Source organism: Castanea sativa, chromosome 5 (assembly GCF_040712315.1).
Source record: "Castanea sativa cultivar Marrone di Chiusa Pesio chromosome 5, ASM4071231v1".
In the NCBI taxonomy this organism is placed as follows: Eukaryota; Viridiplantae; Streptophyta; class Magnoliopsida; order Fagales; family Fagaceae; genus Castanea; species Castanea sativa.
The window spans coordinates 78731324-78800856 of NC_134017.1; the positions used below are offsets into that span (position 1 = coordinate 78731324).

Below are 69533 nucleotides of genomic sequence, written 5' to 3' on the forward strand. Positions count from 1 at the left end.
TGAGGATGTCTTAATGTAAAAATTATTAGGTATTTTGAGAGTATGGTAATATGGTGCTCCCTCCTCTTATATACATGGTTGACCTTATAATGAATTTAATTAGTAAGACTCGCAATGCATGCGAGATGAGGGAACACCACATTACCGTATTTCAAGAATATCTAAGAATTACTCGTCTTAATGAACTTCGAAGAGAGAATGATTCATGAAGAAGAGAATTTATTATGCCTATTTTCTGGGAATCTTTTTCTAAATGATGTTTCTCATCTCCCTTAAAAAAAAATGATGGTTCTCCTCTGCTGGGTTATAGATTGACCTTGCTTAATTGATTCAATTACTCAAGTTGATTAATTAGGTCAAATTACATGCAATATCATGGAAGCACAATCAAATCACTAAATAATTTAGAGTGCAACGGAAAGTAAATTGACACAGTGATTTGTTGACTAATAGAGAAAACCTCTCACAAGGCAAAATTCTCACAGGGTGATTTTCAAGTTACCACTTACAAGAATCACTAATCAAAATCAAGAGATTACACGTACGAGGAATCTTACCCAAAACTTACAGTAGAATCCTTACACCAATCCTCAATCGATCTTGATTTTGTAGAGTCTTCTTCCCTTTGCATGGATCCTAGTACATGACTAACTATTTTTTACAAATCTCCAAAACATAACTAACTCCCAATAACTTGAAGCTTGTTATTGGATTGAAAGTTCTTCAATATACTTGAAGAGAAGGAAGCACTTAGTCATAAAATCCTAAGGTGCATAAAAATGCAGTAGCTTCACAACAAGTGTATAGATAATACTCAGGTCACCCTTAAGAATCACAAAAGCCACCCCAATCTCAAGAGAAAATTCCAAAGCCCTATATATAGTTAACTTAACTAAAAGTCATCAAAATGAAAATTAGTATGACAAAATAAAATAACTTGATAAAGTTGTGAAAATGAACAACCAAGACTATTAGGATCTAAAAGTTTAGAACAATTGATAAATCGTGAACACAAACTTGTTTAGTTATAGATCTTAGAGTCTATAGGTATTATTAGACAACGCTCAAGGTGATTCAAGTCAAGATTCAAGAACAAGTAAGCTGCAAAAAGAAGATCTTAGAATTTGCTTGGTTCGACTGATCGAGAGATAGGCTCAACCGATCGAGAGTTGTATTTGCAAAATTTTAATTAAGCCCAAACAACAGTTCAAGCCCATTAAGGATTAGAGCTTCAAATCTACTTCTTCTAGTATATAAAGGAAACCCTAGGCACGTTTTATTATGACTTTGGAGGTGCTCTTGTGAGATCTAAAAGGTTCTATGCCTTCCTCTATCAAAGTCACTACCGGATATCACTCTTGTATCTTTAGAATCGGTAGATCTGAAGTTGTTGCATCAAGATCAACAATAGTTGAAGATTTAAACCTTCAAGGGTGGTCTTGGAGTCACAATCAGGAGATTTTGTGTTTTTTTATCACAAGTGTGGGTGCTTGTGTTGCAAAGGCCTAATATAGAAGGAGTTTGTGGATTTAGAGCTTGCACGTGGTCGTATTAGTAAGTTCTACATGTGATAGTAATAGGATGTTAGTGGTCTAAGTTCTATTGTAAAAACTTCAATTTTCTATAGTGGATTTGCTTTTACCTTGAGGATAGCTAGGTTAAATCCTCCCTGGGTTTTTTACCGGCTTGGTTTTCCTAGATCATCATACCATTTTGTTATTTATTTTTCCGCTGCTTTGCATGATATGATTGTTTTGTTTAACATAGATTTGAAAAATAAACCTAAGTATTCACTTGGCTAATTAATTAGGTTAAACAATCTAGTTTTTACAGCAATCTAAAACTAACAAAGGCGTTAGGAAAAAAAAGATTATTCTTTTTTCCCTAATTTATTGTTTCTTTCTTATGGCACAACACACATCAAATACAAATCCAGACTAATTCCATGTTTTACCCTCGTTGTTGACATATTGAGATAATATATAATTGCTGATGTTGGATAAATACATATTTGTATCGCATACAAAACATACACAGTAGAAAATTAACAAATCTACTTCATTCGCAATTGATAACATGCACTATGTAAATTTGAGAATTCATGAACAAGAGAGTGTACCTTGGTGCAATGAATTTCAAAATAAAGATCAGAAGCACTCGGGAACACTTTTAATCTAAACTCCAATTCCACTAACGCCCAAGAAGTGTGGTCTCTCAATCAGATTCCAAAAGAAAAATAAGAGAGTGGCTCACACTCACATACACATCATTTCACAATAGTGTTGTTACTTACAAAATTCTGTATGTTTCTCTCTTAATATCTACTTGATTATCTAATTGGGCTAGCATTTTGGGCTATTCCAATTGGGCTTAAGTGTGTGGCTTGGAGTGGAACCAAAAGGGACCAATAAGACACTAGCTCCAATGGGTCTTGGGCTTTTCAGTCAACTCTTAACAAGTCTAAAGTTACCATTAATCATATTTAATACCACTATATAATTATAGTTGCACTCTAGGCCTTATTTATAAATTATATCTCAAGACTTTATTGTACATGCAATTCCTCCATAAAATATTCGTAGTAATAAAAAGTCATAAAAATAGACTGCCACTTTGAAGATTACTACATCTTTAATCCTTGAGTACCTGGTTTAATCCTTTGTGTTATTCATCATATATTGATGAAATCCAATTCCATAAATATATACTTCAGTAACTCCTTACTGAAGTGGTTGGGCCTAACATTCTGAATAACCAAACCAATTAAATTTATCTCAAAGGAATATTTTGTATCTCCGTTAAAAGATTATGAATTCTATCTTGAGAATATATGTTCCATCAACACTTAATGTGGTTGCCCAACATACTGAGGTTTTGATCATGACTTTAGATCTCACTCCTGATATATCAAAGCAACCTACACTTCATAATCAGATCCATTATCCTCTCAGGATTAAGAGTTCATGTAAATAGAAGTCGTGAGATTTATTATTCATTTAACAGTCGTTCGAAGAATAATAAATCTCATAATGGTCCAGTTCAATATGTCTCTGATACCAATTGAAAGTTCAAATAACATATAAAACACCAATGAACGTTTAAACCCCCAATTACAAAATTACAAACACAAGCTTATACACAAACAATATATGCGCGAAATGATGAATATAAGCTAAACCCAAATTGGTAAAACACTCTAGATCAAAATTAATCACAAACACAGTAGTAATTAAAAGCTAAAGAGTAAGGGAAGAGAGATGCAAACACAAAGATAACACAGCGATGTGTTATCAAAGAGAAAACTGAAGTACTCAGCAAAAAACTTCTCTGCCGCCTTCCAATCGATCAAATAATCCACTAGAGAATAAAGTTGGGATACATGAATAGCAATAAACCCTCAAAGCCTAATCTACCTGATGCACCTAAGCCCTCCAAGCTTCTTACTCTGACAGGGTTACGTCGAACCTTATCTTCTCTAGCTTACTGGATCCCGCCCATTGCATCAACCAAACAAATTGATCTTTCTGAACTGCTTCCCAAGTACCAAAATACCTCCTCACTAATATGGGTATGGTGAGATAAGGATTTGACTAATGAACCTCTCAAGGATGTGTTAATGGAGAGGGTGAGAGTAGAGAAATTTGGAGAATCAAAAGATTAAGATTGTGGATGAGTCAATCTTTTTTTTTCTCTAGGGTTTCTCTCTCAAAATTCTATCTAGAAACTCTATACATTTCATGGGTATAAGGGTATTTATAGTAGGGTACATGAGAATTGTGAAAAGACATTTTTCATCCAAACAGGGCATTCTAGCGACTTAGCCTCGCAACTGGAACTAGTCGCGAGTTAACTGTCAGGCCAGATTGTACTTTTTGTCTTATAGTGCTCCAGCTGTCGTGACCTTTCAACTCCCTGCATGCTTCACACGTGTGCCACTTTGGCGACTTGTCAATTGCAAGCCAATCGTGAGATCCAGTCGCGAGACTCCTTTAAGTTCACACATCTTGAGCTTTCTTCACACTCTCTCACACATAGTCCTTACATAATTCCCACATAAATACAGGGTATCTAATTGCTAAATTACAAGAAAATTTGGCATAGAATAAAGTCAACACATGATTGAATAAATTCAACCTTATATAATTGTACATTTAGGAATGCAATGGGCCTCAATATTAGATAAAATACTTTCTTTAACGTGTGTAATTTACTTACAAAGTATTAATAATGTTTGTTAGATGTTTAATCCAACGGGGTTCATGGAGGATGCTTTCATTGCGCGCGAGTATGATTTCTAAACCATTTTAGAATTTTCCCAATTCATTATATAATAAATGGTCATTTGTTTATGAGGTTTTTGGCTTTCAATTTTCATTTGCTCATAAAGAAGTGTCTTGGTGGCTATGCCGTTATAGTCTGATTTTTTATCGTTTGATCTTTTGTTAGGTATGTTGAATGCACGTCATCAGCAATCCAAGCTTTGACACTATTTAAGGAATTGTACCCTGAATACCGGCCGAAGGATATAGAAACTTGCAGTGGAAAAGCATTGGATTACATTCAAACTGCTCATAATCCAGTTGAGTATGGTAAAGATATAGCTATCAAAGGTGTTTGTGTATGTTTAGACCCCTTAAAACCAAATAAGTTTAACCTAATGAATTAGCCAAGTAGTTACTTACGTTAATTATGAGATCTAGGTTAAACACATGCAAACATATTACTTAGTGTGGAAAATTAAAGAAGACAGTAATATGATGACCTAAAAAATCCAATGAAACCAACCGTTTCAAGGTAAAAATCTAGGGAGGATTTAACATAGTTATCCTCAAGGTAAACAAATCTACTATGATAAAATGGAAGATTACAATAAATTTAAATACTAAATCTAAAACTACCTCTTGTAGAACTTATAAACACGATCACATGCAGCTCCAACTCCACGGACTCTTCTATCATAGATTTGCTGAACACAAACTCCTGCGCTTGTGACTTTGAAATCTCACTCAAACGTTTTAGATCACCATTAGTAGTAGATCTTTATGCAACGACTTGTTTCCACCAATTCTTGATTGTAGATCTCTTGTTCTGGCAAATATTTGTTGAGTTAGAAGGTACATAAACCTCACAAATCCTACAAGATTAACTCACAAGATTTCCAAGAACTTGTAAAACATAGTTAGAGTTTTCCTTTTATATCTAGTAGTGTTGAACTGAAACTCTAAACATTTTTGCGGGCTTAGGCTTGACTTAAATTTTGTAGAACATGATTTTCAATAGGTCGAGCTTCACAGTATCTTGCTTCATAGTAGCTTGCTTCTATTTTCTGCAACTTGAAAGTTCTTAAAACTTAACTTGAACAAACTTGAGCAATGTCTAACACCTAATCTAGACATGTTTTTGTTCTCGGTATTCCAACATACAAATATTTGGAAACTAAACCTTTAATCCTAAATATTTAGAACCTCACAAAAGGCTTTCTTTTAGCGAACGTAGACCAAAATTGAACCACATAATCCTTTTGTCCACTTTCTCTCTATACTCTCTTTCTTTGCTTTATATTCTAACATAAGGAAATGAACTTGTATTATTCACGATCTTTGAAGTTTTATTTCTTATTAAAGATGGAAATTTTAACTAGGATTATAATGGTTTTTAACTTAACCTTGTTAATATTGTTCAACATCATGCAAGCATCACAAAAATGCACTCTAAAATTTTTATCTTAAATATCCTTAATAAGCATAAAAATGTGTTGGAAAATTAGCATTAAACTCCATTTAGCTTTGCTAATATTCTCTTTCATTTCAAGCACACCATTAATTTTTCCATTGTTAATGTATCATTTTTTTTTTTTGTGATTGTGTTTTGGAAGCTAAGGGAGTACGTACATAACACAGAGGACTTCATCAACATAATGTTGGATGACAAACAGAATAAACTACTGCAAATGGGGGTCATGTTAACAACAGCTACCTTTTCTACTATCTGTCTTTAGTATTGCAGTTGCGTATTTAAGCATAAATGTTGGAATTGCTCTATTCAATGATACTTTAAATGGAGAGAAAAATTGGTTATGGACTGCTGGGGGTGGCAGTATTGGGTGCATAGTCCTATATCTCTTTGCCTATAGCTGGTATAAATATAAGAGATTGATATAAAAATGTAGGTAAAGAGACTATTGATTGTAAAACATTTATTATATATTGTGTTGAAAAGACTTTGTATAGACACAATTTTGTTTTTGTTTTTTTTTTTTTTTGAGGAAACACAATTTTGTTTGTTTGCTATTATTCTATACCTTTTAATGCATTTTAATTATTATCATGGACATGATTTGTTTACTACTTTGTTACAATTTGAGAGACTTTCAATTGCTAATTGATATACTAGCCATGCGATGTTCGTAATTTTTTTATTTTAGGCTGGGTTTGGATAGCAACTTGTTTGCATCTTTTGTGTGGGTCCCGTGCACTATTCACGGGGTGTGCAAGTACAAAATTCAGCAAATTTTTCTTTAAAATTGGGTCCTACAATACTATTTACACATTTAAAAATTATTTTACTACTGTGTTTTCAGTAATAAACGGTATCCAAACAGACCCTTCCTTTCTTTTAAGTATCTAAATTTTTGGATAGCGGTCACCGTATTTTTATCTCTTTTCAGCAATCTTGTTTAATGTTTACCAAGTATTTTCTTATGTTATGGTGAATCTCAATCAAGTAATCACCTAAAAAATGGTAAATTACATTGACACTGTCAAGGTATAGCAAAATTAGAGTTGTTATACCTAATTTTAAAAAATGACATTATGGCCCCAAATTAACAAATTGTTATAACACTCTGTGCCCCTCCCCACCCCCCCCCCCCCCCTTTTGAATTATTTAGGAAACGAAGCATTAAATATATTATTTATTTTTGAACTGGAGCGTCATTTCTTGAAAATCAAGTATAGTGAGTTTGATTTCGCTATACCTTAGGGGTTTCAATGATGTTTACCCTTAAAAATTGGGGTTTTAACTTTTAAAATCGGTCTTTTTGGTAGCAGCTACAAAAGCCCTTGTGGTTTCTTGTAATACATAAAATCACATTGAGGTTTTAAGTGTAACGCTTATCCTATGTGATATTTTCCTATGTGTAATCTGCTAATTATGTAACACTTAAACCCCTTGTGAATTTTTAAATTGTAACACAAAACCCCCCATGTGGCATTGTTTGTGTGAAAAATGCAACTCTAAATATACATGTTATTGCTTGAGTTACTCATATTTTTTTAATTTCAAAGATGATTAATAGTTTACACATAAACAATAAGTATTACACTCAAATCTTCAAGAGGGATACAATGTTTTCAAAGAAACCTCAAAGATGTTGTGTACTTTTTCCTTTCTTATGAGAAGAAAAACAGCGAAACAATAGTTAAAACTTTAAGTATTAGTGATAATACAATAAAATATATGCTATAAATTACAATAAATTTAAAATTAGAATTGAATCACTAGATTAGATTATAGGCACAAAAGTAAAAATTAGAATGAAACCAATGAGACTATTAGATATAAATCTCACTCTAATTAAAAAGATTCAAGTCCTTTACCATTGGCAAAAGCCACAAAACCCATAAAAATGTGTAGCATATTTTCTATTTGCCTAGCTCCTTGCATCATACATTGCCTATCTGTGTCATTGATTTTCTTAAGGTTATTATGCACTAATAACCTAAAGTTTTACCAAATAGAACAATTTTCTTTACCTGAAAATTGTCAAATATAGTGGGTTTTAGTTAGCTTAACTAGTATATTTTTTTATAGTTGAATAAAAAAATTTGGGGTTCAATCCTTACCTATGCCAAAAACAGATTGGTGTTTTGGTATGATGATAATGAGTATAATCATCAAAAGTAGACGTTATAAGTTGAAACTCTATAAATAAATAAAAATATGTCAAATATAAATTATTGTATTATAGGTAAATCATATGATGTATCTATATAATTTTATTGTTGTGTTGAGTAATGGTATAGTTGGATGTTGATAAATCAATAGTTATAATGAGGAGAGAAAATTTGAACCCTGGAAGTTTCTGTTAGAAATGCCAAGAGGTTGTAGTTGAGGGATCAAGATCCTCTAAAGTTTTTAGGGTACTTAATCATATAGAGTTCTTTTAATTTTAAGGGGAAATTATAACTTACCCATTTATGGTTTGTTTGAAATTCAACTCACCTACTTGGGGTTTCATTTTTGACACTTTACGCACCTATGATTCATTCCGTCAATGCTTTGTAATCCACCTCCCCACATGTTGTTAGTCTAACACGTTTTATCCCAAATCATAAAACAAAATAGATAAAACACTCCTCTCCCCAAAACACACTCTCACGCTTGCTCACCCACTCAAAACCGAGGATGCTACCCACTACCCACCTGAGATCTTAGATGGAGGATCATCTGGGTAATTTCATGCAAGGAAACTAAGGAAGAAGGAGATGTGTGGATTCATTCTTGATTCTAGGTTTTGATCGTTACCCACTTTTGATTTTTTGTTAACATTTTTGGTCTTGATCCGTTTGGGTTTCTTTCTTAGGGGTGAGTTCCTTACTTTCTTAGATTTAAGTTTTAGGCATTTGAATTTCTGGATATTCTTTTCTTCAATTCTTGGAATTTCTGGGTGATAGAGGAATGGGTTCAATCAGCCCATATAATATATGATGTTGATATAGTATATACAGTGGCGGAGCTAGAAATTTAGGTCAGAGGGGGCAAGATTAGAAGACAAGATTAAAAATAAAAAAATGAATCTAAAAAAAAATTATCAATATTAATAACAAAAGAAATAAACAACTATATGCTAATGTAATTATCATATAAAATCTAACATAAAATCATGGTTTTAAAAACCAGTACGGTAAAAGAATCGAAAAAGAGATTGGTTACCGGTTTTTTGGTTAGACCGGTGGTCAAACCGATAACATCATAAATAATATAATTAATTTTTTAAAATAGTAAAAATATATATTTTAAGTTTTTTTAACTAAGAATATTCAAATTAAACATATATATATATATATATATATATATAATTTTTAAAAATAACGTGAGTTTAGTTTTCATGTATTAAATTTAGGAATAAAAATAACAAAACCTAACAGTAATAGTTTTAATTTTCCAATGATATTTTTTTAACAAATCTAGTGGAGCACTTGTGGCAATAATATAATGACTTGTAATATCATCTAATATTAATATGAAGTGTCTTGTTCCCAACATTTGTACAATACTTTCACAACAAATCATGTGTGGTAAGTTGTTATTGATTTTAATTTGAACACACCACTTCAATTATTTTTATTCACTAGTATTAGCTAGTAACTACCCTGCACTTAAGATTTATTGTAAAATTTTTTTGAAAATATTGTGGTAGCATTTTTTAATTTTAATTTCTTATTTTTTATTTTATTTTTCCTTTATCTCTTTTTTCTTCATCCACACATTTTTTTATTCTTTTTTTCTCTTTTTTTCTCCTTCACACATATTATTTCCCTTCTCTTTGATCTCTATCTTCACTTTTGATCACTTTTCTTTTTACTTTTCTTTTCTACCAGACTACCACTTCATCCACTCCATATTCCATAACATATCAATGTACTATATTATAATTATATGTAAAAAATTTTGCAAGTTCAAGAGGGGCAGGATAATTATATATAAAAAAAATTTGCAAGTTCAGGGGGCACCTGCCCCCCCTCACCCCCCCCTCCCTCCGCCCCTGAGTATATACCATAGAAATAAGAAGACTAGGAGTGAGATGTATGATTGCAATGTATTAGATTTGTAATTTATCAATTTCTAAATTAACTTGAAGATCTTGGTATTAAGATAATTTTTTTTTCTTTCCTCATTTAATACTACATCTTCAAACGTTTAATAAAGTGAAAGGCATTTAAGATTGTAAGAATTTATAGGCCTCTAGCCATACTATTGTCATACGATGAGGGTAAACATTAGGATGAATTTGAATTACAAACAAATTCTAATTGGATCAAATTTGGATAGTTTCTATCTTATCGTAATCTATACAATCTGATAAAATTTGGTTTACTCCATTTTTCTCTATTGATCTTTTTTATTTCTCCTTATTTCTACACTTTCTGGCATAATTGAATGTAATTATTTTTTTTTTTTTTTGAAAATTTGTTAGGAATTTAGATATAATAGTACTTACTCTTTGAAAATTTTATTTCGCTTTTTTATATGCCACTGCCACCATCACAATACTTACAATCACAATAAATACGGATATCTTAGGGCACGTACACATTAGCATGTTTGATTTTATATACAAATAGTACTTACTCCTTGATTTTATTTGTTAGGATTTTTTATGCCACTGCCACCATCTCTTCTATGCTTGAAATTTTGTAAAACAGGTACAAGGAAAATGATATTCAGGGAGAAAAAAAAACAAAAGTAGAAACGTAGGAGAAATTGCAAAGAAAATGGAAAGAAATACTTAATATAATAACCACCATTAACTCAGCACTCAATTCCTTCTTTACCATCTCCTGCATCACCGCCATTAACTCAGCACTCAATTATATAGGAAAGAATGGATATAATATAATAAATAAATGAACGAAGCAATCAAACACTCTGTCACTGGTGGTGCAACACGAAAAGCCTGGCCCCATGAAAGAACAGCTTCATAGGTGGTAGCAAATGAACGAAGCAATCAAACACTCCCAGACATAAAATAATAATAAAAATTTCACTTGTTTCCTGAACACAAGACCATGTGAGAGAACGAGAGAAGATATAGATGACGATGGAGAGAAAGTTAATGCTGTTTTTTATTTTATTTTTAGAAAGCTGTTTTTTATTTTTCTATTTTTAATAAAAAGAATTAATGACTTACTTACTCATTTCTAGGGAACAATAAATACATAACTATGAGTGTTTTTTTCACCTTTAGATCTAAAACAAATCAATAGTCTAAAAAAGGTGTAACTCTTGTGAAGTTACACTAGGTGTTACTTGAACCTATCTCATATATATATATATATATATATTTAATTGGATACGAATATTAACAAATCCACCGTTAGATTACATTATCTTCGTATATTCTTTATACTTGCAAAATTTTAAGGTAATAAAAAAATAATAACCATGTCATCAATCAATTGTTAAAATTCAATTTTTTGTAGTTTAAATAGTGCATAAAAGATGAGCTTATGGATCAAATGGTAAATAGTATCTAATTGATATGAAAATTGGCATGCAGGTTAAGAACATATAAAACATGTAATTCAATGGTTGGATTTTCAAAATATTAATTCAATAACAAGTTATTAAGTGTAACTTGAACCCAGGTGTAACTTGAACCCAACTCATATATATGGGCTGGGTTAAAGTTACACCTGGTGTAACTTTAAGTAATGTTAGACCACTTAATATTTTTTAATTGGATGCGAATATTAACAAATCCACTTTTAGATTATATTATCTTCGTATATTATTCATGCTTGCAAAATTTCAAGGTAATAAAAAATTAATAACCATGTCATCAATCAATTGTTAAAATTCAAATTTTTGTAGTTTAAAATAATGCATAAAAGATAAGCTTATAGATCAAATGATAAATAATATCTAATTGATATGAAAATTGGCATGCATGTTAAGAACATATAGAACATGTAATTCAATGGTTGCATTTTCAAAATATTAATTCAATAAAAAGTTATTAAGTGATGTAACATTACTTACAGTTACCCCAAATATAACTTGAACCCAACTATATATTTATATATATATATATAGGGATGAAAGGTGGTGTAGGAAATATTGGTGGGGTCTGGAGGAATCACCAATAATTAGATCTGGTGGTTGGTATAAGGGTTCTTTGTCTTTTTTGATGGAAAACAACCTCCACCTCCACCACCAATATTTCCTACACTATCTTTCATCCCTGAAGTTGGTATGACATGTAGACTTGCATTGGAAGAGCTTCAATCAACTTTTATTGATTGTCAAGGATGTATATATACCCCTCTTTTACTTCTCAAGCTTTTTGTTTCCTCTCCAGCACGTAGCACACACATCTTCATAAATGTAGCCGAATTTGTATTATTATTATGCCCAAAAGTCGGCTGGACAAGAAAAAAATGTTTCGAATTAAGGAAATGTTACTATTTAAGGAGTCGGCCAACTACCTCATTTAATGAGGTCTTTTACTAAAAGTGGGGGGAACTCAAATGACCTCATTAAATAGTAACATTTCCTTAATTGGAAACATTTTTTTCTTCTCCAGCCGACTTTTGGGCATAATAATAATAATACAAATTCGGCTACATTTATGAAGATGTGTGTGCTACGTGCTGGAGAGGAAACAAAAAGCTTGAGAAGTAAAAGAGGGGCAAGGGTTAGGTCTACTGCACAAAAAATCTGTTAAGATGTGGGTAGATCACAATAGTATATCATACTATATAAAGTCTTAGGGAGTGGAAAAGAAGATAGTGCAGTTTTTTTTTTTTTTTTGAAATACTATAAAGAGAGCCATATTCGACCATAGAGAGAAAAAGTGAGTTTTTGTTTACTCAACTTGTATCTCTAATTTATTGTAAACTCAGATTTGACTTAAACTTGAGTACTGTAATTCTATTTTATATAGTACGGATTTTTTGATGTTGTCCTGTAGTGTTTCTCTCTAAGCCAAAGAGTTTTCACGGTAAGATTTGGTGTTCTTATGTTATTAAGGCTGTAAATGAGTCAAGTTTTGTCGAGTAGTGTGTGTTTGAGCTTGGCTCGTCAATAAAAATCAATGGCTTAAGCTTAGCTTGAGTTTGAGACAAGCCTAAAAACAATGTTTGAACCCGAGCTTTTGAGAATGCCAAAAAGCTTGTGTTTGGCTTGGCTTGATTAATTAATCAAGCCAAGCTTGAGCTTAAAATTAAGCTCAAACTCGAGCTCAAGTCAAGCTTTTTAGCTTGAGATCTAGAAAAATTACATCATCAAGTGCTTATATCACCAAAAATCAAATAAACAATATATATATATATATATATATATATATACTCATTTTATCATGCTTCTAACACTCGTGATTAGAAATTGTTTAAATTACAACTTTATGTAATCAAATCCATCTATCATCATTCATTGTCTATAGCTTGAGTAATTGTTCAAAATACAATTTTTACATCCACATTTGTCATTCGTGCAACTATAATTTTCACAAATCTAAATAAATTGACATTCCAAAACATATATGAATAAACAAGTTATAAATTAATATTCCAAAACATAGATGTAATGTCATAATAATGAGTTTATTTAGTAAACATATATCAAGCTATAAACAAGCCTAAGTTCGGCATATTTTGTATCGAGCCTTATTGTTCACGAGCTTGTTCATGAACAATCTGTTTTGCTTGAGCTCGGCTTGTTTATCAAACAAGCCTAAAATTTAGGTTCAAGCTTGGCTTATTTGTAAACAAACGAACATAAACAAGTTTTTTATCAAGCCGAACTCAAGTTGTTCATGAATAAATTGGTTTGTTTACATCCTTATATGTTGTTGTGTTTCTGTTGTGCTTGCTAAAATTTATTCCATTTATATTGATTTTTCAAAAACAATCACAACAACCCATATCAATAGATGAAAAAAATAATGTGTCTACTTGTTGATTGTTGCAAATAAAAACACACTTGAAAACCATAAATTTTGTTTTGTTTTGTGCGTGTGTGTGTTTTTTTTTTTCTTTCTTTTTTCCTTATTTTTACGGATAAAGGCTATGACAACATTATGTTAATAAGTAATTCTAATGATTGATTATCAATCAATTTAACTACATAATTTAATCTCTTGAATAATTGTTGGATCATGTTAACAGGTACTCTTAGGACAATTGTTAATAAATCATATTAAGAAAGTTTTGACATCAATTTTATAAAAAATATAAAAAGTTGTTAACCAAATTAATTACTTTACCATTTTTTCATAAAATATTTCTATAAATGGTTCATAAATCAATGCCCTTAGGGCATTTTTTTACACTTTCCATTGTTGTTACAGGTGCTAGCTAGCTATCTTTCTCTTCTAAAAGAAAATGTGGAAATTAAGGATTTGTGAAGGTGGAGGGCTAAGTTTAATGAGCGTGAACAATTATGTGGGAAGAGAGTATTGGGAGTTTGATCCGAACGCTGGAACATTTGAGGATAAAGCTGAAGTTGAAAGATATCGTGAAGAGTTTCGAAGAAGCCGGTTTAAAACCAAACAAAGTGCCGATCTTCTCATGCAAATGGAGGTGCGATTTAGCCACTGTATCTCACATTTTTCTTCTCATTTGTCTTCAACTCTCTTTCTTAAACTCTAGTAGCAATAAGGTATATTCCACAAAAATATAAAAATAAAAAAATAAAAAAAAGAAGAAGAAGAAAGAAAGAAAGAAAAAGAAAAAGTAACAAACCATATCTTTATGAAGACCTTTGAAATGGATTTTTACCCTCTTGTTTCACTGTAAAATGTTTTACGGAAAGCATTTCTAGCATTTTATCGTGCTTATTTTATTATAAAATTTGGTTAAACTTGAAAATTTTTTCCGTTAATTATAAAATTTTTTCGTAAAATGTTTTATCTTTCAAGAACTTGGTGTAATATTTTAAAAAGACAAATAGTCTCTTCTCTTGCTATTTGGTGGCTGGGAAGCTAGTAGAGGCGATCTGATTGTTGGATTCGCCTGTCTTGCAGTTGAGAGATGTTATAAATGTTGAGAAATGTTAATATTTATAGGACGTTTTTTCAGTTGTCACTGTCCCTAACAATGGTGCATCCCTACACACTGTATCTCCACCTTTTTATTCCTAAAGGAATGTGTGATGACTTCCTAGAGGAGTTTTGCTTGGAGAAGCAATGCAATTCTTCAAGAAGATGTATGATGCATCCTATTACAATATAAAGAGTGCAAGACCCTCATTTGCACCTCACTCAAATTCTCTTCTGCATAACTAGATTTTCTGCATGTGATTATCACTCTCATGGGATTCCAATGCTTTGTGACCAACAATTTGATTCAATATTTCAACTCTATAATTATGAATTTATTGGTTTCAGTTAAGAAAGGAGAATCCCAGGATTCAAATTCCACCACCTGTGAAGGTGAAAGACATGATAGATGTGACAGAAGAGACAGTGGCTATCACATTGAGGAGAGGTCTTGGCTTCTTGTCCTCCATTCAGACCCATGATGGCCACTGGGCCGGTGATCTCGGTGGCATGATGTTTACAATGCCCCACTTTGTTAGTTTTGCACTCCGCCCTTATTTATTTAGTTATCTCTATTCTCTTTTTTCTAGTTGAATTTGAAAACTTGTTGGAAGCATAAAAGAATGCTTAAATATTTGAAGAAGGAATAAATTTGTAAAATATTTCGACATGCAGGTTATAGTTCTTTACATCACTGGATCTCTTCATTCTGTTTTATCTTCAGAACACCAAAAGGAAATCAGGCGCCACACATACAATCACCAGGTAATGTAGAGATGATGTGAAAAATTAGGTCATTGGCATTGTAAAGGTTGTTTACTTTAATTGTTAGGCCAACTCATAAATTGTTGAACGAATTCAACCATGGGTAACAGTGTTGGTTTTGCTGTTGGTCGAATAAATCATTCTCATGGAAATACTTATTGCAGAATACAGATGGAGGATGGGGTTTACACATAGAGGGACAAAGCTCCATGTTTGGTTCGGTTCTTAACTATGTTACCTTAAGGTTGCTTGGGGAAGAACTTGAGGAAATGGCTGTGGCCAGAGGTCAGAAATGGATTCTTGACCATGGTGGTGCAACTCTTATACCATCTTGGGGAAAGTTTATTCTTTCGGTATGAATGCTTCAACCAATTTTTTTTTTTTTTTTAAATATAGCTTTTGATTATAATGTTATAAAATGAGATGTTTTAATACAAAAATTATTAAGTACTCTAGAAGTATGATGACTTGGTGCTCTCACCTCGCATATACATGGTGGACCTAATATTAAATTTAAATAGTGGAACCTGCAATGAATGTAAAATAGAGGAGTGTTGTGTCACCATATTCTAAAAGTACTTAAGAACCACTCATTTTAATGAACTATAATTTGGGACGAAGAAAGTATATAATAGATCATCAATAATATCAAAACTTTCAAAAATCCATACAATATTGTAGAATTGACAAGCATTGCATGTATCTCATCCAAGGGGTGGATAAATTAATGATGACTTAATAAGGTCGGTTCAAATTAACTAAATAGGTGAACTTTCTAATGGTTGAAAATTCAAATTAATTCCATGTTTTACCCCCATTGTTGACATATATATATTGAGAAAATATATGATTGTTGATATTGTAGGTACTTGGAGCATATGAATGGTCAGGCTGCAATCCAATGCCTCCAGAATTTTGGCTTGTACCTTCGTTTTCTCCCTTCCATTCAGGTGTCAAGATGGCACATTGAATAATTTTTGCTGCTTTTACCGTTAATAAAAGAAAGGATCTCCGCTAGATAAAGAAGACTTTCTCCCATAAGCAACAAAAAAAAAAAAAGACTTCGTCCCCAGCTTTTTTTGCTTAGGATTACTTATCAATCTTTTTTGCTGTTTGTAGTTATTTTGGTATAGTGCTTTTAGTAATCTTCATTTCCATATCTAAAAGCTCTATTACTAATTAAGATGGCGCTTTGTTCAAAAGATTAATTGAGTACTCTTCCAAAGATTAGCTTGCCTTTTTGTCATCTCAGAAACAATATCAATCTAAGTTGTTTCTATTTAGGTTAGTATATTCCATCTAATTATAATTCTAATCTTTTGCATTGTAGGGAAAATGAGTTCGCTTTCTCGTTTGATTTATATGCCAATGTCATATCTATATGGAAGGAGGTTTGTTGGTGAAATTTCAAGCTTGATTCAGTCCCTGAGACAAGAAATTTATATTGAACCTTACCACCAAATTAATTGGCAAAAAACTCGAAATATGTGTGCCAAGGTAGGTTTAACGATGGAATTCCAAACTCTAAAAAACTGATTCTCATGAAATGTATCCAAGTATTTATTTGGTAATGTTAAGTTTATTATGTTAGGAGGATCTCTACTACCCACACCCTTTAGTGCAAGACATGCTATGGGAATTTCTTTATAAGGTTGGGGAACCTCTTTTTTCAAGTTGGCCCTTCTCTATACTTAGAGAGAAGGCTTTAAAAGTGGCAATGGAGCATATTCATTATGAAGACGAGAACAGTAGGTACCTTTGCATTGCAGCAGGACAGAAGGTAATTTTAACTAAACTTGTGGTGAGAATATCTATAACATTGGGTAATTTAAAATGAGAACAATGATAACTTGTGCATATTACAGCTATTATAAATTGAATTTGGAATATAAATATTGTACATTGATTACTTAAACTACAGGTGTTGTGCTTGCTATCATGTTGGGTTGAGGATCCAAATTCAGAGGCTTATAGGTTTCATCTTGCCCGAGTGAAAGATTACTTATGGATTGCTGAAGATGGCCTTAAAATTCAGGTGATTATCACGAAATTTAATGCCTTATACTTTGAGGTTTTCCATGTTAAATTGTACTGCTAAGAGGTATTATTATGGCCTAAAATTCCGAAGCTTATTTTATATATATATATATATATATATATATACATACTTCAAGAGCAAGAAAAACAATCCTAACCCTACTTGTTGTGCATGAATGAAAAATCTGGTTTTGTATCTCATACAAAACACATAACGGAAGCAACAAACAAAGATCTATTCCTTCATGATTGATAACGTGCACTATGTAAATTTTAGAATTTAAGAACAAGATAGCGTACCTTGGTATGGAGAAATTCAAAACAAAGATTAGAAGCACTTGGGAACACTTTTAATCTTCACTCAAATTCCACTTTACGCCCAAGATGTGTGGTCTCTCAATCAGTTTTCAAAGGGAGAATGAAAGTGTACCTCACACTCTCTCTTTTTCTTTTTCTTTTTCTCAACACTTATAAAAAATTCTGTATGTTTCTCTCTTTATAACTAACTGATTATCTAATTGGGCTGGCCTATTGGGCCTTTCCAAATGGGTTTTAGTGTGACTTGGAGTAGGACCAAAAGGGACCAATAAGACACTAGCTCCAATGGGCCTTGGGCTTTTTCATCAACTCTTGACAAATCCAAAGTTACCATTAATTATATTTAATACCGCTATATAAATATAATTGCACTCTAGGTCTTATTAATAAATTATATCCCAAGACTTTATTATACATGTAACCCCTTCATATAAAATATTCGTAGTAATACAAAGTCATGAATGAAGACTGCCACTTTGTAAATTACTACATCTTATCCTTAAGTACCCAGTTTAATCCTTTAAAGTTATTCATTATATATTTATGAAATCCAATTTCATATATATATATATATATACTTTAGTAATTTCTTACCAAAGTGGTTAGGCCTAACTCTCTAAATAACTGAACCCATTAAACTTATCTCAAGGGAATATTTTATATCTTCGTTAAAAGATTATGAATTCCATCTTGAGAATATATGTTCCATCAACACTAAATGTGGTTGCCCAACATAGTGAGGTTTTAACCGTCACTTTAGATCTCACTCTTGATATCAAAGCAACCTACATCTCATGATTAGGTCCATTATTCTCTCAGGATTAAGAGTTCATGCAAATAGAAGTCGTGAAATTTATTATTCATTTGACAATCGTTAGGAGAATAATAAATCTCACAGCGGTTCAATTCAATATGTCTTAACTCTTAAAACATATCAACATATCAACTAGAAGTCTCCACTTCCATGATCAAGACAAATCATCTTAGTTGATACGTTATAGTTTTCGCAGATGAAATGCCCAATTTCATCACCGACTACGAACTATAAATTCTAAGTTTACAAAGAACTTGTGACTTATATCTTCTGTGACTAAATCACATAAATCAAATACTATGCATCTCATGGACTATATGATAATGTCCTATATTCATGTTACCATTATTTTAGATAATAATAAAACAACTTTATTAAACACAACATTAAATCATACATAATGTTATACATAGCATCATACAATAGGATTTAAGGGCACACATCCTAACAATCTCCCACTTGCCCTAAAGACTATTGTGCACTAATCTAACTCTCATTCTCTCTAAATGTGACTCGAAAGTAGGTTTTGGTAAAAGGATCTGCTAAATTATTTGCACTTTTAATCTTTGCTATCACAACATCTCCACGAATAACAATGTCTCGAATGATGTGATACTTCCTCTCAATGTGCTTTCTTTTCTTGTGATTCCTTGGATCTTTGGATTGTGCAACCGCTCCACTATTGTTGCAAAACAATGTGATGGGAACTTGTTCCATTCTCATAACACCAAGATCAGAAAGGAATTTCTTGAGTCAAACAGCTTCCTTTGCTGCTTCACAAGTAGCAACGTACTCAGCTTCCATGGTGGAGTCCGCAATACAAGATTGCTTAACACTCCTCCAACTTATGACTCCACCTCCCAAGGTGAAAACACATCCTGAAGTGGATTTTTTGAAATTTAGATCTGACTGAAAGTCTGAATCTGTATAGCCAATGGAAATCAAATCCTCACTATAGTAAACAAGCATATAATCTCTCGTTCTCCGTAGATACTTGAGAATATGCTTTACAGCTTGCCAATGTTTTGGTCCTGGAATTGATTGATATCAGCTGACCATGCCAACTGAATAACAAATATCTGATCTAGTACAAAGCATGGTATACATGAGACGTCCCACTGCAGAAGCATAAGGAACTTGTCTCATAATATTTTCTTCCTCTTGAGTCTTAGGCCTTTGGTCATCAGATAGAGGAACTCTATGTCTAAAAGGAAGCAATCTTTTCTTGGAGTTTTGCATGCTAAACCGTTCTAGGACATTATCTATATACCTAGCTTGTGATAAGCCTAACATCTTATTCTTGCGATCTCGCCAAAGCTTGATCCTTAAAATAAAGTTAGCCTCACCCAAGTCCTTCATATCAAATTGGCTTGACAACCAAACTTTAACCGATGACATCACCCCTACATCATTCCCAACGAGTAGAATATCATCAACATAAAGCACTAGGAACATTACTACTTTGTCTCGATGTCTTTTGTACACACATGGTTCATCAAGATTTTGTTCAAAACCAAATGACTTGATTGCTTGATCAAATTTGATGTTCCATGACCTAGATGCTTGCTTAAGTCCATAAATAGACCTATTCAACTTGCATACCATATGCTCTTGGTTCTTTGCTATGAAACCTTCTGGTTGCATCATGTATATTTCTTCTTTAAGATTGCCATTAAGAAATGCAGTCTTGACATTCATTTGCCAAATCTCATAATCATAATGAATAGCAATGGATAAGAGAATTCTAATAGATTTAAGCACGGCTACTAGCGAAAAACTTTCATCATAATCAATACCTTCTATTTGTGTATACCCTTTCGCCGCTAGTCTTGCTTTAAAGGTTTCAATATTTCTATTTATCCCTCTCTTCCTCTTGTAAATCCATTTGTAACCAACAGGTTTAATGCCGTTAGGCACCTTTACAAGATCCCATACATGATTGGAATACATAGAATCCAATTCAGATTTCATAGCTAGGACCCAATGATATGCATCTATATCATTTATTGCCTCTTCATAAGTGTAGAGATCCGATTCAGCCTCTTCTGAAATAGGTACATAAGTTTCTCCCAAACCTCTAAATTTTATAGAAGGTCGAACAATTCTCTCACTACGACGAGCCACTTGTGTACTAGACATCTCATGAGTAATATCTTATGTTGTATTCAATACAGCCACATCATCCCTAGTTTCATCCATTGGTTGTTCAACTATAGGTTCATCTATTTCAGCCAATACAACTTTACTTCTAGGATTAAAATTATTCACATAATCATCTTCCAAAAATTTGGAATGGGTGCTAACAAACACTTTGTTATCCTTATAATTATAGAATAAATAACCCTTGGTTTCCTTTGAATACCCTAAAAACATGCATACTTCCGTTTTAGCTTCCAACTTATCAGACTTCCCTTTCAACACATGTGCTGGACATCCCCAAATGTGGAAATATTTCATACTAGGCTTGCGCCCACTCTATAATTCCTTAGGTGTGTTGGGAACAGATTTTGATGGAACCAAATTCAAAACATGCATAGCAGTTTTTAGTGCATATCCCCAAAAAGAAACCGGTAAAGTTGAGTAACTCATCATGGACCTAACCATTTCCAAAAGAGTCTTATTCCTTCTTTCCGCTACACCATTTTGTTGGGGAGCTCCAGGTGCAGTCAATTGGGATATAATCCATTAAACTTATCTCAAGGGAATATTTTATATATTCGTTAAAAGATTATGAATTCCGTCTTGAGAATATATGTTCCATCAACACTAAATGTGGTTGCTCAACATACTGAGGTTTTGACCGTCACTTTAGATCTCACTCCTGATATATCAAAGCAACCTACATCTCATGATTAGGTTCATTATTCTCTCAGGATTAAGAGTTCATGCAAATATAAGTCATGAGATTTATTATTTATTTGACAGTCGTTAGGAGAATAATAAATCTCATAGCGGTCCAATTCAGTATGTCTTAACTCTTAAAACATATCAATATATCAACTAGAAGTCTCCACTTCCATGATCAAGACAAATCATCTTAGTTGATACGTTATAGTCTTCGCAGATGAAATGTCCAATTTCATCACCGACTACGAACTATAAATTCTAAGTTTACAAAGAACTTGTGACTTATATCTTCTGTGACTAAATCACATAAATCAAATATTATGCATCTCATGGACTATATGATAATGTCCCATATTTATGTTACCATTATTTTAGATAATAATAAAACAACTTTATTAAACACAACATTAAATCATACATAATGTCATACATAGCATCATACAATAGGATTTAATGGCACACATCCTAACAGTGCAAACGCTAGAATCCTACTGTCGGGTTAATCTAGCTTCACTGTTTGCTATTTATTATATAAAAAAGAAGATTAAAAAAATCACATGCATGATTCATGGCAATAACTGAATATGGATAACAAAATTAATTTTTACTAAAAAAATTTCAATGATCAATATTTCAATATGTTAAATTTGTGAGCTTAAATAATTATGACTATAATGTATAATATGACTTAATTATAGGGTACACCTTCCCAAACATGGATCACTAGCTTTGCTATTCAAGCAATTATCTCCTGTGGTTTTAACGAAGAATATCGACACTCTCTTTTGAAAGCACATGATTTTATCAAAAATTCACAGGTATGTGCATTCTTGTCGGATTAAATGTTTTACTAATTAACATCGTTTAAAACTTAGATTCCTTTAAGTGATTTTTTAGTAGGACTTAACTTGTGATTTTTTATGACTTACTATTCTTCATTCTACGTACCTCTAAAGTCTTCAATTCATAAATTTATTTTGGTCGCTCTCAAGGTCCAAAGAAACCCTTCAGGTGATTTCACCAAAATGTATCGTCATATCTCTAAAGGTGCATGGGTATTCTCAACTCCAGATAATGGGTGGCAAGTTTCAGATTGTACAGCGGAAGCACTAAAAGTAATTTTTTTTTTTAATATAAGTATTAATGAAAAACATATATACAGTTCTTTAAATGTTGTACATAAGGTTTGTTCATTTAGATTTAACTACAATGCAGCAATATTATCTTTTCTGAAAGATAATTAAATTGAACCATGTGATTTATTGATCCATGCAATCAAATGATTAGATTTAATTGTGAAATTCAGTACAACACATAAGAAATTGCACCTTTGATTTTGCCCTCAGCATTATTAGCTAGTTAGGAAATTTGGAGGTTCTACTCACAATATCAATCAGCTTTGACTGTTCTTTTAATTAATTTCCTTCCAATTTCATAGGCTGCTCTAATGCTTTCAAAAATTCCATCGGAGATTGTTGGAAGAAAATTAGATACAACATGCTTGTACAATGCTGTTGATGTCATTCTCTCTTTCCAAGTAAGCAGAGTCTTTACTATAGATATATGCTAACATCCTTTTGTTAACTCCAATAAATCACTGTGATTAATAATTTTTCATTTATAAATATTCTCAGAGTAATAACGGGGGGTTTTCAGCATGGGAGCCAGTCAGATCATCTCGTTGGTTTGAGGTACTCCTGATTTATTGCATTAATTTTATTTTAAGGAGTATTGATAAGAGTACTACAATTTTTTTTTACAATGAGCTTATAAACTGATGTGTCACGAATCACACAGAGAAAATTCAAATATACATTCAGTGTCATATCAATCTGTAAGTTTTATGTAATAAAACTTGTAGTCTCTTTCACATTATTTCCTATTTGATATAAGTATGGCTTTTAGTTATAACTTGCAATATTGTTTTTTCTTGATTTCATTCATTACTCATTTTTCAATTTTGATAAATTGCTCTACATTCTTAATGATATTTATTCTTAATATTTTGTCCAACAATCTTCATTAGAGGGATACTATAGTTGGTGTAGGAAACAATTTATTTGTAAGAAAACTTCCATTAGGGAAAAGTATGTGGATCCATTAGGAAGCAAATAAAGTCTGTAAGAAAGTTTCCAGGTCTAGCAAGATTTAAGATTTTTTTTTTCTCTGTATATGTATCTTAAATACATAATTTTGTTTATGCAATTGTACATTTAGGAAGGCAATGGGCTTCAATATTAAACAAAATACTTGCTTTAACGTGTGTAATTTACTTACAAAGTATTAATAATGTTTATCAGATGTTTAATCCAGCAGAGTTCATTGAGGATGCTTTGATTGAACGCGAGTATGCTTTCTAAACTATTTTAGATTTTTCCCAATTCATTCTATTATAAATTGTCATTTGTTTATGAAGTTTTTCTTTGGCTTTCAATTTTCATTTGCTCAAAGAAGTGTCTTGGTGGCTATCACTTCATGCAGTCTGATTTTTTTTTTTTTTTTTTTGGTTCTATCTTTTGTTAGGTATGTTGAATGCACATCATCAGCAATCCAAGCTTTGACACAATTTAAGGAATTGTACCCTGAATACCGCCCGAAGGATGTAGAAACTTGCATTGGAAAAGCATTGGATTACATTCAAATAACCCAAAATCCAGATGGATCGTGGTATATATTGTGCATCCTATCACTAAGAGTCGTGTTTTTTAGGCTTGAAAAGTTATTACTGTTTTTATATTTTATAAATGAGGTAAAACACTCGTTTTAGTATAACAAAATCCAATACCATCAATGGAAGTAAAAGAACCAGAAAACTGTGTACAGGTATGGATGTTGGGGAATTTGCTTTACTTATGGGACATGGTTTGGTGTAGAAGGATTGGTAACATGTGGGAAGAATTATAATAATTGCCCTTCAATTCGCAAGGCTTGTGATTTTCTACTCTCAAAGCAATTGCCTGATGGAGGTTGGGGAGAAAGCTATTTATCAAGCCAAAACAAGGTAACTCAAAAAATTCATTCCCTCATTCTTAACTACGTACGAAAATAACATATAAGCATAATACATTTAGGTGAGATTTGTAATCAATCACTATTTTTGCTTCAACCTTTATTATTGGAAACAGGTCTATACAAATTCTTACAAAAATTAAATTATTTAATGAGAGTATTGCAGGTGTATACAAATATAGAAAACAATCGTTCAAACTTGGTACAAACGGCGTGGGCATTGTTGGCTCTTATGAAAGCTGGGCAGGTGAGTCAAAACTTATTTATTTGATAAAAGAGAGTCAAACATATTGGTTATTGCTTCGCTAAGAGTCACTATCACATTTTATTTATTTATTTATTTATGTATACAGATATATGTTTCATTCTTTGATTTTGCGTTGCTTGTGTATGTGCATGTAAGTTTGAGAATTAAATCTTTAGTAAAGCAGTCAAAGAAAACCGAATCTCTATAAAGCATCAAGATATATAGGTTGAGTTAGTTCCTAAGGTACACCATTCAACAGCTTAATTTCTATTGTGTGTGTTTTTTCTTTTTAATAAATTCATTGCTAGATTAAATTGTCACCTTATATGTTACATATGTGCAAAATATAAAAACAACCAAAGATTAATAACCCTATCGTCTCAAAAAAATTAAAAAATAACCATGCCATGTACAAAATATTTAATTTTAAAATTTTTGGAACTTTAAAATTATGTACAAAAAATTAGTTTATAGACCAAAAATTATATAAGTTTTGATTGATACAAAATCTGAAATAAATGTTAAAAACATAGAAAAAATACATTATTTGATAATGGCGCTTTAAAAATTTTAAAAATTTAATATAAATTTATTAGGCGCTATACATTATAGAAGAGCTACGTTCGTTGTTACTTGTTTTTCTTTTTCTTTTCTTTTTTTTTTTAAAAAAAAAAACCTTTTTTGTTCGTCCTATTTTTCTTAATAACTAGATAATGTGTCTATTTTTTTTCTTCTTGTTTTTACTTATGCAGGCTGAGAGGGATGCAACACCTTTGCTTCGTGGCATAATGTTATTAATAAATGCACAAAATGAGATTGGTGGCTTTCCCCAACAGGTAAAACTTAGTGTCAATGTTTTATGGGAATTTAAAATTTAAAAAAAAAAAACACCAATTTCTCTTAGAGAAATGGTTAATAAATCATATTAGAAAAGTTTTTAACACCGTTTTCATGAGAAATATAAAAAACTATTAGAAAATTGATTGCTTTATCATTTTTTCATAAATTTTTTTAAAAATAATCCATAAATCTTAGAGCATTCATTAACATTTCTCATCTTTAAAATGTAACAATGTTCCCTCATCTCTTTTTATAATGACCAAGTTATCCCTTTTTGTTAAAATAATTGAAACTTTAAAAACTCTTTTTTTAATTGAATTTTCAAATAATTACGAAAAGATAAGGGAATACATTGTTACATTTTTTAACTAAAGGAAAACATTGCAATTGACATATACTTGATGGGAGAACACTGCCATTTACCCTTTATTTTATTGAACTACATGATTTCTTATATTTATTTTATGTGGGTGTTAATATGTATTTATCACAGGAAATTACAGGAGTTTTCATGAGGAATTGTGTGTTAAATTATTCATTGTTCAAAGATATCTTTCCAATATGGGCACTTGGAGAGTATCACAAGCATATTAGATTTGCTTAATATCTATGACAGTCATGGCAATGTATCGTGTTTTGAGCTCAAAGGCCTATAACCTTTTCTTTCTCATTGTTTCCTTTTGATTATGGAAAAGTTCATTTATCGAAAAATAAAGATCAGAACAAATTCAACCTTAAGAATTTGTGAATGTCATTGTGGTAAGAATAATTGAGTGGTTTATTCTGAATGTGATATAAATTTTAGTTTGTGTTTGTGGGAATTCACATCTAACTTGACAACTTTTTTTTTTTTTTTTTTCTATCCAATATTCTTCTTAAGACAATTTTTTTTTCTAACCTAAAACATTCATGTCCATCCCACCAAGGAAATATTTAGCATGCACAATTCATTTTTATGTGATTAATCACCTATTTCCAATTGATCTAGTATTCAAACCTACTTCAAATGGAAGTTAGAATCGCCAAGCCTATGTTAGAGTAAATTTGGTTTCAAACAAGAAAAATAAAATTAGTCATGAATTGGGATGGTGTTTGACACCTCACGTCAAGTGATCGATGATCACCTCATTTGGACTATTTCTCCTAAATTTTATTCCACAACAAATAAATAATATTATTGGTTTAGATTATGGGGTATATGTACCGTGCATATATCAATAAAAATTATATATATAGATGGGTTCAAGTTACACTTAGTGTAACTCTTTAGAGTTATACTTTTTCTTCGCCATTAAATTTAAGTAAATCTAACGGTCAAAAATATGAACTCATTAATGTTGATTATCATATCATCTATTATTTCTTATTTTTTGAATTTCCACATTTGTTTTTACTCCTAAAACTTTTCACATTATCTCTCTTCTCTCATCCTCTACTCAATTAGATTTAAGTAAATCTAACGGTCAAAAATATGAACTCATTAATGTTGATTATCATATCATCTATTATTTCTTATTTTTTGAATTTCCATATTTGTTTTTACTCCTAAAACTTTTCACATTATCTCTCTTCTCTCATCCTCTACTCAATATAGTCATCATGAAAAGACGTGATTGAGTTTATAGTTTGATCTATAAAGATTTGTGTTGGAGCATTATAGTTTGTTTCAACAATTGCACAAATGATACCATTATAAAGATATGTAGTTTGCATGCATGATACCATTATACAAAAAATCATTATGTTGGAGCATTATAAAAATTTGTTTCAACAATTGCACCAACAATTTGTTTTGTTTGTATAAGTTGCAAAATAAATATTTAAAGTCCAGGACTTTGAGATCGCAAAAGAAGCCTTTGAATTGGTTTTAAAGTCTTTGTATAACTTGGAGTAGAGGTGGTGTTTTCCTCACTGAGGATGCTGTGACGCTGAATTTTTTGATGTAGATTTGTAGTGAACTGGTACTAAAGTCTTTATATAAGATTCTAAATCCCTTTTTAAACTATTCCTAAGGGTCACGATATGGAAATTCAAAAAAAATATGGAAATAGAGATAGATATATGAAAATAAAATGTTCCAGGTATTTTGGTTGAGATTAATGTAAGCACATTTTGGGAATAGAGACAGGTATGGAAATTCAAAAAAATAAGGGACAATAAATGATATGGTAATCAGCATTAATGGGTTCATATTTTTTACCTTTAGATTTTCTTAAATCTAACGGTATAGAAAGAGTGTAACTCTAAAGAGTTACACTAGGTATAACTTAAACCCATCTTATATATATATATATATATATATATATATATATATATATATATATATATATATATATATATATTGTAAGCCCACTTAGTGTGCAAAACACTAGTGAATGTTTAGACCCTCAATTTCAAATAAACCAATACAAACTTATACTTAAACAAAAGATGTGCGGAATGATGAGTACAAGCAATACCCAGATAAATAAACAACTCTAAAACATAATTAATCACAACACAACAGTAATTAAAAGGCAAGAGTAAGGGTTAGAGAGATGTAAACAAAAAGACTACTCTCAACCCAAAACTACTTCCTCTTTTTGTCACGAATGACAAATGGTAAGTCGCTGAGAGGTCGTCATCTCATCACCACTGGAAGAGCTAGCATCGCCCTCATCCTCATCATCAGCATCACCCTCATCAGCGGAGGCCTCTGGAGAAGGAACAACTCCAGCCATGCAAGCCTGTCTACGGGCAATGCGATCGACTCGGGTGTTCACCTAACACATCTCATTAGTGAGATAGTCAAGGTGAGCATCCATCCACTGTAGCTGCTCCATGATAGCCTCCAGGGTCACGCCACTGGCAGTAGATGTAGAAGGAGCCGTGGAAGAAGATGGAACAGCAGAAGCTGTAGGATGGCTCTCCACATGTGGCCGCTTCAGTCGAAGCTGGGCCTCGCTCCGCTGAATAGAACCGGCGTCAATGGCACTTATAGTAGAGTATTAGGGAGAATCAGGAATGGCGACGGAGAAGTGCCGAAGGATCCATGTGATAGCTGAAGGAAAGATGAGCTTATCATGGGTGGAAGTATCTTGATAAACATCAAGGATAAGAGTGACAAAGTGAGAGGGAAATTCTATAGAGAGGCCCTCCATCAAGGATAAAAGAAAACAAGCACAAGGCTCAGTGATGGAGTTATAGTGAGACAGTGGAGTAAGGGTAAATGTTATCACCATGTTCAGGAAGCGTGGGCCTTTTGCAAAGCCTGTGCATAGGGTGTTTAACTTACCACCCCATATGGAATGTGTCTTACAAAAGTGAGACAGAAGCTCGTCTTTGGACACGGTCCAAAGACGCTCACAGCCAGGTTAGTCAAGATTCGCTACCTTGGGAACAAGTAGTACCTCGGATATAAGATCCGGGGTAACTACGATACGTGTACCTTTGAATGTAGTAACAAATTGAGGTATAGCAGTATCGATGCCATGTATATTGGAGTAAACTCCTAAATATACAAGATTGGACACCTCATAGGACTCTCAAGTAGAGATTCCCAGCCCCGAGTTCGAATGACAGCGAGGAGAGGAGTGTTGGCAAAGTCTGGTGGTCCGGATGAATGCCATGTCTCTGAAAGTTCTCCGAGAAGTCCTTCCGGGCTCTCTCATCAAGGAACTGAACATGAAGAGGGGGAAGATGATCAAAAGAAGATGATGACCCAGAAACTTGTAGAGGGTTCTGAGCCGGAGTAGATTTATGCCCTTTAGGATACGTATGCATGAAATATGCATGCATATGTGATGTGCAAAAATAAATGCATCATGGGAAAAACCCAATCCAAATCTACCAGCACACAATCCACATTTAATCAAACACGCATCTAAAAAGCATGAAACATGGTTATAATGCAATGAGAATGCAATGCATGATCATATAACATCAACTTCACAAAACCCAACCCAAAAATTTCATGAAAAACTCAACAAAAAAAAAAACCCCCCAAATTGATTGAAAACCCCCAAAACCTAGGTTTAAATGCATGAAATGCATGAGAAAGAGAGGATTTAGAACACTTACCAAAGGATTAAGGCTTGATCTAGGCCGAAAATACACAGGTAGAGAGATTTGAGTGAGGGAAAGAGTGTTTGGGAGATAGAGAGGCATTTTCTATTAAGGAGAAGAGAGAGAAATGAAACTGAAATCGCTCCTCAGCTATATATAGAAAACGTAGCTCAATGGATCGAAGTATCTATCGAGATCTATCGAGCACTAAATCTCGACAAAAATGAATCTGACGAGATGTTGTCGAGGATCTGTCGACGGCAAAAACATCTCGATGGATCGAAGAATCTGTTGAGAATTTGTCGAGCAGACAAAATGCAAAGAAATTTGGCTTGATGGATCGAGAAGTTGTAGAGAATGTGTCAAGCAAAAACCCATAAATCGATGGATCCAGTATCTATCGAGATGCTATCGAGAAAAGAGAAAAAAGGGCTTGATGGATATGAATCTGTCGAGGAGCTGTTGAGCTTGAAGAAAGGAGCTTTTTCAAGGAGGGGAAAAACACATAAAAATGAATGCATCAAACAAACTACTCAACCAAAGATCCAAACAACATATTGAGCTCTCAAAACATCTCTCAACATATATGCAAAACATTCATAGATCTAAACACACACACACACACACACACACTAAACAATTCTAACCAATTTTATATTTAAAAAACAAGTTAAGACAGTTTAGTGAGTATATATTAACACATGTATCTCTTGTGATGGCCAAATCGCATTGTACCTACACATGTATCAAAAGTAGCAAAGAATTTGCCTGTTGTGTGTGAAAACATAGCAAGAGTGCATAAGTGCTTCATATTATGAAAAAATTGAGATATGAGAAGACCAAATACACTCACACACAACCATAACTGTTTGATGGGGACTATTACCTTCGAGGTACATCTTATAACTCTCACATCTCTTAGAAACACGCTTGCAACCATTTTTTTTAAAAGCATTTTGATTCTTATTGCTTTTACTTTCTTTGCATATTTTGTTTCTTTTAAGCACAACATGCATGGGCATATAAGAGAGAGAAAAGAAATACCCAATTATGTAAGCTTTAACATCCCAATTTTGCTATGTTGAAGCATACATATGTTATATATGATTGACTAGCTTTAGTGGTGAGATGGTTATTTATGCATTTCTTTTAGGATTTTCTAGTCCTTCCTGTCAAAAAAAGTGATAAGAGTATGAGATATAAGAGATAGTCTTAATCTTACTCATCACAAACACGAGTCATAAAGCTCACTTGCTTAGTTATGCATTGAGATGCTCATCTAAGCTACAAGAGATACAAAGTTTAGAAAACTTTATTACAATGGCTATTCAAGGTACACAAGTACTAACAGGGTATGCTCCCAGCACTTCCAACAGTGCGGGTCCTTCTACCAGTCCTTTTGCCGGCAGCGATGATAGTGATGGTGGTGATACGGACCAATATCTTAGGAGTGATGATTCTCCATAGGGTTAGCCATTTGTTGTAGCATGATGTAGCCCATGTGTGGGCATGTATTTTTCCATGTATTTTGTAGACACTGCCCCATGATGGGCCAATTATGTATGTATATTATGTATCGCCTCTTGATAGGCCTGGACATGTATGTATTGTATTTCCCCACAGTGGGCTTTGTTGTATGATATTATCTCTTTGTAGCATGATGTATGTATGGAACAATGCCTCTTGCTAGGATTTATATGTATAATTCCAGGGATGCACCTTTAAGAGAGCGACTGATGTATGTGTAAAACAATGCCTCTGATTAGGACTTACATGTATAAATCTGTAAATTGCCTTTAAAAGGGCTTCAAATGTATGCGTAAGAAACAATGCCTCTAGGTAGGACTTACATGTATGATTCTGGATATCACCTTTAAAAGGGCTTCTGATGTATGTGTAAGGAGCAATGCCTCTAGGTAGGACTTACATGTATAATTCCATGGAAGCGCCATTAAGAGGGCGGCTGATGTATGCGAAAGACAATGCCTCTGATTAAGGCTTTCATGTATAAATCTAGATAAATCACCTTTGAGAGGGCTGTTGATGTGTATGAAAGACAATGCCTCTGATTAGGACTTACATGCAAGATTCTATAAAATTACCTTTAAGAGGGATGCTGACATGTGTGGAAAACAATGCCTCTGAGTAGGACTTACATGTATACTTCCAGGGAAGCGCCTTTAAGAGTGCGGCTGATGTATGCATGCACTATCGCATTCTCATTGTGGTCTCTTCTCTTTTCCTCTCCTATTATCATACCCATTGGGTAGATTAGGCTTGGAGAGTCTTTTGCTATTCTTGTAGTTCAACTTATTCATTAGTGGATCGATTTCGACTTTGAGGGTCGCTGAGAGGTTTTTCGCTAAGTTCTTCAATTTCTTCTTTGATAACACATCAGAGTGTTATCTTGTGTTTGCATCTCTCTTCCCTTACTCTTTGACATTATAATTATTAATGGTTGTTGATAATTATGGCTTAGAGTAGTTTACTAGATTGTGCATGCTTTTTAGACTTGTTCCGCACTAGTATTTGTTTGTGTACAAGCCTATAACCGGTTAATTTTGTATTTGGGATCTAAACAAGCACAAGTGTATAATCATATTCCTTCTTTTTCTTTTCTACATTTTTAATCTCTACACTATCACTCACCTTTTGCAATGTTCTTAAGGAATATGTTGCTTTTAATCTTTCTTTGGGTTAAAACCTTCAACTCCTCATGAGATTTTTATGAATATACGTTACTTAAATTTTAGGCTAAGGGTCTGTTTGGGAACCACTTAATTTGCTAAAATTGAAAACCTTTTGCTGAAAGTATAATAGATAAAGGTAAAAGTTAGTTGAAATAGTACAGTGAGGCCCATGAATAGTATCAAAAAGTGTAGTGGGGCCCATGAATAGTAGCAAAAATAAGCTGAATAGTAAAATCATTTTCATTTTTCATTTCAATCCAAACGGAGGCTAAAATGCAAAACTCACCCTCTAAGTTTCACCACTTTTCATTTCAGTCTTTTAAGTTAAGTTTTGTCATTTCAGTCCTTTAAGTTTCATTCATCCTCAATTAAGTCCCTCGTTAACAATCTATTAGTTGTTGTCGTTATCCCACCCAAACAACACCGCTTTTGCCCTTTATTTATTTCTTTAAATAATTAATTATTTTTTTAAAAAAATTAATTAAAAAAAAACAGAAATTAATCAATGTCATCCCTCCCATCTGAAAGAACACAATTGCAATCCCACCCACCTAATACCCGAGCCTAGCTCGATACTAAGAGGGAGAAAGAGAGACATTGAGAGGGAGAAGGAGAGGGAATGAGAGATCGAGAGGGAGAATAGGGAATTGGAGCCATTGAATTTGTACAGTCAGATCAGAGCAAAGTCGCCCAAAGTCTTCCCTTTCAGTCGTATGGTTCCTAGAAAATGTAAATACCTTGGGCACCTAGGCTTCCCATGGCATTAAGTAATCTCCCACTTGAGTGGCTAAATGAGTTGACATGTTTGAACTGGATACTACTCATACTCTACACCTTAGAAAATATGAAAGAAAAGCTCTGGAGGAGGAAATCCCCCATCAAAAATTTATGGGGAATTTGTTGCCATCCACCACCATAATTCTATAATGACCCACTGCTTTGTTACCAACTTAGGATTTGGTAGGATAGAGAAAAGAAAACTAAGGAAAGAAATTGTTAGTATCAAGATAGGCTTCAGATGGGGGGACAACGTTGATTCTTTCATTTTGTTTTTAAAATTTTAATTTATTTATTTGAAGTTAAAATTTTTTTAAAATTAATAAATAAATAAATAATATAAAATTAAAAATTAAATAAAGGGCAAAAATGGTATTTTTTTGGGTAGATAACTGCAAGTCTATAGAACTAACAGATTGTTAACAGAGGACTTAATTGAGGATGAATGAAACTTAAAATATTGAAATGAAAAAACTTAAACTTAGAGGATAGAAATGAAAAGTGGTGAAACTTAGAGGGTGAGTTTTGCATTTTGGCAAAAATTTTATAAAGGCCCATTGACTTCATTAATCATATATTCAATGTGTCAATTGTGGTAAATATTTATTTACTCCTATTTTTCCTCTTCTTTCAGGTTTCTTTCTTTTTTTTTTCTTTTTTTTTTTTTTAACATATTATCAAGTGGTGCTTATGATGAGCAAGTGGTAAATACAAAGAACAATTCAAACCACAAATAAATCTTATGGGTAAGTTTTACAGTGACTATTGCATTTTGTAGCAAATATTGTATTCTCTAAACGGTAGCTTATAGTAACATCTCAAATTACAACCGGAAAAAAAATCTACAAAAAAAAAAAAAAATAGAACAAGATTTCTTTGAATCTTATTTTTCATTAGTATTATGTGTTTAGATCAATATTTTGTTAATTAATTAAAAGTGGAAAAAGATAATCATATATCTCATATTAAGTTGAAGTGAAATTTTAGAATTCAAATCAAATCAAAATTAATTCCTAATTGTAGTCTAATTTTGTGATGCGCCCAATTATTATTATTTTTTCTTTTAAATTTTGATACTAAGTGACCTGCATTCATAATGCTTGGTATGAAAACCAAGAAGAATATCTCATCTTCACAATTGTTAAATGTTTTTGTAGTTATGCACGAGACAGATGTTAGATAGTACAATAAAATATTGTAAGTCTTACTCCCATTTTATTTAGGTGGCCATTATAAACTTCTATGCCAACATTATTAGTTATAAAATACAGAAAACTAAATGGTACATAATGGTAAAAGAATTAAGAACTCGCTATGCCACTGTGAGTTAGATAGTTTTGGATGGCAATGGAACATTCTTGCGGTATTCTCCAAGGGCCCACAATGGGAAAACATTTCTATATAATGAATAGCGCAACATGTAGTTCTTCAAGTAGACTCCTGTGGTTTCCTGCCACAACAAAGTAAATAATGATTAATTATAAATTATTGGAAGTATAATTTAAGCAAAGTACAGTATGTCATATTATTTTACATTCTTTTCAGCCTTTTTTTAAAATTAAAATAGAAAGTGATAGCTTTATTTTAGTTGTGTTGCAACTTGCAAACTACTATAAAGTTTATTAGTTAAGGCCTCAAGGGAGAAAACTATGCTCCATAATGGAAGAATGATATCTATGCTCTTATCAATTTTCATATTTCTAGTTAGTATCATTTTCTTTCTATTTGTTAAACAAAGATACCTGTTGAGGAAAATCTCCATTTTCCAATTGGTTATTGATTATCAACTTCACTGCGCAATGAAGAGGTGTTGGGTCTCTATCAGCCTATTACAAGTAAAATTGTATTCATAGAATTATTCAAGAAAAGCATATGATAACACGACATATATATATATATAGATGTATGTACATGTAATGATAATTTTTTAAACCATAAACTAACCTGTTTGGCATGAATAAGACCCATCATTGCCTATGAAGTTTGTACCAAATTTGATCGATTTCCTTCAAAGAATTTGTTATTTTAATTTTGATCAAGGAATCTATACAACAGCCACAAAATCTCATTTAAAACAAGAATAGATATAAATTCTCTTTAAATTGACTGATTGATCTACAAAAACTTCATTGAACCAAATTGAGGTAATGAAAGATATTAAATATGAAAAGATAAAGAATTTAGAGGCTTAAAGCAAAATCCATGGTTAAAAACTACCTTTTCTGGGCATGAAAGATGGCTCTCCGACTAGCCACCATCTTCTTTTTGTGTTCTTAGTAAAAAATCTACAGCTCTACGTATAGCAAAACAATTTTTGTAAGTCTTGCGCACTGCAGCTAATGCTCCAAGGGCAAACCATGTACCATACATGAAACAAATTCCCCAATTTCCATACCTACAACAAAGTCTCATCTTGTAATTGATTTGTATTAAATCTATATATAAAACTATGATAAAAATAATTGTAAACAAATGTTTTAAATTCATCATGTAATTAATCTAACCATAATAACAATAATAATGATATCTAGTAAACTAGTACATGAACATACCAAGAACCATCTAGCATTTGTATGTCTAAAATGTATTGGACTGCTTTTTGAATTGAATTCTCAATCTCCTTTCTCCTGTGCTCAGGGTGCAACTTCCTAAACAAAAGTAAAGCTTGGATTGATGATGCAGTGCACTCAACATACTCATGCTCAACGACAATACCCTCGAAGAATTCTGTGGGATTAAGCCACTAAAAGGGGAAAAAAAAGGGTAATTAATTTTCCACTGATATATGATAATTAAGAGTGAATATATCTGCATAAATTTCCAAATGAACATTTCAACGAGAGTTCAATATGTTAAGGTACTAACTTCTAACCACTCTTGAGCTCCTGTGGGCTCCCAAGCTGATAAACTTCCATTCTTACTCTGCATTATTAACATAAAAATTGGTATGAATGTTAGGAACACATAGAACATGTAATTCAGCGATGAGATTTTCAAAATTTGAATTCTATAACAAATTATTGCGTGGTATAACATTGCTTAAATATAGTAAATATTGAACCCAACCCATATATATAGTAAATATTGAAAAAATTGTAAACAATTTAGGTTTTTAAAGAATATTATTAGATTAACAAATCTCTCTAGATTTGAACAAGTAATTTTCAACATTTTTAGATACACCTATAACAACGGTAGCTTGTATTACCTATTCACGCCTACGCATGCAAAATAAGTAAACACAGATATACAACACTATGTTAGACTAATGGTTAGATGATTTCTTCACCAATTCAAAATTGTTTGAACTTTTAGGAAGAGTGAAATTTACAATGATATCATAGCAATTAGACTATAACTCCCATTAATTTAACGAGTTAAAAGTTTTTGCTATAATGGTAAAATCAATTAAATTCATCTCTTCCCAAGGACACATGTTTTTGCTACAAGTAGTAATTTATCATTCTAGGAAAAGTTAATCCTCACCTGTAAATAAAGCAGGATATTTACAGCATCAAACAAGCACTCAGGTTCCATTTTCTCACCAACAATTTCAGGTTTTATCATTGAAAAAAGCAAGCAGCACTGTGAAGTATAGAAGAATTTGGTCACATGGTGATTATGGATAAGTAGCAACAGTAGAATCTGAAGATGCATTAAACAGAGTTATTTACCTTGAAACATTCTGCAGTGCAATCAAAAACTTGTAATCCATGATCTTGATCAGAGAAAGTCCATGATCCTTTAGAAATGTGACGATGCATTTTTCTAAAGTCTCCGATAGGATTGTCTCTAACCTTTACATTGTTTAAGGGGAACACAATAACTCCAAATGACATATTGATATGACTTTCCTAACAAAAAATGTAGACTTTTATGATTTAAGAATTGAAAATCAAACCTGGGATCTTTTTATGAACTCATGCCCTTTCGCCAATACCGGTCCAATTTCATCAATGAGGTCACTAGTTAAAAGAGCTTGAATACTAAAACCCATATCCCAAGATTGACTACCAAAACTCTACACACAAATTGCATATATCAAAGTCAGCAATTCATATAACACTGGAAAACCATATTTTATGCTAATGGATAGGTAAAAAGTTCTACAATTGTTTTGCATAACATGTGTACTAACATGCCCCTTGATTCCATCTTTAGTGACCCATATGTATTCTTTCACCCGATGCTTCTTATAAGCATCCCCATCTGGATCTTCAACCCAACAAGCAAGCATACACATCGACTGTTCAATGCAAACGGTATTAGGAGGAATATTATATAGCCCAAATTAACCATGTCTATGGATTTTCTAGAGCATTGTAGAATCACATTACCTTTTCCACAACCCCAATGGTAATATATCTAGTGATTTCATCTTCATAGTGAATGAGCTTCATTGCTGCTTGAAGAGTTTTTTCTCTAACCAATTTATTTAAAGGCCAACGAGTGAGGCTCAGTTAATATGTATAGGCTATCCCAAAGTAGATCTTATGTCAATGGATGCGGATAGTAGATATCCTCCTGTAGTAATTGATTTCCATAATCAATGCATTAGCAAAACAATAATAACAATAATAATTCCACAATCAATGCATTGAAAGATATATTTAAAAGACTATATTGTATATGTCATTCTACAATTATCAACCATGAAGGTTGTTGGAATATTGACATTTGAGTGGCGAGGTTAGCGAAATACTAAATTTCTAAATTGGATACTAATGACAAGAATGAGTGGTTAATATTACATAATTGGGTCCAAACCTACAAGTTTAAACTTTTGGGTCATGTTATTTCCTTTTATGTTATATTAGCCCTTCAATTGGAGTCTTCTTATGGTGTTATCTCCTCATCAAAGGTAAACTCACCTTTGCACATTGATGACGTGCTTTAGCCCAATTAACTTCATTGTAAGGTGGAGTGTAAAGTTCCTCCCTTAATTGAAGAATAGGAGGTGTGATTGGCCCAACAAACCTTCTCCCATATAAGTATGAAAAAGGCAAGTACACCAACCGACAATAGATCCACATTTTGGCTGCATTTTGGGCACCACAAAATTGATATGTTATAATTAAATTTGGTGCATTAAAAAGAATGTTAAACATCTGTAGTGACAAAGGCATCAAACAAATGTACTAACTCTGTTTCAACAATGACTTAATTGATCTTAGAAAGGTTCCACATGCAATAATGATTTAAAAAAAAAATAGAACACTAAGTAAGTTCAATGAAGAAGTATTCATATATTGTATAAACCTGGATACATGGGAAGAAATGGAGGAAGAAGCCAAAATTCCGGAGGCATTGGGTTGCTTCCAGCCCATTCAAACACACCAAGTATCTACAGTTTATAGGACATTGCATAGTAGTGTTAATTATCAACAAAAAGGCATCATGCAGAGTGAGTACTTGAAACCAAATTTGTTCATTTCTCAAATTGTGAAAGAAATATGATTCTATTTTAATTAAAACTATAAAATATTTTGAGTATTTAACTCTAATTTGATGTGAATCTTCACAAATACATAGTCATACCGAAAGCCAGGATTTTCCCCAAGATGAAATGTGTGTTGCACCACCACGGTCAAGAATCCATTTTCTTGCTCTTGTACAAGCATTGTCCTGACCACCATCAGGTCCTTCCCCAAGTATTCGCATACAAATGTAGCTGAGAATTATGCAAAACATGATGCTATGGCCTCCTATGTAAAATCCCCACCCACCATCTTCATTCTAAAAACAAAAAACAGAAAATGAAAGTGAAAGTGAAATTTTTTGCAAAATCTCTATTCTTATTGATTCAATAAACATTTTAAACTTTCAATAATATATACCTGATGATTGTATATGTAATGAAGAATTTCTTTTTTATACTCAGTTGGGAAGACAATATTAAGATGTCTTGTAATGTAAAAACATAATACCTGCATTTTTTGGATCAAATACAAGAAAAATAGTAGTTATATCGAGCTGAAAGCCAAAATAGTTCACTAGCAAGGATGTTTTTTGAACAACCTCATTGTTCACAGTCAACTCAAACTTAATTAGAAGATGTACATTGTTAGACCCCTTAAAACAACCAGATTAACCTAGTTATTTAGCAATCACAAGTCATTTGGCTAGGGTTAAGTAAGCTATCAAGTTCTCAGAAAAAACACTACTAGATGATGAGTTTAGTTGAGTTGGTTGCGTACCATATATGTATGACTTCTTTAAACTTCCTAGACTTTAAAAGTGTGGCATAAATCCAACTTTGATTCTTTATACTTTTTTGCCATGATAAGATTATTACTTTATATGAAATTATAGTAATTACTTTATAATCTTGGAAAATTAAGAATGTTGTGGCTTTCTTTTTCTTTTTTTTCAGGTTTCATTTGGTGTTATTAGGCTAGGTGTTGGGGTTTCACTCTTGTCGTGAGTAAATAATCTCAACTAAATGCTCTTTATATATATATATATATATATATATATATATATATATATATATATATATTGTTACTAAATTTTCATGCACCATGACTCATTAAAATTCTCTACAATAACATTCTCATATGCAAAATTTGGATGATTTGGAGCACCTTTTTCAGTTGAGACATTTAGGCATAATGGGTAAGTTTCCTTATGTGTACCAAACGACAAAGTTTGGATACAATTAAACTTCAAATATTTTCTGCAAAGTGGTCCTTAATTTTTTTTGCCTAATTGTTCCAAGTCCTAACTCATAAAATTTTTTTGCATTGGCACCTTTATTTGCCTTCCGCATCATTTAATTGTCCTCTTTTATTTTGCAAGTTAAGTACTCATTTATTGTAATAAGCTTGGACTTTTTTGAGAAAGGTGATTGCTTGGCTTGAGCATAGTAAGTAATTTTTGCTAAAACTTTGTATTCCTATTTGCATGTTTATGAAACTATGTGATTTTGAATATGTTGTGCACTAGTTTTAAGTGTATGCTTGATTCTACTTCCATGGTTTTTCCTTTAGTTTGTAGAGATTCAAGACTTAGTCCATTTGTGTGAATGAGGATATTGATAGACTTGATATGACTTGTTTAGTATATTTAAGATTATGTGTATTCCTATTTGCATCTTTATAAAACTATGTGGTTTTGAATATGTTGTGCACTATATTTAAGTGTATGCTTAATTCTACTTCCATGGTTTTTATTTTAGTTTGTAGAGATACAAGACTTAGTCCATTTGTGTGAATGAGGATATAGATAGACTTGATATGACTTGTTTAGTATATTTAAGATTATATGTATTCCTATTTGCATATTTATGAAACTATGTGGTTTTGAATATGTTGTGCACTATATTTAAGTGTATGCTTAATTCTACTTTCATGGTTTTTACTTTCGTTTGTAGAGATACAAGACTTTGTCCATTTATGTGAATGAGGATATAGATAGACTTGATATGATTAGTTTAGTATATTTAAGATTATGTGTAATCTTATTTGCATGTTTATGAAACTAAGTGATTTTGAATTTGTTGTGTAAATGAAGATATGGATAGAAATGGATATAAATCTTCTTTGCTTATTTTAGTTCTTGAAGGTATAAATGAAAATGAGAAGTATAGTTATACGTGACGTTTTGGTAAGGTTATCACAACAAGCCTCTAATGAAGATGTGGATCATGAGTCACAACAAGAAATTGGCCAATCATCCATAGTTAATCCATCAATTACAGTTGTGCCGCTACCAGTACGTGCTACTCACAGTCCTAGCAAGTACTCATTCATTTGGAATCTCCCTGAAAATCACAAGATTGAATTGTCATTAACTAGTTCAAATTAGCCAATTCAGAAGGTAGGAAGGCACTTCTTAGGTTGATTGGGTACAATTGCACGAAAACCCAATTTGTGCCCAATTAAGTATAAGAATTGGACAGAAATGCCAGATGAATTGAAGGAAGAAATATGGGATATTGTTCAGGTATTAAGGAAGTTATAGACTATATGTGCATTATTCTATCTTGTACTCAGTTTTACACAAGTGTTTAGCTTGATATGGATTTTGCTAACTAAGCTATTGCATGCAATCAAAATGGATTTTGCCCGAAGAACCTGCTAGGTTGGAGGCAATGAAGAATAGGACATTGTCCTCAATCGCGACATATTGGAGGAACCATAAGTCAACTTTGAAGAAGTATTTCCTAGGAAGAGGAAATAGAGCACGAGCACCGCCAAATGTTATTCAAGATGATTATGAAGCCATTGTTCAGCATTAGAGTTTACCAAAAACGAAGGTATTATTCTATATTGATATGCGATAATTGTTCTACATCATCATCAGAACAAGAACATTCATATGGATATCCTTATTCTACATTGAATATCTACCATGAAAAATATATTCAAATAATACTTTGTTTAAATATGTAATTTTTTTGAACGTAGGATCTTGCTTTAAAAAACAAGAACAGTTGTTCCAAGCAAAAAAATGTACATATTGATGGTTCAAAAATCTTTGCTTCGTACGCAAAAGAAATGGTATTGACTCAATAATTATCTTATAAATGACTTATTAGATTGTTCTTAGGTTTGTATGAAACCATTATTCCTAATTAAATAAATGTAATGACCATAATTTAGGTACAACGCTTGGGGAACCTGTAGACCATGCAGATGTATATGTAAAACTCCATCTTCGTAAAGATGGTACTCCTGTTAACGCTAAAGCAGAAAGCAACATTGTAAGTAACATCATGATTTGCCAAGTGTAATATTGAATCTATTAACATTGTTAATTTCTAATGTGTTATTGTGTTCAAATTTTGAATATTAGGAAAAAATCAACGAACTGTTGAGTGAGTCCTCAAATCGTGTGCAGTCATCCGACCTTACTGGTAGTATTTCATGGGCACCAGATGATGTATATGCTTAAGTGTTTGGTAATGAGCACAATGGTCGTGTTCGGGGTGTGGGATTGGGCCCAACTCCAAGTATGCATCCTGCCAAGAGCACTCCTGCAATTGCTCAAGTACGAGGCCAAGAAAGGGATGTTGAAGTGACTCAGTTGAAGAATCAAGTGGTTTTTTTGACGGAGAAAGTGAATGATTATGACAACTTGAAGGAGCAAGTGACCCAATTGATGCAACTAGTGCAAAATCATTCTTTAGAAGCTAGTTGGGTATTAAATTTTAATGTTTTAAGAATGCATTTGGTGTTTCAATTTTTTAAGTATAACAACTATTATTTTGTTACTCAAAATGATTTCTTTATGAACTTATTAGACATTTTAGTTTGTATTCAGGGTGGTTTCGGTTTAGATCATCAATCTCCAACTCCTTATAGGTCACAGGCTTCATCCCATCAAGAAGCTAGCAGATAGCAGTACATGCAGTGTTTTAAGGACTCCATGGACTATTACATAGTTGAACAACCACAATTATTTTGGAACTACTGTACTTTGTTTATAATATTGTCATAGTTTGGGTGGTTGTTTTTTTGTATAGGTAGGTAAGTTTTTTGTTACAACCACATTTATTTTGGAAGTATTGTATTTTGTTTAATATTGTCATAGTTTAGGTGGTTGTCCACACTTTTGTGTGTGTAGGTAGACAAGTGTTTTGTTCAATTCAAGATGATACATGTATTGGTATTAAACAAATATATATATATATATATATATATATATATATATATATATATATATATATTGAATCTATGGTTAATGTGTTATTGTAGAATATTGATGATCAATAGATATATTTGATCTATTACAAGCTTGTGTTACTTATTGTTGAATTTTAAGCAGGTTTATATAGCATTTTTAATATTTTAAAAAAAATAATAATGAGCAGGATTTTGCTACGTTTTAAAAATGTCGCTAAAAATTAAGAGGAATCCATTTTAGCGACGCATTTAAAATGCCGCAAATAATCAATCCTATAGCGACGTTTTAAAAACGTCACTAAAAAGCAAGAGGACAAACACTTTTGCGACGTTTTTGAAACGTCGCTAAAGGTGTGATTATTTGCGACATTTTAAAAACGTCGCTAAATGTATTTTCCTACATTATAAACGAAAATGTTATATTATTTAGTGACATTTTAGAAAACGTCATTAAAAGTTTTTGAATGCCACTAAAGAGTAACATATGGTGACATTTTTCGAAACGTCGCAATAGACCAAAAGCAACTGCTCTATTGCGACGTTTTTGAACGTTGCAATAAAAAACGTCACTATAGACCATTTGTGTCTATAGTGACGTTTTTTAGGTTTTTAGTGACGTTTTAAAAACGTTGCCTAAATCCAAATTTCTTGTAGTGTTATGAGGATCATTATCTAATCATGCATTCATGCTTTGATCAAGAAGCTTTGTTAAGGCCCTGTTGAATATGGCTAGGCACATTCTCTCTCTCCCTTCAAGCTTCATCAAGTTTGCCCTCTTTTACCTTATTGTTCTAATAGAAGAATTTATACGGTATTTACAAATTAAAGTCTGTAATGCAAATTGGACTTTAGGGAACTTTGGTGATCAAGAAAGATCATCATAATTGATATGTTATAATCTTATCCTATAAAATGCTCAATTTCATCACTAGCTACAAATTAAGGTTTGTAAGCTTATAAGGAACTGTGATTTAGATCTTTCTTATTAATATATCATTCTCATACCTAAATCACAAACAATTCCTCTTATAGATTGTGCATCAATAGATTCATAATGCCCAATGTTATATAATTCTCATAAAATAAAATTTGTATTATTTAAAGATCTTAATACAAATTGGATAAAGGCCACAAATTCTCATAGGAGTGAGGTTGATGACATTAATATTCCAAATCTACATTTCTGACGTTTTGATTGAAAATTGGGGGGAACTCACCTGCGAGACACTCGCAAAATCCTCCAGGCTAGCATGACTCTTCAGCTTCTGGCATGTGCTTCTCATATGGCTCTTTCGTGGGTTAGATTCTAGTGAGACACTCGTGAAATCCACTGATTCTTCATGTTATGCTCAGTTCTTCACTAACTTAATACTAAACCAAATACAATAAAATCCCACAAAATATAAGGAACAAATTAAAGCAAATACAACACTTTTTGTCATGGAATAAAACCAACGTAAAATATAGTTGTAAATCATAACTTTACAACAGGAAATATGACTTTGGGCGTTAGATATTCGTGCAATCCCTTCCATTAGCGTGCAGCCAACCATACTGAACTCCAAGGAAATATTGGTAAAAATGTGGTAAAGGTTGAAGGCAAGTGGTTATAAACCTAATTGTCGGTCATTTCATCGAGCCTGTGCAGATCATTCCGGGCGTTGCTTGTATGTTTTTGGTGGAATGGTAGATGGTTTGCCTTAACCTACTGAATCATCGGGGTTGAGATTTGATGGGGAGCTTTTCCTTGTGGAGCTTATGCTTCCGCTCTAAATAAGGATAAGAAAATAGAAAGAAAGGAGATGAGACGGAGTACTTTGGAAATTCCTATTATGCTGCATTTTGTATATAGTAGTAGTTGATGTTTACATCTTTTGTGAATTGACATTATCAGAATAAATGGGCTAGTGTTGCAGCAATGTTTTTGAGAGTAAGCTATGAGATATAAAAGAACCAACCATGTATTTGAATTGATGCAACACCTTGTTTTCTTTAGCTGATGTTCTTCTAAACAAAATCTTGAATATGACTTAATCATGAACTTTTATATTCATTATATGCAAATATAGGAAGGCGAAAAAAAAGATTGGAAAACACAACAGAAGTAATCAAAAGAATGTACAAATAGAAGTCATGCAATATTAATAAGAGAATGTAAATTCAACTGTCCTATTTACTTCTTTCAAGCTTTTTGAGTGTTTGTTTGGCACAAATTATTTTTCAATTTTCATAAAATAAGCTGCTTGAAAAATAGCACTTAAGAATAGTGAGGTTTTAAAAATTGTATTTTGAAAATTGGTGATTTTAAATACTCTAAATGGCCTTAAATAACTTAGGTTTGGAACCTTCTAAGATCTTTTGTGGAAAGTTATTAAGGGAGCATGTCAACTTTTTTTTTCCCAAGTAATTATAGAGAAAGAGAGGTGTAGATGAAGACCTTACAGGTGCATGGTTCAAAGAAAAGTACTTTAGAAAAATTTAGTGAATGAAGTACATTCAACTTTTTTATCTTATGAACTCATAAATAGGAAAAGAACTTTTAGTGCTCTATTCAAAATCAAGGTCAGGATTTGAGATCAACCCATAACTTAATTGATCATGTGACTTGATTAGGTTGGGCTGGGGTTCTTGGATCTGTTGTCAACCTAACCACACCCTATTTCTCGGTGCTTGGTTGCAAGTCCTTTTGGTGCATTCTTGGCAACATTCCTGTCAAATAAAACATAAAACAACAAAATCAAGATATCCCAACACTAGTTAAAAGTCCATGAAACTAATATTTTCTTCTGTCTTTTCACTTCAAACTGAAACCATTGAGCCTCACTAAATCATCTTCACCATTTCAATACTACTTTATTATGAGGATCATTACCAAATCATGCATTCATGTTTTGATCAAGAAGCTTTGTTAAAGCCCTGCTATATATGGCTAGGCACATTCTCTCTATCCCTTCAAGCTACATCAAGTTTGCCCTCTTTTGCCTTATTATCTAATGGAAGAATTTATACAGTATTTACTAATTAAAGTTTGTAATGCAAACTGGATTCTAGGGGCACTTCGGTGATCAAGACAGATCATCATAATTGATATGTTATAATCTTATCAGACAAAATGCTCAATTTCATCGCCAGCTACAAATTAAGGTTCGTGAGCTTACAAGGAACTGTGATTTGGATATTTCTTATTGATATCTCATTCTCATACCTAAATCACAAACAATTCCTCTTATAGATTGTGCATAAAATAGATTCATAATGTTCAATGTTTATATAATTCTCATAAAATAAAATTTGTATTATTTAAAGATTTTAATACAAATTGGATTAAAGACCACAAATTCTAACTGGAGTGAGGTTGATGACATTAATTTTCCAAATTTAATGTTTTGATTGGAAATTGGGGGGAACCCACTTTGTTTGAACTCTTTACAAGTCATGTTTGATCATTTATTATCATACTTTGTCAATGGTAAATGAAAGTAGTGGTTAAGTTGAATCCTAGTTAATTAGGACTGTTACAAGGAGATTACTTGGAAATCCTTTGAGAAGAGTGCATCGAATATAAGTCTTGAACACATCTTCAAAGTTCTTCTACTGCCAACATTAAAAGTAAACATACACATAAACACACTAAACATAAACATATGCATCCAACACACTATATTTAAGAATTATAATTATAGAAAGAAAAAACAACTAAATGAATATATATATATATATATATATGTTAATAACTTTAATTAAATTTTTATATTCAAAAAATCATTAAGAAGAAAAAAGTTAATGATTTTGAAATGTAATTAAAAAGTTATTTCATTTTGTAATTTTTACCTTTGATTTAAAAATATTATGTCTCATTTACTCTCTTTTTTCCTCTAACTTATAAGTAAAAATATTAATAATATATTGATGTGAAACGTTAGTAACAAAAACATGATTCTCAAAACAAAACAAAAAAAAACTAACAAAAACATTTTTTTTTTCAAAAGGAAATTAAATATATAAAATCCTAAATAAATTGGAAAAGCAATTAATTGGTGAGGAGTGAAGGAGAAAACCTTCCCTAATTTAATATCAGAAGAAGAGATACGATAAATGTCGCATCACCACCTCAGCAAGCTAATGCAGCTTTTTCAAAAGAAGAATACGCAATTAGTAAAATAGTCTAAATGACATTATGATGTACTAAATTATTAGAATGCAAACCATTGAAAAAAAATCCAAAATAATTTAAAAGCTAAATGGATGAAAGTATGATTATAAAGGTTTTCGGCCAATGAAATAACTTCATTTATTTATTTGTGTAACAAGATCAATGAAATTTGTTGTTGAGATGATTCTTGGGATTGTTGCTTGAATAATGAATAGAAATCTTTGAGAACAATATATCGAATATGCCTCTCTTGAATGCATCTTGAAAGTACTTATGTTGTCCAACATTCTCAAAGTGATGGTTATGCAAGTGATCTTTCTGCCTCCAATTAAAAGAAAGGTCAATGCCAAAGATAGAAGCCACATGCATACATACAGCCAAACATAAACATTAACATTACCATGAACATATACACAAATCATATACTATATAATAGAAGTTAGACTTAAAAGTCATGATTGCGACAAGTAACGTATTACACCAAATTGCAACATGGGCTAGATAAAGTCACAATAAGCATTTTGAATAAAAGCAAATTGTAGCAGTTTTTTAGATAAAAACTACAATTTATTTGTTTTTATCAACTCTTTTTTATAAAGTAACAATAAGTGATTTACTAAAACATGCAACCTATGTTTTGTTTATATCAACTTCTTTTTCTTTGTTTTACAATAAGTTAATTGTACATAAAATTTTCATTATCTTATACTTATTAGTACTAAAGTATGCATCATTTATTTATTCTAATTATATTTCTCTTGGTTTATCAATTTTTTGGACAAACATAAAAGCTTAATTTATTATTATTATTATTATTATTATTATTATTATTATTATTATTATTATTATTATTATTATTATTATTATTATTAAAAGATAGAAAACAAAAATCAAGTGTGCAAATCTTGCAAAATAAGCTATAACTCTTGAAGCAAATGTGCATTTGATATGATCATGTGAGATGTAAGGCTTTGGTGTTGATTACATAATCTGATAGAATTTTTTTATTATCACATTAAAAGAAACATTCATATAAACCAATCTCAAGATGAAACTGCACAAAATAAATTAAATTTGGAGTCTAAGTTACAAGGTGAGAAGGAATTAAGCACCTACCTTGCCTGACGAAATTGGTTTTCTAGACTATGTAGGCCAATGGCCATATCATATCATCCAAGTAATCAACCTGATATAAACATTCAAGTGCATGGTATTCAAGGTTGAAATAAGTGCTTGTGTGTGCATAGTGGAAAACTTTAATTCTAGCATATAATCATTTTGGATGAATTGAAATTTAAAGTATGGCTTGTATGTCATGTGATAAAGCTAAAAAAATGTTCAACATTATTTTTAAAAGAACCTTAGGATATAAACATGTGAAGAACATATCATAAACATTCAAAGCATGTTATAGAAATATTCAAACAAAAGCATGCTTAAATCCTAGTGAACATATAATTAAAACAAACATGTTTTAAAGCTACACTAAGCATAAAAAATTAATTTCTCTTAGAATTTGTCAAGTGAGACAATAAATTACTTAGATGCAAACTCGAGACCAAGAGGATCGTTGTTTGCCCCAACATGATCCAACCAAGAGGACGAACCACATAGTGCCTTTGTTTATTACTTCCTTTAAAACCTTAAGAGCATCCACACCAGATCATGTAAAAGCTTCTAAAATAGAAAAAACTACCAATTTTACACATTTTGAGCAAAAAAACACCCACATCAGTGGATGTAAAAATGTGTAAAATTGTGCAAATCCATCCACGAGCTACAGTAACCGTGTATATTTACACAGTTACTGTAGCTCGTTTATTCCATTATTTTATAATTTTTCATTCACTCCTTTTTTTCTCTCTCTTCTCCGTGCTCAACAAATTCAGTTAAAACTCAACTCCTCATCTTCTTCTTTTTCCTCAGATGCACACAAACACACCCACACCCACACACAAACAAATCAACAGAGATACACTTGCTCAAAAAGAAAAAGAAAAAAAGAAACACACACACTCACACACACACACACAGAGATTAGTGCTTGATCGGAGCTAGGGAAATTTGACCGAGATGGGTCTTGCCTGATCAGAGCTAGGGAGATCTCGAATTTGATCTGTGCTTATGGATCGGAGCTAGGGAGATCAGTCGGTGCTTGTGGATCGGAGCTAAGGAGAGACCGAGATCACCACGAACGCCATGTTCCACATGATGTCTAGAGCCACCACGGGCTTTGAGTACCCCCAGTTGGCCCTGCGCTCCTCTAGCTGCCGCACCGCCATCTACCGCACTAGCATATACGAGCCGCGACGCCCCATGGCGCGGCCCAGGAGCAAGGCCAGAGTGGTGGATCGTGGGTCGCAGTGTTGGAGCTGGCCTGTCGTGGGTCTGATCTGGTCGGATCTGATTGTGATCAAGAGAGTTGATCTTTTGGTCAGATTTAATCATGATCAAGAGAGTTGATATGAGAAGAAATGGGTAGAGAGTGGGTAGAGAGTGAGAGCAAAAAATCAGAAAAATGGGGAAGAGAGAGAGCGCACGCGTATTAAAGGGGGTGGTTGGGGGAAATAATAAAAAATTTGAGAAAATTGATTATTTAATTAAAAGAGGTGATAGAATAGATGAACTGATGTGGGTGTTTTGTAAATTTGGATGTGTAAAATAGAAAAAGTAGGTTTTTAGTGTAAAAATGGAGGTGTAAAATGAAAGAACTGATGTGGATACTCTAAGAGAGAATTATAGGGTCTCTTTTAGAACCTATAAGAAGTGAAGAAACAATTACCGAGCTACAAACCTGAGACTAGAAGGATTGATGTATTCCTTTCTAGTGATTTAAGGCCAGCTGGATTGAACCACCATAGGCGCCTTTCTTTGTTACTTCCTCTAGAGTTCTAGGGGAGTGGGGTGCTTTGGAATAAGGATTTCTGCTCTATTTTTAGTGGAGGGGGAAGGTTCTAGAGGGGTAGATGCATTGAATTTGGAGTTAGTAGGAGTGGGGAGCAAGCAAAACCAAAAGTGGAAGGTTTTGGTTAGCTATCTCTAAGCATTGGTGAAAGTGATCTTCTAGACTACCCTGTGACAACCCATCAACTTCCTTTTTAAGCTCTGAATTGCAGCAATGTTTTCGAGAGTAAGCTATGAGATATAAAAGAACCAACCATGTATTTGAACTAATGCAACACCTTGTTGCCTTTAGCTAATGTTCTTCTAAACAAAATCTTGGATATGACTTAATCATTTTTTTTTTAGAGGAAATAAATTTCATTAACAAGAAAAGGATTACAACAGACAACCAACAGTAGGATACGAATGTGGGGGGGGGGGGGGATCTAAATATAAAAGTATCAGATGAGATACAAAAGGTGGATTAACACCTTTCCAAACTTGGGTGAAATGGTTGATCTTGGCTAACTCCGCAAGCTCATGAGCAACCCTGTTGTAGTCCCATTTCAAGTGATTGAAAGAGCAGCAAGAGAAGGAAGCCTTGGCCTGCAAAATACCCTCCACCAAGTGCCCTGCTTTACTCCCAACAAAGCCTTGGTTAATAGCTTAGATGACTGAGAGAGCATCAAATTTAAAGATGACGTGGGAGAGTTCCATTTCTTGAGCCAACAAGATGCCTTGCAATAGAGCATAAAGCTCTGTCCAAATAAAGGGAGGGGAAAAAAAGGACTGGAAATTACAACAGAAGTAATCAAAAGAACCTACAAATAGAAGTCATGCAACATCAATAAGAGAATGTAAATTCAATTGTCCTGTTTACTTCTTTCAAGCTTTTTGAGTGTTTATTTGGTATGGATTATTTTTCAATTTTCTTAAAATAAGCTACTTGAAAAAATAGCACTTAAGAAAAGCGAGGTTTTAAAAACTCTATTTTGAAAATGTGTGATTTTAAATCCTCTTAAATGGCTTTAAATAACTTAGGTTTGGAACCTTCTTGGATCTTTTGTGGAAAGTTATTAAGGGAGTATGTCAATTTTTTTTCCCAAGTAATTATAGAGAAAGAGAGGTGTAGATGAAGACCTTATAGGTGTATGGTTCAAAGAAAAGTACTTTAGAAAAATTTAGTGTAAGAAGTACATCCAACTTTTTTATCTTTTGAACTCATACATAAGAAAAGAACTTTTAGTGCTCAATTCAAAATTAAGGTTGGGATTTGAGATCAATCCATAACTTAATTGATCATGTGACCTGATCAGGTTGAGTTGGGATTCTTGGATTTGTTGTCAACCTAACCACACCTTATTTCTCGGTGCTTGGTTGCAAGTCCTTTTGGTGCATTCTTAGCAACATTCCTATCAAATAAAACATAAAACAACAAAATCAAGATATCCCAACACTGGTTGAAAGTCCATGAAACTAATGTTTTCTTCTGTCCTTTCACTTCAAAAAGAAACCATTGAGCCTCACTAAACCATCTTCACCATTTCAATACTACTTTATTATGAGGATCATTACCTAATCATGCATTCATGCTTTGATCAAGAAGCTTTGTTAAAGCCCTGCTGCATATGGCTAGGCACATTCTCCCTCTCCCTTCAAGCTACATCAAGTTTGCCCTCTTTTAGCTTATTATTCTAATAGAAGAATTTATACTGCATCTACTAATTAAAGTCTGTAATGCAAACTGAATTTTAGGGCACTTCGGTGATCAAGACAAATCATCATAATTGATATGTTATAATCTTATCCGATAAAATACTCAATTTCATGACCAACTACAAATTAAGGTTTGTTAGCTTACAAGGAACTGCGATTTAGATCTTTCTTATTAATATCTCATTTTCATACCTAAATCACAAACAATCCCTCTTATAGATTGTGCATAAATAGATTCATAATGCCCAATGTTATATAATTCTCATAAAATAAAATTTGTATTATTTAAAGATCTTAATACGAATTGGATTCAAGGCCATAAATTCTCACATGAGTGAGTTTGATGACATTAATATTCCAAATCTACATTTCTGACGTTTGATTGGAAATTGGGGGGAACCCACTTTATCTTGAACTCTTTTCAAGTCATATTTGGCCATTTATTATCCTACTTTGTCAATGGTAAATGAAAGTAGTTGTTAAGTGGAATCCTAGTTAATTAGGACCATTACTAGGAGATTACTAGGAAATCCATTGAGAAGAGTGCATCAAATATAAATCTTAAACACATCTTTGAAGTTCTTCTATTGCCAACATTAAACGTAAACGTAAACATGAGCATATGCATCCAATACACTATATTCAGGAATTATAATTATAGAAAAAAAAACAACTAAATGAATATATATATATATATATATATATATATATATATATATGTTAATAACTCAAATTAAATTTTTATATACAAAATCATTAAGAAGAAAAAATTTAACGATTTAAAAATGTAATTAAAAAGTTATTTCGTTTTGTAATTTTTATCTTTGATTTAAAAATATTACTTCTCATTTACTCTTTTTTTTCCCTCTAACTTATAAGTAAAAATATTATTATTATATTGGTGTAAAAGGTTAGTATTTTAGCTAACAAAAACCTGATTCTCAACAAAAAAAAAGCTAACAAAATTTTTTTTTTTAAAAGGAAAATAAATATATAAACTCCTAAGTAAATTGGAAAAGCAATTAAAAAATGCCAAATGAAAGGGGAAAACATCCTCTAACAGAATATCAATAACATGGCTCCAATCTCAATTCAAGTTAGCAAGCAAGCAAGTAGCTTTTCCAAAATAGTTTTAAAAGAAGAATACATGATTAATAAAATAGACCGAATGACATTACGATGTACTAAATTATTAGAATGCAAACCATTGAAAAAAAAATCCAAAATAATTTAAAAGCTAAATGAATGAAAGTATGATTATAAAGGTTTTAGACATAGATGAAATAACTTCATTTATTTATTTGTGTAACAAGATCAATGAAATTTGTTGTTGAGATGATTTGTGGGATCGTTGCTTGAATAATGAATAGGATTCTTTGAGAACAATATATTGAAGATGCTTCTCTTGAATGCATCTTTAAAGTACTTATGTTGTCCAACATTCTCATAGTGATGGTTATATAGGTGATCTTTTTGCCTCCAATTTAAATCAGAGGTCAATGCCAAAGATAGAAGCCACATGCATACGTACACCCAAACATAAACATTAACATTACCATGAACATATATATATATATATATATATATATATATATATATATATATATATATATATATATATATATATATATATATATATCTAAAATTTGAGACGTAGAATTTAATGCTACTATACTCCTATTGAGCCACCTCATCTGCCACATCATACTTTTTAAAAATATATAATTTTTTCTTTATGATTTTTATATTTTTTATATAAAATAATTATATATAGTTCATGGACAAACCTGTTCATGCACTCTATTACTATTCAACATATTGCTATTCATTTGTTTTAAATACAAATTTTTTATTATTCAACTACCCAAATTAATTTCATAATTTTGTTTTCTACTTTCTAATTTCAAGAATTGTTAAAATTGAATAATTCATTATCTATTTAGTGGATATATGCAAATGTTTGACTATTCATTACAAATGTTACTATTTATTAGATGCAAATGTTTGGCTATATTCAACTACCCAAATTGATTTCAAATTTTTGTCTTTTTCTTTCAAATTTCAAGTAATTGTTAAAAAAGAAAAAAACTCTTCTTCTCTTCCTCTAATTTTTTCCCTCCGCCTTCGCCTTTTTAGATCATATTACTATTTACTTTACCTTTAAACCTCCCTCATCAAGTCCTATATATTTATATTTTGACTTTTTTTTCTCCCACATCTTTAAATCTTGCCGCATTAACTTTGGAGCCTTACAATTTTCCAACTCATTTTTAAAAAAACATAAAGTTTTTAATTTCTTTTTAACTATGTAAAACACTATTTCCTCAAAAAAAAAAAAAAAAAAAACAGAAACAAAACCTTAGTGCTAATCCAACGCAGAAAACCTTACATTGTTTAATACTCCACCTCCATAAAATATGGCTCAACGTACATAATAGCCAGGCTTCTCCTTCTCCAGCGACTGTTTCAGCAATTCATACTCTCTCTGATAGATCAAAATACCTTTTGATTGAGTGGAGTTGCTGCTTTTATTTCACAAACAATGCAAAGGAAATTTGAGGACTGAGGCTGCGATCAAAATAAGGGTTTTTTGTTACTTTGTTCATAGTCCGTTCAAGAAGCTTCTTCTTAAGAAAGATATGTTATTGAATTTGGCTTTTAGCTCCATAAAATATGACTCCACAAACCCTGAATGCAAGACTGTTGATATATTACAGATATAATTTATTTTTGCGATAATGTAAAAGGGATATTGAGGCTTTACTGTTACTGTTATTGGTGTAAAAGGCGTAGAACGTATCTATGTAAAAGAACTGTTGGGAAAGTATTATTTTGAACAACTGTCAATACACATTTATAAGTGGTGCAAGTGTTGAATAATTTTCAACCTTCAATGATAGGTCTTACTGTTCTAAATCTTGCAATCAAATTTAGATATTTGTTCACCGTGTATTATATGTAACCCGATTGTATTGATATTGTTATATGACGAAAATTTCAGTGACTATAAATCAATGATTCTTTTATCTTTTTTTTTAATCATTGATTTGTGCCCTTTATTATTGATTCAGTTTTGCAAAGCTCTGTGGATTTCACCGATGTCTCTTTTACTATGGATTGTTGTTGAGTGAAGGTTTAGTCATTGGCAGCTTGGGGGAGGTTTGATATTGTGGGTCTTCGAAGATTGAAGTTCAATTGCAGTTTTGGGCATATTGGGACAACCAAAGCTGCAATAGATGTAGATTATGAATCAATCTTATGAGGTGATGTTAACAATTATAACATATTGTATGAATTCTGGTAGATAATTGGAATTCATACAGTATGTTCAATAGCCTCCAGAGCAAGTTTTATTAATAATTTTTAATTTCTATTAATTTGTTAATAATTGTAAATTGGAATTTTGCTTTAATATAGTGACTATGACTCTCTTGCTTATTTATAAATTTGTTTTTGTTTTTGGAATCAGAATTTATAAGTTCTTCAGTGGATTTGTGGATTACATCCATTGGTAGAAGCTTTCAGCACTTTCAAAACTCATGCGTGTTCTTCTTTGACCACTTTGTCTTCATCTAATTCATTTTACCAGGATTGCTTTTGTTTTGTTAGAGATGCAGTAATTTTGATTCTGCCTTGATTGGTTCATTTAGGGTAATTGTGGAGGAAATTTGATTATGAGTTTCTAATTAATTTGACCACCCACTACAAACATGGGCTGTTTGGAGGCATCAAAAAAAGACCTATATAATCTGTTATAATTATTATGCTTCAAATCAGGATGTAAGAATCAGGTTGTAAGAGCCTAAGAAAATTTGATGCTGTCAATTCCTTCTAGGCGGGTCTACCCTCTCCCATGAAAATAATAAGCTGAATGCCTTGCAATGCTTTCTAGGTTGCCATCATCCATAAAGGCTCCAACCTCATAGTTCCCACAAATTAGCCACTTTCCCATGATTAGATTTTTGTAAAATGGATATATTTTTCACCCAATGAATTTGTAGATGGACATTATGAATCCATACCATTTATTAAATTCTCCAACAAAAATGATTTCCTCAAATCCATAATTATTTTAGAGTTCTTATGAAATTTCATTGAGATGGATTTTTTGAAGCCTAGCTTATGTTCAATGTGAAGTACTTCATTTTGAGATTAATATCATAATGAGTAATTACATAATATCATAATCTCCATCTTGCACTTTGGAGCAATTTTTCAAATTATTTTGGTTATTGGGTTGAAAATTCTACTAATTGTTGGATACTGTATATGGCAGATGAAGTGCATCTCCTATGTCTTCAGAGAAGAAAGCAAGGTGTCGAAAATAAATCAAATGGCTTTTATGTATAATTGATAAAGATGATAAATCTTTATCAATTATATGCAGGTGATAAATCTTATTCAAAAATGCTAGGCAAGTAGACTCATGGATCAATCATTCACTTAATTTGTGTTGATATTATTCTTATTGAGAAAGAAAAGAAAAAAGGCTGATGCCCTATTCATCTGTAACTTTGTTAGGTTGGCTACATTTTTGTTTCTTTTTTTATGTTTTATTGTATGGATTCTATTTCTAAGAAAACTGTTACTTACTATGCATATTGTTCTTCTATGTTTATTGTTTTTTTTTTCTTTGTTTATGTGTTATATAAAGGTTATTTTTCGAATGGTACAAAGCTATTAATCTTTCTATGTATGTTTGTTGCTATGTAATATCTAATAAGACCACTTTAAAGGTAGATTATGGAATTTTTTTACTTCAAAGTTACCCAGCATAGGTAATCATGATAAATTTAATTTTATAAGGGATGCTACTGTATAACTGAAATAAGTTTGCATTGATTTGATTTTTTTTTTTCCACCTGTTGTTATTTTGGTCAATGTTGACTGCTTGCTTGAATTCCAAATGCATTAGGATTATGATTGTCTCAAGTGAAGAGACACATTTTTCAAAATTTTCATCCAACCACCCGCTGTTGGTGCATCTTCACATTTTGAATTTATATTGAGCTAATTGTTATTCCTATCTTGCATGCTTTCTTTGCAGCATGATTGCTAATCATGATAAGTTTGCATATGTAATGTGTGGTCTTCTCAATAGTTAAGTATATATAGGGTAGTATATATTTTAACTTCTTTTTGTAATTTTTTTACTAAAAACAATTAATGGTAGTGCATTTTAGTTTAAATTTCTTTTTTATGAATTTAGAAACAATTATTGGTACTTCATTATTTATTTAACTATCCCGTGCATTGCACGGGTTAACGACTAGCATATAATAAAAGTTAGACTTAGAAGCTATGATTACATCAAGTAACTAATTACACAAAATTGCAACAAATGCTAGATAAAGTCACAATAAGCATTTTAAATAAAACCAAATTGTAGCAATTTTTTAGATAAAAACCATAGTTTATTTGTTTTTATCAACTTTTTTTTAATAAAGTAACAAAAAGTGATTTACTAAAACATGCAACCTTTCTTTGCTTTGGAACATGGCGCGAGATTGTGACTTGTCCATCACCTGCTGCTCGTTCAGGACACATTGACTTGCATTGGGGATTCACGGGTAGTTTTATTTGGAGGAAGAGGATTGAGTAATGAGGTGCTCAATGATGTTTGGCTATGGATATGTCTGACGGTATTCTGAAATGGGTACAAATATTATATGAATTACCAAATATACCAGGAGGAGTTTCCCTTCCGCGAGTCGGTCACTCAGCTACACTGATTTTAGGAGGCCGGTTGCTTATATATGGTGGGGAAGATTTATATAGACACAGGAAAGATGACTTCTAGGTATCAGATAGTAGTGCAATCCCTTCCATTAGCATGCCGCCAACCACACTGAACTCCAAGGAAATATTGGCAAAAATGTGGAAAAGGTTGAAGGCAAGTGGTTATAAACCTAGTTGTCGGTCATTTCATTGAGCTTGTGCAGATTATTTCGGGCGTTACTTGTATGTTTTTGGTGGAATGGTAGATGGTTTGCTTCAACCTACTGAATCATCTGGGTTGAGATTTGATGGGGAGCTTTTCCTTGTGGAGCTTGTGCTTCAGCTCTAAATAAGGATAAGAGAATAGAAAGAAAGAGATTAGATGGAGTACTTTGTACATGCCTATTATGCTGCATTTTGTATATAGTAGCAGCTGGTGTTTATATCTTTTGTGAATTGACATTATCAGAATAAATGGGCTTGTGCTGCAGCAATGTTTTTGAGAGTAAGCTATGAGATATAAAAGAACCAACCATGTATTTGAACCGATGCAACACCTTGTTGCCTTTAACTAATGTTCTTCTAAACAAAGTCTTGGATATGACTTAATCATAAACTTTTCTATTCACTATCTGCAAATAAAGGAAGGGGAAAAAAGGACTAGAAAACACAACAGAAGTAATCAAAAGAATGTACAAATAGAAGTCATGCAATATCAATAAGAGAATGTAAATTCAATTGTCCTGTTTACTTCTTTCAAGCTTTTTGAGTGTTTGTTTGGTATAGATTATTTTTCAATTTTCTTAAAATAATTTGCTTGAAAAAATAGCACTTAAGAAAAGCGAGGTTTTAAAAACAGCATTTTGAAAATGTGTGATTTTAAATCCTCTTAAATGGCTTTAAATAACTTAGGTTTGGAACCTTCTCAAATATTTTGTGGAAAGTTATTAAGGGAGTATGTCAACTTTTTTTTCCCAAGTAATTATAGAGAAAGAGAGGTGTAGATGAAGACCTTATAGGTGTATGGTTCAAAGAAAAGTACTTAAGAAAAATTTAGTGTATGAAGTACATCCAACTTTTTTATCTTATGAAGTCATACATAAGAAAAGAGCTTTTAGTGCTCTATTCAAAATTAAGGTAGGGATTTGAGATCAACCCATAACTTAATTGATCATGTGATCTGATCAGGTTGGGTTGGGGTTCTTGGATCTATTGTCAACCTAACCATACCCTATTCTCGGTGCTTGGTTGCAAGTCCTTTTAGTGCATTCTTAGCAACATTCCTATCAAATAAAACATAAAACAACAAAATCAAGATATCACAACACTATTTGAAAGTCCACGAAACTAATATTTTCTTCTATCTTTTCACTTCAAACTGAAACCATTGAGCCTCACTAAACCATCTTCACCATTTTAATACTACTTTATTATGAGGATCATTACCTAATCATGCAATCATGCTTTGATCAAGAAGCTTTGTTAAAACCTTGCTGCATATGGCTAGTCACATTCTCTCTCTCCCTTCAAGCTACATCAAGTTTGCCCTCTTTTACCTTATTATTCTAATGAAAGAATTTATACGGTATTTACTAATTAAAGTCTATAATGCAAACTAGATTTTAGGGCACTTTAGTGACCAAGACAGATCATCATAATTGATATGTTATAATCTTATCAGATAAAATGCTCAATTTCATTACCAGCTACAAATTAAGGTTTGTGAGCATACAAGGAATTGTGATTTGGATATTCGTGAGCATACAAGGAATTGTGATTTGGGGGGAACCCACTTTGTTTTGAACTATTTACAAGTCATGTTTGATCATTTATAATCCTACTTTGTCAGTGGTAAATGAAAGTAGGACCGTTACTAGGAGATTACTAGGAAATCCTTTGAGAACAGTGCATCAAATATAAATCTTGAACTCATCTTTGAATTTCTTCTACTGCCAACATTAAACGTAAACATACACATAAACACACTAAACATAAACATATGAATCCAACACACTATATTCAAGAATTATAATTATAGAAAAAAAACAAATAAATGAATATATATATATATATGTTAATAACTTTAATTAAATTTTTATATACAAAATATCATTAAGAAGAAAAAAGTTAAAGATTTTGAAATGTAATTAAAAAGCTATTTCATTTTGTAATTTTTACCTTTGATTTAAAAATAATACTTCTTATTTACTCATTTTTTTCCAAGTAAAAATATTATTTATATATTGGTGTGAAAGGTTAGTAACAAAAACCTCATTCTAAAAAAAAAGAAATAAAATCTAAAAAAACCTTTTTTTTTAAGGAAAATAAATATATAAAATCCTAAATAAGTTGGAAAAGCAATTAATAGGTGAAGAATGAAAGGAGAAAAATTCTCTAGCGAAGTATCAAAAGAACAAATATCGTTGTAATCGCAAAATTAAGAAAGCAAGTAACTTCGGAAAAGCAATAGAGAGGAGAGGATTGAAAGAAGAATAGTATCTCTAGCGAAATATCGAAAGAACGTACTCGCCTGTAATCAGATTATCAAGCAAGCAAGTAGCTTTTCCAAAATAAATTCAAAAGAAGAATTCGCGATTAATAAAATAGTCTAAATGACATTACGATGTACTAAATTATTAGAATGCAAAACATTGAAAAAAAAGTTCCAAAATAATTTAAAAGCTAAATGGATGAAAGTATGATTATAAAGGTTTTAGACATAGATGAAATAACTTCATTTATTTGTGCAACAATATCAATGAAATTTGTTGTTAAGATGATTCTTGGGATCATTGCTTGAATAATGAATAGAAATCTTTGAGAACAATATATCAAATATGCCCCTCTTGAATGCATCTTGAAAGTACTTATGTTGTCCAACATTCTCAAAGTGATGGTTATATAGGCTCTTTTTGCCTCCAAATTAAAATAAAGGTTAATGCCAAAGATAGAAGCCACGTGCATACACACAGCCAAACATAAACATTAACATTACCATGAACATATACACAAATCATATACTATATAATAAAAGTTGGACTAAGAAACTATGGTTGTGCCAAGTAACTTATTACACCAAATTGCAACAAAGGCTAGATAAAGTCACAATAAGAATTTTTAAAAGCAAATTGTAACGGTTTTTTAAATAAAAACCATAGTTTATTTGTTTTTATCAACTTTTAATAAATTAACAATAAGTGATTTACCAAAACATGCAACCTATGTTTTGTTTATATATCAACTTCTTTTTCTTTGTTTTACAATAAGTTAATTGTACATAAATTTTCATTATCTTATTTTTATTAATGCTAAAGTATTCATCATTTATTTATTCTAATTATATTTCTCCTGGTTTATCAATTTTTTAGATAAACATAAATGCTTAATTTATTATTATTTCTATTTTTAGTAAAAGATAGAAAACAAAGATCAAGTGTGCAAATCTTGCAAAATAAGATATAACTCTTGAAGCAAATGTGCATTTGATATGATCATGTGAGACGTAAGGCTTTAGTGTTGATTACATATTCCGATAGAATTTTTTATTATCACATTAAAAGAAACATTCATATAAATCAATCTCAAGATGAATTTGCACAAAATAAATTAAGTTTGGAGTCTAAGTTACAAGGTGAGAAGGAATTAAGCACTCACCTTGCCTGGTGAGATTGGTTTTCTAGACTATGTAGGCCAATGGCTATATCATATCATCCAAGTAATCAACCTATTATAGACATTCAAGAGCATGCTATTCAAGGTTGAAATAAGTGCTTGTGTGTGCATAGTGGAAAACTTTAATTCTAGCATATAATCATTTTGGATGAATTGAAAATTAAAGTATGGTTTGTGTGCATTTGATAAAGCTAAAAAAATGTTCAAAATTATTTTTAATAGAACCTTTGTATATAAACATGTGAAGAACATATCATAAACATTCAAAGCATGTTATAAAAATATTCAAACAAAAGCCTGCTTAAATCCTAGTAAACATATAATTAAAAAAAAAAAACACGTCTTAAAGCTACACAAAGCATAAAAAATTAATAGATAAGGGGGAGATTCCTCTTAGAATTTGTCGAGTAAGACAACAAATTAATTAGATGCAAACCTGAGACCAACAGGACCGATGTTTGCCCTAGCATGATCCAACGAAGAAGACAAATCACATAGTGCCTTTGTTTATTATTTCCTCTAAAACCCTAAGAGTGAATTATGGGGTCTCCTTTAGAACCTTTAAGAAGTGAGGAAACAATTACCGGGCTGCAAACCTGAGACTAAAAGGTCTGGTGTATTCCTTTCTTGTGATTTAAGGCCAAGTGGATTGAACCACCACATGTGCCTTTCTTTGTTACTTCCTCTAGAGTTCTAGGCGAGTGGGGTGCTTTGGAATGAGGATTTCTCCTCTATTTTTAGTGGAGGGGGAAGGTTTAGGAGGGGTAGATGCATTGAATTTGGAGTTAGTAGGAGTGGCGAACAAGCAAAACCGAAAGTGGAAGGTTTTGGTCAACTATCTCTGAGCATTGGTGAAAGTGATCTTCTAGACTACCTTGTGACAACCCATCAACTTCCTTTTTAAGCTCTAAATTGAAATTAATTCTCTGAATTTTTTTCAATTTTTCTACCTAATTAATCATAATAAAACATTATGGAGCCTCCATTAGTTTTAATTTAATTTAAATTAAGAATTAATTTTGACAAAAATTAAGGATTTGTTCAATAATAATATAATTAATTATGTGTGTACATGCTTACCATTAGTGTTAGCCTTGAACCAATAGGATCGTGACATGTCATTTATTGTGGGTGTGTATGTGCGTGTGTGTGTGTGTGAATTTATTTGTATTAATTATTTATATGTAATGCGCTCATTATTTATAAATAATGATTTTTTCATAATTAATTTTTAAAGATTTGTATAGGAAACATTTAATTTGGAATATGGCATTGTTATTCAAATCAAGTTGCTCTGGCAATAGCAGCTCAGGTACCTATTAATGCTAGTCCTCAGGTCAGATGGAAACCACCGCCTCAAGCTTCTCTAAAGGTTAATTTCGACGGTGCAACATTCAAGGATATCGGGAAGGCAAGTCTAGGTGTTGTGATTCAAAACTCATCTGGACAAGTCCTAGCATCCCTATCCGTGCAGCAGGTTCCTCTCCCACACCCATCGGATATCGTCGAAGCCTTGGCAACGGCACGAGCCATTTCCTTTGCAGTTGAACTTGGCTTCTCATCCTTTGTCCTTGAAGGAGACTCAGAGGTAGTGAAAAGGAGTCTCAAGAGCGACGAAGCAACACTCTCCCCGTTTGGCCACATTCTAGACTCAGCCAAACAACAAACAAAGACCAGCTGCTGCATTTCATTCTCTCACGTTTGTAGGCTTGGTAATTATGTTGCTCACAACCTAGCAAAACATGCTCGACATGTTCGAGGTTTTTCAGTGTGGATGAAGGATATTCCTCCACACCTTCTACCTGTACTTGCAGCTGATTTCGGCTAATTTTTTTAATGAAAATTCAAGTTATTCCTTCTCAAAAAAAAAAAAACAGTTGCTTTGGCAACAATTGAAACAAAATCAACAATATTAAAAGATCATTCTATAAAAAACAATATTAAAAGATAATTGTAAACTTAAATTAGTGAAAAAAATTAAATATTTATCAATTTACTCAAGCTATTTATTCAAATTAATTATTCGCCTTTCTTTTTTTCTTTTTTCTTTTTTCTTTTTTTTCTTTTTTGATAGATAGAGGAGAAAGGGAAGGGATGAGATTCAAAGCACGAATATCAAACACCACAAATAATGTCTCTACTCTTAGACACTTACTTTTCTTTTCTTTTTTTTCTTTTCTTTTTTATCATTTATTAGACTCCTACTTTCTTTTTAGAAGAAAACCTCACCCTTTCATTAAAAACTTAGTCATGATGAAACAACATGAAGGTGTGGAGGGACATCATCCATCCACACTAATAAATCTCTAAAATGTTTTGCATATTTAGTTAGGTTGTGAGCTACCAAATTGCCTAATCTACATGTGTGAGAGAAAGAAATAGAGTTGAAGGCATTTATAGTGGATTTGATAGAAGCATACAGGTGCCCAAAGGGGGCAAATGACTCCTCTTCACTTTTAAAAGTTTTGATTACCATTTTAGAATCTCCCTTAAGGATAGTTGATGAGAGACTGAGTTCACGAGCAAAAAAGAGTGCTTTAATAGCTACCATAGCTTCTACATCATCTGTTGAGGAAAGAAGAGTGACTTTTTATGATTAAGATGCTATAACCAATCCCTAATTGTTGCGAACAACCACCCCAGACCTACCTCTCTTGGATATCTTAAAACCACTCCATCAAAATTGACCTAGAGAGAAGAAATTGAAGGAGAATGCCACTAAACCCAAGATGAATGTTGTATAGAGGCCTAGGCCATGGATACAAGAAGTTCTCAATGGAAATCAGCTAGGACTTGGTTAGCATAAGGGGATAACCTTCGAGATGGGGTAATCCTTGTTGCTAATTTTGATCTAGTTTTCTCAATACTAAATAGTCCACACCAACATAGTAAAAATTTCCAAAGTTTTTACTTCTTCAATGATGTAGTGTACCATGTCATAGAAGTTGAAAAAGGATACATTAGACTCTTAGTCTCTTACTTGACCCTTAATTATTTCCCAAATATTAAAACACAAAATAAGTATTAGCACACATGTGACATAGTATGTGTGTGTGTGTGTGTATAGATATAGGGGAAATTACACTCATCTCTCTTGAGGTTTATAGAAATGACACTCCATCCCAAATTTGAAGGAAAAAAAAACACTTTGCCCCCCCCCCCTTAACATTCGAATGAAAAATTTTGTTAAATTAATCTCTAAAATGTTTTGTACTAACCTGCCCTCTGCCTAAAGGCACATGTCAAAAATTATCTTACTTCATAATTAAAAATCATTCTTTTAAATTTTAATTAAAGTGTAATTTAAAATAGTAAGTGTGAATTTTGCTTTCTCTCTTTTTTTCTTCTTTTTTCAACGGGTTATGATGAAATTTTCCATTGCAAGTGTTTTTTGGTGCTTGATAAATTTTGAATTTTATTCTAAATTTATCAGTTATTTTTTTAATAACCATGATTAAATTTTTTTAAAAGAGATTCTTACAAAAATTTAGAATATTTCATTATTAATATAAACAAAAAGGGAGGAAATTGTTAATTTCTTCAAATTTCAAGGAATGTAAAGTGGGTGAGTTTAGGAATGCACGTGAGTTGTTTGATAAAATGCAGTTATAGCAGGTCTTTTGCAAGGTGGGCGTGCTAAGGAAGCGATAAACATGTTTTTGGAGCTAAGGAAATCTGGGTTATGAGGTGCTCAATGATGTTTGGCTCATGGATATGTCTATGAATTACCAAATATACCCGGAGGAGTTTCCCTTCCACAAGTCGGTCACTCAGTTACAATAATTTTAGGAGGCCGGTTACTTATATATGGTGGGGAAGATTCATATAGACACAGGAAAGATGACTTTTGAGTGTTAGATATTCGTGCAATCCCTTCCATTAGCGTCCAGCCAACCAAACTGAACTCCAAGGAAATATTGGTAAAAAAGTGGAAAAGGTTGAAGGCAAGTGGTTATAAACCTAATTGTCGGTCATTTCATCGAGCTTGTGCTGATCATTCCGGGCTTTACTTGTATGTTTTTGGTGGAATGGTAGATGGTTCGCTTCAACCTGCTGAATCATCTGGGTTGAGATTTGATGGGGAGCTTTTTCTCATGGAGCTTGTGCTTCAGCTCCAAATAAGGATAAGAGAATAGAAAAAAAGGAGATGAGATGGAGTACTTGGCAAATGCCTATTATAATGCATTTTGTATATAGTAGCAGCTGGTGTTTATATCTTTTGTGAATTGACAATATCAAAATAAATGGGTCTGTGTTGCAGCAATGTTTTTGAGAGTAAGCTATGAGATATAAAAGAACCAACCATGTATTTGAAATGATGCAACACCTTGTTGCCTTTAGCTAATGTTCTTCTAAACAAAATCTTGGATATGACTTAATCATAAACTTTTCTATTCATTATCTGCAAATAAAGGAAGGGGAAAAAAAGGACTGGAAAACACAACAGAAGTAATCAAAAGAATGTACAAATAGAAGTCATGCAATATTAATAAGAGAATGTAAATTCAACTGTCCTGTTTACTTCTTTCAAGCTTTTTGAGTGTTTGTTTGGTATATATTATTTTTCAATTTTCTTAAAATAATCTGCTTGAAAAAATAGCACTTAAGAAAAGCAATGTTTTAAAAATTGTATTTTGAAAACGTTTGATTTTTAAATCCTCTTAAATGGCTTTAAATAACTTAGGTTTGGAACCTTCTCAGATCTTTTGTGGAATGCTATTAAGGAAGTATGTCAACTTTTTTTTCCCAAGTAATTATAGAGAAAGAGAAGTGTAGACGAAGACCTTACAGGTGTATGGTTCAAAGAAAAGTATTTTAGAAAAATTTAGTGTATGAAGTACATCCAACTTTTTTATCTTATGAACTCATACATAAGAAAAGAACTTTTAGTGCTCTATTCAAAATTAAGGTCGGGATTTGAGATCAACCCATAACTTAATTGATCATGTGACCTGATTAGGTTGGGTTGGGGTTCTTAGATCTGTTGTCAACCTAACCACACCCTATTTCTCGGTGCTTGGTTGCAAGTACTTTTGGTGCATTCTTAGTAACATTCCTGTCAAATAAAACATAAAACAACAAAATCAAGATATCCCAACACTAGTTGAAAGTCCACAAAACTAATATTTTCTTCTGTCTTTTCACTTCAAACTGAAACCATTGAGCCTCACTAAACCATCTTCACCATTTCAATACTTCTTTGTTATGAGGATCATTACCTAATCATGCATTCATGCTTTGATCAAGAAGCTTTGTTAAAGCTCTGCTGCCTATGGCTAGGCACATTCTCTCTCTCCCTTCAAGCTACATCAAGTTTTCCCTCTTTTTCCTTATTATTCTAATGGAAGAATTTATACAATATTTACTAATTAAAGTCTGTAATGCAAACTGGATTTTAGGGCACTTTGGTGATCAAGATAGATCATCATAACTGATATGTTATAATCTTATCAAATAAAATTCTCAATTTCATCACCAGCTACAAACTAAGGTTTGTAAGCTTACAAGGAACTGTGATTTGGATATTTCTTATTAATATCTCATTCTCATACCTAAATCACAAACAATTCCTCTTATAGATTGTGCATAAAATAGATTCATAATGTCCAATGTTTGTATAATTCTCAAAAAATAAAATTTGTATTATTTAAAGATTTTAATACAAAATGGATTTAAGGCCACAAATTCTCCCTGGAGTGAGGTTGATGACATTAATATTCCAAATCTACATTTCCAAAGTTTTGATTATAAAAAGGGGGGAACCCACATTGTTTGAACTCTTTACAAGTCATGTTTGATCATTTATTATCCTACTTTGTCAATGGCAAATGAAAGTAGTTTTTAAGCCGAATTCTAGTTAATTAGGACCGTTACTAGAAGATTTCTAGGAAATCCTTTGAGAAGAGTGCATCAAATATAAATCTTGAACACCTCTTTAAAGTTCTTCTACTACCAACATTAAACGTAAACATGCACATAAACATATGCATCCGACACACTATATTCAAGAATTATAATTATAGGAAAAAAACAACTAATTCAATAGATAAATAAATAAATATATATATATATAAATATGTTAATAACTTTAATTAAACTTTTATATACAAAAAATCCTTAAGTAGAAAAAATTTAATGATTTTGAAATGTAATTAAAAAGTGATTTCATTTTGTAATTTTTACCTTTGATTTAAAAATATTACTTCTCATTTACTCTTTTTTTTCCCTCTAACTTAGAAGTAAAAATATTATTAATATATTGGTGTGAAAGGTTAGTAACAAAAACTTGATTCTCAAAAAAAAAAAAAAAAGCTAACAAAATCCCTTCTTTCAAAAGGAAAATAAATATATAAAATCCTAAATAAATTGAAAAGCAAATAATAGGTGACAAATGAAAGGAGAAAACTTTCTCTAATGTAATATCAGAAGAAGGAATATCATGATGTCTGAGGCAATACCTGCTTTGCAAGTGTATATCTTTTACAAACTAAATTCAAAAGAAGAATACGCGATTAATAAAATTGTTTGGATGACATTACGATGTACTAAATTATTAGAATGCAAACCATTGAAAAAAAATTCCAAAATAATTTAAAAGCTAAATGGATGAAAGTATGATTATAAAGGTTTTAGACATAGATGAAATAACTTCATTTATTTATTTGTGTAACAATATCAATTAAATTTGTTGTTGAGATGATTCTTGCGATCGTTGCTTGAATAAAGAATAGAAATCTTTGAGAACAATATATCGAATATGCCTCTCTTGAATGCATCTTGAAAGTACTTATATTGTCCAACATTCTCAAAGTGATGGTTATATAGGTGATCTTTCTGCCTCCAAATTAAAAGAATGGTCAATGCCAAAGATAGAAGCCACATGCATACATACACCCAAACATAAACATAAACATTAACATTACCATGAACATATACACAAATCATATACTATATAATAAAAATTGGACTTAAAAACTATAGTTGCGCCAAGTAACGTATTACACCAAATTGCAACAAAGACTAGATAAAGTCACAATAAGCATTTTAAATAAAAGCAAATTGTAGCAATTTTTTAGATAAAAACCACAATTTATTTGTTTTTATCAACTTTTTTTTAATAAAGTAACAATAAGTGATTTACTAAAACATGCAACCTATGTTTTGTTCATATCAACTTCTTCTTCTTTGTTTTACAATAAATTAATTCTACATAAAATTTCATTATCTTATACTTACTAGTACTAAAGTATTCATCATTTATTTATTCTAATTATATTTCTCCTTGTTTATCAATTTTTTAGATAAACATAAATGCTTAATTTATTATTATTTCTATTTTTAGTAAAAGATAGAAAACAAGATCAAGTGTGCAAATCTTGCAAAATAAGCTATAACTCTTGAAGCAAATGTGCATTTGATATGATCATGTGAGATGTAAGGCTTTGGTGTTGATTACATAATCTAATAGAATTTTTTATTATCACATTAAAAGAAACATTCATATAAACCAATCTCAAGATGAAACTACACAAAATAAATTAAGTTTGGAGTCTTAGTTACAAGGTGAGAAGGAGTTAAGCACCCACCTTGCCTGATGAAATTGGTTTTCTAGACTATGTAGGCCAATGGCCATATCATATCATCCAAGTAATCAACCTGATATAAACATTCAAGAGCATGCTATTCAAGGTTGAAATAAGTGTTTTTGTGTGCATAGTGTAAAATTTTAATTCTAGCATATAATCATTTTGGATGAATTGAAAATTAAAGTATCGTTTGTGTGCCATGTGATAAAGCTAAAAAAATGTTCAACATTATTTTTAATAGAACCTTAAGATATAAACATGTGAAGAACATATCATAAACATTCAAAGGTTGTTATAAAAATATTCAAAAAAAAAAAGCATGCTTAAATCCTAGTGAACATATAATTAAAACAAACATGTTTTAAAGCTACACTAAGCATAAAAAATTAATAGATAAGGGGGAAATTCCTCTTAGAATTTGTCGAGTGAGACAACAAATTACTTAGATGCAAACCCTAGACCAAGTGGACCGATGTTTGCCCCAGCATGATCAAACCAAGAAGATGAACCACATAGTGCCTTTGTTTATTACTTCCTCTAAAACCCTAAGAGAGAATTATGGGGGCTTCTTTAGAACCTTTAAGAAGTGAAGAAACAATTACCGGTCTGCGAACCTGAGACTAGAAGGACTGATGTATTCCTTTGTAGTGATTTAAGGCCAGGTGGATTGAACCACCATAGGCGCCTTTCTTTGTTACTTCCTCTAGAGTTCTAAGGGAGTGGGGTGCTTTGGAATGAGGATTTCTCCTCTATTTTTAGTGGAGGTGGAAGGTTCTAGAGGGGTAGATGCATTGAATTTGGGGTTAATAGGAGTGGCGAGCAAGCAAAATCGAAAGTGGAAAGTTTTGGTCAGCTATCTCTAAGTATTGGTGAAAGTGATCTTCTAGACTACCCTGTGACAACCCATCAACTTTCTTTTTAAGCTCTGAATTGCAATTATTTCACTAAATTTTTTTCAATTTTCTAATTAATTAATCATAATCAAACATTATGGAGCCTCAATTAGTTTTAATTTAATTCAATTTAAGAA

General features: G+C 31.9%; 1 protein-coding gene and 1 pseudogene across 1 annotated transcript; one reads left to right on the top strand and one right to left on the bottom strand.

Moving 5' to 3' along the window:
• Window positions 1-12640: 12640 nt before the first annotated feature.
• On the top strand, window positions 12641-26443 carry LOC142636707 (lupeol synthase-like). Its single transcript, XM_075810994.1, has 19 exons — window positions 12641-12724; window positions 14072-14303; window positions 15110-15295; window positions 15437-15526; window positions 15691-15879; window positions 16392-16476; window positions 16857-17023; window positions 17118-17306; window positions 17448-17561; window positions 22241-22360; window positions 22535-22657; window positions 22981-23079; window positions 23177-23233; window positions 23843-23889; window positions 24066-24209; window positions 24366-24543; window positions 24718-24798; window positions 25551-25634; window positions 26132-26443. Exons 2-19 carry the CDS (start codon window positions 14106-14108, stop codon window positions 26240-26242), a joined length of 2262 nt encoding a protein of 753 aa, XP_075667109.1. The 5' UTR covers window positions 12641-12724; window positions 14072-14105; the 3' UTR covers window positions 26243-26443.
• Window positions 26444-34476: 8033 nt separating this feature from the next.
• Window positions 34477-39751, bottom strand: LOC142635874 (beta-amyrin synthase-like; annotated as a pseudogene).
• Window positions 39752-69533: the final 29782 nt, after the last annotated feature.

Bases quoted from the DNA above. Each gene is read 5' to 3' on its own strand.
- LOC142636707 (XM_075810994.1), top strand. From the start codon at position 14,106: ATGTGGAAATTAAGGATTTGTGAAGGTGGAGGGCTAAGTTTAATGAGC. The intron at 14,304-15,109 runs GTGCGATTTAGC...TATTGGTTTCAG, and splicing joins ATCTTCTCATGCAAATGGAG to TTAAGAAAGGAGAATCCCAG. The intron at 24,799-25,550 runs GTGAGTCAAAAC...TTACTTATGCAG, and splicing joins CTCTTATGAAAGCTGGGCAG to GCTGAGAGGGATGCAACACC.